Raw genomic sequence first — 72,089 nt, forward strand, 5'->3', positions numbered from 1 at the left:
ATAACAAATATTGGATTAACTGTCATAATATCTAAAATGAGAATCTAATGGGAGAACCTCATTTAGTTATTTACCTTTTTATCTTAATAAATGAACATCGTCATATTCACTTTATTTCACTAAATTAGATGAAATTCATTTAGTTTTTTTTTATTTCAACCTTATTAAATGCACTTCATCATAATAGCTATAATTGATCTAAAGGGGGAGAACTCATTTAGTTTGTTATATCTTAATCTTAGCAAATGTATTTATTCATATTAACATTATTTTAACTAAAAAGAGTGAACTCACCAAGTTAGTTATATTTTAACCCTAATGGATGATCTTCATTATGTTACTTACATTTTTAATCCTTAATGAATGAATTGCATCATAGTAGTTATATTCTAATTAAAGGGATGAACCCATTAGGCTATTTACATTTTATCCTCTATAAATGTACTCCGACTTATTAGTTAGTTATGTTTAACCCCTAATAAAAGAATCTCCTCTTATTAGTCATAATTTAAATTAATTGGATGAACTCACGTGGTTATATTACATTTTCACCTTAATGAATGAACTTCATCTCTTAGCAATATTCTAACTACAATGGATGAACTCAAATGGCTAATTTCATTTTAACCCCTATAAATGAACTTCGATATATTAGTTGCATTGTATCTAAAATGGATGACTCACCAAGTAAACCATACTTAAAACCTTAATGGGTGAATTCTTAAGTTAACTACATTTTAACTTCATTGGGTAAAATCCCTCTTGTTAGCTGCTTCTATGATCATAATAGATGAACGCTTCATAATCTCTATAATGTTAATTCACTGAACAAATCATATCCATGTTCCTAGTAATAACATGTAAATAAGTTATTCAGTTTAATTGGATCTAATGTCGTGAGTTGAGTTAGGTGTTAAGTACGTAATCACGTTGGGAAACTCCTTAGGTTCGTTTAGTCTTCCGTTGTGTTATCTAAGCGTTAGATAACTCCAATGTATCTTAATGTTGTGTCTTATTATTATATTATTATATATAAAAAAAATATTTACACTCCATTTGAGTGTTTTAGCTTGAACCCTTCGGGGTTTCCTGCTGGGGTATTACAAAATCTGAAAATGACTTTCATATTTCTAAACTTCTAAGACACTCCCCCAAAAGAATTTTGGCAAGACTCATGGGTTTGACTGCAATCAACAAGGTGAATACAAATTCTCTCAACCTTACTGAAAAATGCAATTATAAGACACTGTTAGTTCCCCAGCAGAGTCGCCATTTTTTTTATTGTCAAAAAAATGAGTGATGCAAGTTCACCCGCAATTTATCTATGAAATAGCCAATTTAAAACAATGAAGAACTTCAAGACTTGGACAACATGACAAGGATTTAAATCCTTCTACTCTTTAGGCTTAGCAAAACCTAGGTGGGTATACCTTTGATGCATAGAATCAGACCCATTACACACATATGACAACATCAAACATGTAGATAGATCTCATAAAAGTCTCAGAACAAGGAGGGTATTGTAGATGAGCTAAATCTACACATACAACTCAGCTATGTTTGAGCATGAGATAGGTGGAACATTACCACATAACAAGAAAAGAAAGATATTCTAATTCAATTTTAAAATGTTGCAAGTAACCTCTAGCTATAATGGACCAGTGCCTTAACCTGGGCAAGGAGTCAATTACATAACATTATAAGAGAACCTAGTTGCAAATATGGCTTACCAAAATATCCCTGCATTAATTCCTGACATTAATACATTCTACATTCATTCATAGAACCATACATATCCAAACAATGATTCAGTTTCACAATTTCTGCTCCAAGAATTTAAATCCTTTCTGTAAAAGATTCCTAAGAACAAGAATTTCACTTCCCCTTGGAGAGGATAAACTCAAAATCCCTTGAAAATTGAATTATATTAAAACTGGTAACAAATGCCTGAAGATAATTCTATGGCACTTTACACCTGCCTTGCACATGTATGACATGCAACTAAACCAATTAAATTCTTATGCAAAATACCCACATACATAACTAAAACTCTAAAAACATTATTGAACTGGAAATTCATTGCAAATTTGGAACCATTTGGAATTCTCCCTTGGAGCCATTTTCCAAAAATTGGAACCCCCACAAATGAGAAGAATTAAGAATTAAAAGAGGGAGAGAAAACTTCATATTTCATCTGGTAGTGACAACTATCCCACTCCTTCTACCATTTACTGCTCACATACTTGGCCTGCTGAAAATGAGCTCTTTCCAACTGAAAAATATTCTCTGCATTCATTCCCATTGAAACTGATTGCATATATGAACTCCTTGTCTCGAGAGCTTTCCAAGGATATATAACACTTGTATGTTATGATAAAAATAACTCAGTCAATGAATTAATGTTAGATGCAAATGAGTCATTTAATGTTTTTTTGCATTTTTAACATAGTTTGACTTTAGGATTTAAATCAGATTTTTATCATCTGGTGTGCATCCATCCATGCCACGTGTCAGCCTCTCTTTTGCTTGTGGGTCCACTTGGGCAGCACCTAACTTGCCAACTCACCTTAGGCCGGAACCACCATTGGACTTTGCCTGCCTTATCGCCAAGTCGTGACGGGTAACTGACGAGCAGTTTCCCATCACGGATCAGGGACCACTGTTGGATCTTCCGCAACTTGCTCGCATTTTAACTTACTTCTTTGTCGCAAAATATGGGCCCCTCAGAATGTGCGCGGCCCTAGGCCCCACTGGGTTGCAAGCTTCCTTCACCCACCAAAAGCACTTTGCTTTTGACACTAAGAAAGTGAGTAGATTTGCATTTAAATATTTAGAATAACCCTCCCATGGTCAATGTGGGATAAGTATCCTTTCCCTCTATTCACGCACTGCATGCTTGAAAATTTTGAAATGGGACTCATAAATTTTTTGGTGTTAATACTTAAGTTCTGCATTTTCTCTTCGTGAATACATTTCACTTATATGAAGCATCTTTTACAATTTTTTCACTTTGATATAAGGAATATCAAATCATTCTTGCAACATTTTTATTCTCATGACTGTGCTTCATCCTTTATAAAAATTGAAACTGCTCTCACTTTGAGTTAAAATGATTCATTACTTTGGTAAAACCTTTTCCCTTTTCCTTGTTTCTGATATGAATTCACTTTTCACTTGGTAAAATAATTGCCCTGTTGGAAATCTTTATTTTGAGTAAATACACCGGTTGTTGGATTTTTTTAATCTTGTGCAATAGTTTGTTAAAAGATCATTTTGACCTCTGAGTGAAAATGCTTTACCACACAATCCATACACTAACATTTTACTCATTATTGAAATATTTTCACTTTCAATTGTACAATCCCCTTTGATAGAAAATTTTACCCATACCGGTAAAATCATTAACCCTTCTATCTCTTCCACTTCAAAATTTATGCAGATACTTCACAAGTCTTTTATCTCTTATCCATTTTTTTTATATGTGAAAGTTTTTCTCTGCTATGGGTAAAACATCTTTACCTTGTTACTCTCATTATCATCAGGGGTAAAATTAAACTCTTCACCAATAATTTCTTATAAAACATATATCCGCTGGTGAAATAAAATTTAGAATTGAAATATTTTCATCCTTCATATGAACTATGAACAAAAAAATTATTGTTCCAAAGCACACAGTTATATTTTTTACTTTGTATATTATGGTTTGGCTTTACTTATGTTGGCCGTATTAATAAAAATACATTGGTTTCTTGCAACCATGGCGGCCGTGAGACTATGGAAATAACTACATTTTATCTTGCCAAAAAATTTAGGGCAAAGAAAATCCCCTTCATTGCAATGCCGCAATGAGTAATGTCCCTCCTTTTTCCAATCGTGCCATCACTGGATTTCAGAGATGTAAATAAAATTGCAAGCGAGATAACATTTGATTTTAATTTTTTAACTTTCTCGGGCCCACCAAATGCTATACACATTTTCATTTAACATCATTATAAAATGACTTAAATGATAGTTTGAATACCAAATAATATGTTCAATAATGCTATCTCAAAACATTATTAAATAATTTCCTGAACCATTTTTCAATTTACTCCATATGTAATTATTATTTAAATCATAATAATGATTAAAATAATAATATATTACCACTGATTTGGAACCATTGGAATGTCTATTTGGATCAATCATCTGCAAAAATTTAATCATTGAAACTTGATTTTTACTGTTTTGCAAAATGATCAAAACCACCTCTGTACCTTTGGAAACTACCTTCAAAATCCACTCAAATGGCCACTTGAGTCCATGCCATCTGAGAAGCATAGAGATTGATATATTTTTAATCACCCTGCAAAATATATTTCCTTGAAGATTACTAAGTTGCAAGATTGTAATCCCCAAAGTTCACTACTTAGCTGTTTCTGCACTGAAAACTGCCAGAAACCTCTTCAAATCTAGTTTCAAAACAATTTTGAAAACATATAAGATAAAATCACGAAGAGCTGAAAAGTGGCACACATACTCATTTCACTACAAGGAATCTCATGGACCAATTGGTTTGAGAAAATAATCATCCGAGTGAAAGATATTAATGCTCAAAGTGGCCCATTTATATTCTGTTTCTGAAACACTGAAAAAGTCCATATGGAATGAGCCTTGAAAACTGACCAAACGAAGAGATGGGGGGCTGTAAATTGGGCATATGGTAGAAAAACCTATAGATATTCATGGTGTACTACCACTTTTAATTGCAGGTCAACAGGGTGTGAGATACAAAATTCCAAAAAGGGTACTGAACTGTTGTTTTAACTACCTGATTTGTAGAAAACAACAAATTACAAATGATTTGGCTCTGGCAAACAGGTCAAATGAAATCATAGGAATCTGAAAATGAGCAGGTTAGTACATAATTTTGCAGGGAACAGAGGGGAACAAGAATTTATTCATGAAAATCGATTGGGAATTTATTACACATATGCAAAGTGGTGCTCTGACTAGCTATTAAAACTAGGACTTGTGCAAACAATACAAACTGCAAATGGTTTGGGCCTGCCAAACAGAGGAAATGGATTCATAAGGACTTGAAATTTGGTATGTGGATACACCTATATGTCTACAATTCAGGGGTACACTTTATTTAACATGATGATCAACTGGTCATGAAATGCAAGGCCTCAAAGTGAGTCATTTGATAAAAGTTCTACATGTGCATAAAACAACTTTCAGTCCACCTCTTGAAATGGGTACTTGAAAAACTGATCTAAATTGAATTCTGAAAGTTGTAACCTACTGCATAGGCTCAATGAAGGATGTAGGACACATTTCCCAAGTGTTTTCTCATGAAAACCACCTGGCTGCATTTTACATGCCTTCATAGTAGGCCTCTCAAGTTGATTCATTAGGTGGTCATTTGAAAGTGCAGATGCGAAATTTTGAAATGGGCTTCTCAAATTCCTCAAAATTTTATGAGTCCTAATAGGTATATCTCTAACTGCCTTTATTGAACTGATCTTAACAATATAATCAAAATTAACATGACACAACCTCTTATGCAATCTAGCATGTCTTATTACCAATGTTCAAGTGAAAGATATTACCTCCAGTCTAAGTACCGGTTGCAATCTCCAAACTAGTTTTGTTAATGATTTTGCATTTTCTATCTTTAAACTGAAGTTGGAATCCCTTGTCCACCAATTGGCCAACACTTAAAAGATTATGCTTTAAACCTTCTACATAATAGACATTATCAGTATTGTGCTTGACATCTAGAAAAATAATACCTTTACCTTTGATCATACATTCTTTGTCATCCCCAAATCTGACTTGACCGCCATTGTATTCTTGCAAGGACATAAATTTTCTTTTATCTCTAGTCATATGATGTGAGCATCCACTATCAATTACCCATTCATCCTTGTCTTCAACTTTTGCTGCCAGGGCCTTTTCTTCATTCTTGATAGCCAGTTTCAGTTCATCTTCCTTTAAAGCATAGAACACCCATTCCTTTCCATTGTCGGATCCACTAGTAGAGTTTGATGCCAGTTCATCCTCAAAGTCATCACTTACTCCTTCCTCATCCGCTATGTAGCATTATTTGTTTTTCTTGAATCTATATCTGTTCTGATTAGGCTTTGTGTTGACTTGAATTTCATCCTCAGAATGCTACCTACAACAAGTTAGTTTCACAAAATACAAATGGAAATGCTATAGGAAATCCAAACTCAACCAATGAAACTACATGAAATACATATGAAATAAAATACTCATATTACCTTCATGGTTTATGTCTCATTGTGTCCTAACTCCATTGTTCTTGGTTGCAGATGGTGTGCTCTCAGACAATGCACTGATAGCTTCCAAGATGGCATATGAAGAATGGACTGATAACTGATAGTTAACAAATGCTATGATATGCAATACTACATGACTATGCTAAAATGATTATGCTATATGATTATGCTACTTTGCTTCAAGATTAAAACTCACAGATGCATAAGTTTTACAAATGATTTGCTTGAAAATGCACTTGAAGTCTAACTCTCTCTCAACTGAAGCTCTTGATTTTATAGACCTTGAGAGGATGAGATGATGTGGCTTAGATCAACGGTCATGATCAGATCTACAGATTTGGATGGCTATAAGCAAAGGTGAAGGTTGAGAGAAAAGGGGAAGGAGAAGACAAGTGTCACTCATCTCACCTTGACTGGGTTGTTGACTGGGGGAATCTAGGGATGGTTGGAGAAGATTTAGGCATGAGAGGACAAGTGGACTCAAGTCCTTCCTAAGATGTAGGCGGTGTTGGAGAAAATATAGAAGGAGGTTATGAAATATGTGTCAATATTCACTGAATTTGGTGGTTGAAGATAAATGATGAATTAATATTTAAGAAATATTAATTTCCTTAGGCACATGATGGATGAGTTGGCAAAGGGAAGATGAAGTGGAGATGGAAGGTGAGTTGGAAAAGAGGGATTAAATAATTTAGGAAATCATTTAATATTTGAGACTATAGGATAGGAGAATAACCATTAAATATTAGATATTTAATTGATTGGAGGAGATAATTAAATATTAGATATTTAATTATCTTGGTTAAAAGGAATAATTAAATATTAGATATTTAATTATTTTAGAGGAATAGAATAGATGAATTAATTAATAAATTATTAATTAATAGAAAGACATGAAATGAATTAAATAAATTAATCTTTTCAAATTAATTATTTAATAGAAGAATAATTATTAAATAAATATTAAATATTTATTTAATCGCTCATAGCTAATTTTATGTGTATACATTTTGCCCCTCTTTGAAATAATGTCAAGACAACATTGTTTCAAAGATTAAATCAAGTCTCGATAGTGCGCCTGATGGAGATTAAAAATCTTGATTATGTGCCCCCTCAGGAGATTGATCATGAAATTGTTGAAAACTTTGGTTTGAACGATTGATCTCATGATAATTGATAAAAGGTTCCGTCAATTAAATTCATTTGTAAAAAAAACAAATTAAATTTCCCCATTGAATAGCATTAATTACTCTTTCAAATAGTAAATATAAAATTAACCAAGGTTAATTTTAATTTCATTGTTATCCTTGTCAGCTTGTGAAGAAAATTGTCTAGGTGAGGTGGAAAAATGGTGATTCCTATGGAGAACCATCGATTTGAGTGTGTTCGACGAAATCAGCTACCTCCTGAGTATGGGTATCTGGTATGTATCTTACCCCGAGCTTTGTTTTCAACTTGTCGTGCAACTTTTCATGTTTTTAGGCGCGTTGTTTTAAATTTTGATTTTTTTTTGCATTTTTCGGCATTTGGCTAGCACTTTTGCATTTAGATTTAGCGCATATGCAATTAGATTTAGCGCATTTTTTCATGATAGTGCTTATGCTCATTAGGATAACGCATATGTTAAGGATGTTAGCGCATATGAATCAGTTAGTGCTTATGTTTTGTTTGTTAGCGCATATGCATTGTTTGATAGCGCTTTTGCATGTGTTGTGCATTTGTGCGTAGGGTTAGTGAATTATTTGAAAAATTTAGCGCATATGCTTTTTTTAGCACTTATGTTCAATAGGATAGCGCATATGCTCAAAATGATGTGTTTTTTAGAGATGCAAAAGCTAAAATTCACTTTGATGATTAGAATTAACGTGTTTGATGCGCGTGTATGATGAATAGGGACTTGATTGATTGATTGATTGATTTTGTTGGATAGATCGATTAGATTTGTTTTGATAGATTAGCTCTAAGAAACTAATTTAGTTTTTGATGCAAGAGCTTAGCAAAGTTTTGATTGAACTTAGTGATTGATAGAAAACCATGATTGATAGGTTCTAAAATGATTTGATAGCTTAAGTTGCTTTAGTTTGGTTTAATAGATAGATAGCTTAAATTGCTTCAGTTTGATTTGATAGATAGATAGCATAAGTTGCTTCAGTTTGATTTGATAGATAGATAGCGTAAGTTGCTTCAGTTTGATTTGGTAGATAGATAGCGTAAATTGCTTTAGTTTGATTTGATAAATAGATAGCGTAAGTTGCTTCAATTTGATTTGATAGATAGATAGCGTAAATTGCTTCAGTTTGATTTGATAGATAGATAGCGTAAGTTGCTTCAATTTTATTTGATAGATAGATAGTGTAAGTTGCTTCAATTTGATTTGGTAGATAGATGAATGATGATTGATCTAATTCTCTTGGTAAAATAGGAGAAACTTGAAGTTCTCCAGTGTTGGGAGAAATTCTCGACAGTATGACATTTAGTGCCAGAGCTGACATAGGCAGAGGTGAGACATATAGATGCCTGTGGTTTATGCCATCTGTTGTATATGCCTAAGATTACGCATAATAGAGGATTGTTGATGGTGTTAGCCGAGAGATGGCACAGTGAGCATAACACTTTCCACCTATCCACAGGTGAGATTAGTGTGATGCTCGAGGATGTCTATAGGATTCTGCACATCCCAGTGACTGGCGAGTTAATGCAATATGATTTTCAGGATCCTGTTGGGACAGAGGCTTGCAAAGTCATTTTTGCAGATGAGAGCATCTCTAGAGGATAGATCCGATGGGAGGATATGGTGATGTATTATGAGACTCTCCCTGTGATTCTTGCTAGTTTGATTGGAGGATTTATTTGTCTTGATAGGCAATCACGAGGTTTTGCTGTTGGATGGGGTGAGATTCTTCAGAGTATGATGCATCATTAGACTTGATATGCTTGGGGTGTTTGTATTCTTGCACATTTATATCATTATCTTCATTAGGTGGTGTATGATGAGAGTGCTAGTTTTTCTATAGGATACACACTTTTGCAGATCTGGTGTTGGGAGCACATTGCTATTACTCAGCCTATCCATCACAAAGTTTGTAGAGAGAGGCAACCATATGTGTATCTTAATGCAGGTATCCTTACTCGGCATAAGCTAGGTAAGATGGAGTATTGGTGTTGGGTTCTTGATTCATTGGATAGTATTACTTAGAGAACATATGTTGATTGTGGGCCATGGATGGATGATGCATGGACATTACCATTTATTATGCAGAGTAGATATCTCATTGGTCAGACTCCTTACATTATTGAGCGACAGTTGATTACTCACATTCTTAGATAGTTTGGTATCATCCAGCCTATACCTATTGGTGTGATGATATATGCTCGACAGTACAGAGATAGGCGAGATAGAGGACCTTCTTTGTCATTTGAGATTTCTCATGCAGAGTTTCTTGCTACTTCAAGAGTGTCTTGTGATATGAGATTGCACATTCTTGATCCTGGGATTACTGTAGATTATGCTCAGTACATACTAGCACATCCATTTCCTTGTATTATTGATCCAACAAATCCTCCTCCCAACTCAGGAGATGAGGATGATGATTTAGATGATCTATTTTTTAGGATACAGAGATGAAGACGAGAGCTCAAAGTTGCTCAGGAGGCTAGGGGAGATGGAGATGAGGGTGGGGATAGAGGTGGGGGTGGTAGGAGACCTAGACGAAGAGGAGGTTGATTAATAGTCCATGGAGGACCGTTTGGACCAATTGGTAGGATTGGGAGACTATGTCCTATGGGTGGGAGAGCTATTGGCCAGATTGGGAGGGATACTGGCAAGGCAGGGATGAGATCACCGAGAGGGTTTCCATTGACAGGAGGAGGCAGGATGACTGGACTAGATGGGGGTTGCAGGAGAGGCATTGATTTTGGTCAGATTCAGCTAGACCCTAGGGTTATTGCAGCTCATGGTGGAGAGGATGAGGATCCAGAGGATCATGTTCCACTTATTCGACAATGGAATTTGAGAGCTACTCGGACTGAGATTCTAGCAAGTGGATATGGAGGTGGTGAGGAGGGGATTGGGGTTCATGCACCACAGTAGGATTTTCCAGAGTAGGTTGCACCAGAGCATGATATGCTAGAGTAGGAGACCATTTTTATTCTTAGAGCATAGATTGATCAGCTTCGAGCACAAGTACAAACTTTCATGGTTGAGAGGGATAGAGTTGTTAGGAGACAACAGGATACTCAAGGCCTTCTTGATCATATTCAGCAGGTTGGATCAGGTACTCTCTCAGCTGACACTATTAGAGCACTAGTTCAGGTTGGGAAGGAGACTTTCCATTGGAGACGACTATATGACGAGGTAGTCGTAGAGAGCCAGAGAGCAGGTAGTTATCATACCACTGTGTTGATGGATACTAGCAGTGGTGGAGTCATGGGACCTCCTCAGAGGAGTGGTGATCATGGGAGATAGGCATCTGGAGGATCTTCTTGCCCACAGCCACAGAGATAGACAGAGTCAGGTGGTAGTGGTAAAGGATAGCCATGATTTAATTTGGAGGCACTTGTATTATTTATCTGATATCATTGTATACTTGGAATTTTTATTGTTTTATGATGATTCTATATGCAGACATGGACTTTATATGATGATAATCTTTATTATGCATGTTACTCTATTTTATGATCTATATGCATTGATTATATGGATTCAGTGATTAGATAGATGATGATATGATGATGATTTATCTTTCCTTGCTTTGTGATAATGATCTAAATGATGCAATGATAAATGTTTTTTGATTTTTGATTTTGATTTTGATGACCTTGGATGCAAATGAAAATGATTACTAACTTAAATGATGCAATTATCTATATGGAAATGCAAATGAATGGTTATGCTAATATGCTAGTCGAATGTTTTTTATTTTTGATACAATTTTGAAAAATGATGTGAAAATGCAAATGCAATGATTGATTGATTATGAGTCTAAGTGAAAAGATGCAATTAAATGAGATGAAATGATAATGCAAATAATAATGATGATACACTTCATGATTAATGAAATGCACTTAATTAAATGCAAACTAATGCAATTGATGAAATGCAACTAAATGATTTGAAATGATTCTAAGGATGAATGCACCTACAATGATCAAATGTAAATTGTTTTTGTTTGTCCAAGTATACTCAATCATGATTTATGACCGTTGATCCATTAATGAATGATATGCTTATAATGCAACTGACAATGAATGCTTATAATGTAGATGAATAATGGGCTAATCTAAAATGATTTAACTAAAAATTATATTGCCATTCTTCATATGCTATCTTGTAACAGTGCTTGATTTCATCATTGAGCTTTAAAATATTGTAAGAAAATACAAGCAACATGACATAATGATCCAAGATGACCTGAGTATTTCTTACATGGATTTTGATATAGAAAGTTAATACAAGCAACTTGATATAATGGATCAAGTTGACCTGAGTATTGCTTGCAGAATAGACAAGGATTGTCTCCTTTCATGCATGACTTGGAACATCCTCCTTGATCTTTTTCCGATCATATCCTGAGACAAGTACATACCATATTAAGAGATAAACCATAGACAACAATCAAAGAAAAATAATCATGCCCCATCATAGCTTCTCTAGTCATGGACATCTTTGAGTCGCATAGAGTATATGATTAATAATAAAATCGAGATATAAAGACTGAATCTTATATGTCATTCATTGGTTCTTATGGTCATTAACTGATATAATCATCTTGATGAATGATCTTTGATAATCCTTTATAACTTGATGGTTGATTCTTTGGTTTCTGAGTGTCATGATTCAGTTGTTGATAAAATGCCTTAATCTTCATTGCTTTATTGCTCATTATCTGCTTCTAAACCCTAGGTGTTTTTTGGTTTTTTCTAATTTTTTTGAATGTTTTAGATTTTCAAAGATTCAAAAGATCACCTTAGCAAAAGGAATTGGGATTTTTCCCCCAGCAGAAACAAAAATTTATTATGGATGTATGAATTGATCAATATCCAAACCATGGAGGGATACAAATGCAGATTGATTGCTTCTGATAAGATTTAGGACAGTCACTGTGACAAGTATGTCAAAGAGTGATAATTGTTGGTAAGCTACATATTTCCTGCTAATGGTTTAGAGCAATGGATGCAAAAGATGGAATGGATAAGCTAGGAAGCGATAGATTGGATATGATGGAGTGGATAGGTGCGTAAAGCAATCTCATAGATGGAGGAACTTACTTTGTAGATAGCACCTATTTATCAGGTTTTCACCATCTAAATTTATTGCACTTTTCTCTCTTTTTAGGGATTTTCTATTTTTTGGATGTTTACTGATTTCTTCAGGACTTTATATGCTTTTTATTATTTTTATTATTTTTAGGACTTTATATCTCAAGCATAGAATTTCTTAAGATGGATAGAATTGATAGGTTCATCAAACCAATCACCTTCAGGGGTAGATAACTTGTATGCTCTTGAGCCATATGCTGGTACTATGACAAAAGGTCCTAGCCAATTTGGTTCAAATTTTCCCTTCTTGTCTCGGTCTTGCTAATTTCTTGGATTCTCCCTTAGAACTATATCTCCAATCTGAAAAATGTGCGGCTTGACCCTATGGTTATAACATCTTGCCATTCTTTGTTGATATACTTTCAAATGATCTGTTGCATTTTGGCGATGGTCCTGAATCAGTTCAAGTTCCTAGAGTCGAGAGACTCATTGTTCTTCTTCTGGTATTAAAACCTTTCAAGGATACTCATAGAGAAGGTATCTCTACTTCTATAGGTAATAAGACTTTTGATCCATAGACCAAACAATATGGAGTTTCCCCTGTTGGAGTGTGGATCCTAGTTTGGTATGCCCAAAGAGCATGATTTAGCTGAATGTGCCAGTCTTTTCCAGCTTCATTAACTATTTTTTTCAAGATTTTCAAGATAGTTTTATTTGATGCCTCAGCTTGACCATTTCCCCGTGGATAATATGGAGTAGAAAACCTATGTTGGATATGAAATTGTTCACATAGTTCCTTCACATCTTGGTTTTTGAATGGTCTTCCATTATCAATGATAATGGTCATAGGAACTCCATAGCGACAGATTATATAATTCAAAAGAAATGATGATATTTATTTTCCTGTCACTATTGTTAAAGGCACTGCTTCAATCCATTTAGTAAAATATTCAATAAAAATCAGAATAAACTTATGTCCATTAGAAGATGAGGGATTTATCTTTCCTACCAAATCAAGGCCCCATTGAGAAAATGGCCATGATCCTGTCATAGGATATAACTCTTGTGTCAGTGCATGAATGAGATTCCCATGGATCTGACATTGCTTGCATTTTCTAGCATATGTGAATGAATCTCTCTCCATAGTAGGCCAATAGTAACCCATACGAAGAAGTTTCTTAGCCAATGTTAAACCACATGAGTGTGTGCCACAAATACCTGCGTTAAGAACTTTCTCAGATTCTTCTTGTTCAAGACATCTCAACAAAGTACCATCTAGGCCACGCCTATATAGGATATCAACAATAATAGTATAGCGAGAGGACTGGCGGATAAAATTCCTTCTCTTATTGCAGGATAAGTCAAGAGGAAGGATATTTTCTTTTAAATACTGACAAGTTTGACCATATGAGGATTGATTGGTTCCTGATATATGCAAAATTCGATAGGTATGCTGGGATTGAATGGTAGGGGTTAAGATATCTTCCATGAGAAATTCATAATGATGTTGATTCTCCTTATTTTTCAAGAGAGATGCTATTGTAGCCATTGCATCTACTGCTTTATTCTCATTTCTTGGAATCTCGGTGAATGATATTTCTTGAAAGTGTTCTTTAAACTCCTCTACCAGTTGTTTGTATGGCATGAGCTTATCATCCTTAGTTTGATATTTATCATTTATTTGGTTGATGATAAGTTGTGAATCACCATAGACATGTATTTCTTTGACATTCCATTCAATGGCCATTTTAAGCCCAATAGCCAATGCTTCATACTCTGCAGTATTATTGGTGCATGGAAACTGCAGCCTATATGATTTCAGAATTGTGTGTCCCTAAGGTGTGATGAAAAAGATTCCTACGCCTGATCCATCTTGTGTATAAGAACCATCAAAGTACAATTCCCAAAATTTTGTACTTACTGTCAAGATATCTGCATCAAGAAATTCGATGCGCAAAGGCATGTCATTTTGTAAAGGTGCATCAGCCAATTGATCAGCGATGACTTGTCCCTTGATAGATTTTTAGTCAACATACTCTATATCAAATTCACTCAGTATCATAACCCATTTGGCTAGTCTCCCTGTCAAGGTTGACTTTCTCAACAAATATTTGAGTGGATCTATCTTTGCTATTAGTTTCACAAAATGAATCAACATATAATGTCGCAGCTTCTGAGTTGCAAATACAACTGCTAGACATGTCTTTTCTATTGAGGAATAATTTAATTCATAACCAACAAGCATTCTACTAATATAATATACTGCTCTTTCTTTTCCTTCTTCATCATGTTGAGCTAGGAGAGCTCCTAATGATACATTTGTTGCTAAGATATAGAGCAACAATGGTTTCCCTTTGGTTGGTGATACTAGTACTGGAGGACTCATAAGATATTCTTTTATTTTCAAAAATGCTTCTTCACATTTTAGATCCCATTTGAATGGAATATATTTATGTAGAAGATGGGTGAATGGAATACATTGATCTGCTAACTAAGAGACAAATCTCCTGATTGATTGAAATCTTCCTTGTAAAGATTGCAATTGACTTATGTTCCTAGGTGACTCCATCTCCATGATGGCTTTGAACTTTCCAGGATCTACTTCAATTCCATGAGCTGATATAATATACCCAAGGAGTTTTTGAGAGGTTACCCCAAACGCACATTTCTTTGGATTTAATCTCAATTGATATCTTTCCAGCCTATCAAAAATCTTTCTTAAGATGTTCAAATATTCTTGTCTTGTATGAGATTTTGCAAGTATGTCATCGACATAATCTTCCATAAATGTATGCATCATATCATGGAAAATTGTCGTCATAGCCCTTTGATAAGTTGCTCCTGCATTCTTAAGCCCAAATGGCATAACATTCTAGCAATACGTTCCCCATGCATAGGTGAAAGATGTCTTTTCTTGATCTTCAAGTGCAATTCTTATTTGATTATATCCTAAGAAGCCATCCATTAATGAAAACATCTCATGCCCTGCTGACAAGTCCACTATTATATCAATGTTTGGTAGTGGGAAATCATCTTTTAGACATGCTTTATTTAGATCTCTAAAATCTGTACAGACTCTTATGCTTTTATCTGGTTTTGACACTGGTACAATACTTGAAACCCATTCTGGATAAGCAATAGGTCTTATAAAACCCACTTCTAATAGTTTCTCCATCTCGGTTTTTACAAGAAGAGCAATGTGTGGATGCATCTTTCTTAGCTTCTTCTTAATTGGTTTTTCTTTTAAATCCACATTAAAATGATGCATGATGAGATCTGGATTAAGTCATGGCATATCTGCATAGGACCAAGAAAAAATTATTTGTCTTTGCTTAAAGAATTCAATGTATTCTTTCCTCTCTTCTTCTGATAATGAGGCAGCATAATGAAGTATTTTAGGATCCTTTGATGTACCAATGTTTACTGCTTCTATTGGTTCTATCAGGATAGCAGATCTCTCCTAAAAATATGCAGGAAGAATGTCAAACTTTACATCTTCTGGCTCCTCAAATAGGTTCTCACCATCAAATATGTCCTTTATTTTCTCTTTTGATTGATCTAGTGTTGCCATGAAATGGTTTTCAACAATAGGTCTTTTTCCTTGTTTTATTTCGCTTTTGCAACTGGAAAGTTTGGCATTCTCCTGACAATGAGAAACATTACTTGACTCTGCAATGGAAGATATCTTAGGTGTGATGGGTTCGACAATATTAAGGTACACAGCTAAGTCATGATCATTGGAAAAGACATTCAGTTCAAGGTTGTCTAAATTATCCCAATCAATTAGTTCAGGATGAAGAAGGGGTAAATCATAATCACTGTCATCATTAGGTGCTTCAATTTTCATGACATAATGATCATAATTTGGCATAGAATAGGTACTATCATAGATTAAATGTTTTTGAGAATTGTCTTTCCCAAGCATCACCCAATTGGTTCTAACAAAATCAGTATTAGTATTTTGTAGTTCACACTCAAGTGGTTCTTCAACTGACGTTTGTCCCTTAAATGAATGGATTATATCAACACACACATCTTTAATACTATAAATTCCTTCTTGATTGACCTCATTTGCATTTTGGAGTTGACATACTTGTGTACATGATAAAGAGGATTCTTTTGCTAGAGTTTCTCTCCTTTGAAACTCAACTTCTTCTGGACTAATAGTCAATCCAACTTGACTATCTCTTAATTATTCTATGGTTCTGCCACATCTAGATACATCTTGTTCCTCTTTTGATGAAAATCTTATATTTCTAGATGCTTGATCTATCCTTGTTTGTACTTCTTGCAGAATTACTTCTTTGTCTTTGTCATTCCCTTTCCTTTTTGCATACGCCTCTTTTCTCTGAATTCTGAGTTTTTCTTGCCTTCTTTCTAACTCCATCTTTTGTTTTGTAATAGACAAGTCTTCTTTCGTGATAGCTTCTTGGTCTTCATTGTGTTCCTTGATGTAGTAGATAAGACATCTGGACCCCATTCATACTCATTTGAATTTGTCTCTAAATCATGATCTAGGACTACTCCACTATACCATACAAGAATGTTGTATGGTGCAAAGAGTTCCTTGATTTTTGCCATCACTATTTTTGCTGCTTCTGGAATATCTTGTTCAGATTTTGCATTTTTTTTGTATTTCCAGAATTTGTTGACAAGATTTTTCTTTACCCTTGATGGTAATCTCCTTGTCTTGCTTTTCATGTTCTTCTTGCTCCTTTTGTTTACTGGTTACTATTTCTGCTGTTTGATGTATCTTTTCTTGCCAATTTTATTTTTTAGAGACTGATTTCTTTTTCCACTTTTGTTGTTGATGATTATGTTGCTTTTGATTGGATTTTAGATATCCAAGCCTAGATTTATCTTCTTTGGATTGTGAGTATGGGCAAATAGGTTCTGAAATACCTTGATGTCACTTACCAATCGGTCCTTTTCCTTCATATCCCATTTTTTGCATGATTTCATAACCTTTGCCATATTGTTTTATGGGAATATTGACTTCTGCTGCTATTGCTATAGTTTTATCTTCATCCTTGTACAACCAACCAAGAATGTATTTGTCTTCATTTTCTTCTTCAAGAGTTCCAACACTAACAAATGTTCCTTTAAACATATGTTTTGATGTCTTTTCTTGAATATATGTAGGCTTTCCATATGACTTAGGGGAAAGTGGAAAATTATGCAAAGAATATTTTCCCATTCCTTCATCATTTAATTTGAGCTTTTCCTCAAAATTTTCCCATAACTTTTCTTAAATTTCTTTAGTAGGATATACTGATTCTCTATTATGTGGAACTCTTGTATCTTATGTTGTCTTCAAATTATTGCAATAGTGACTAGAATCTGCAATTATAGTGATCTCTTGTCCTTCATGAGGAAATTTTACACATTGATGATATGTAGAAGGAACTGCTTGCATCTTGTGAATCCATGGTCTTCTTAGAAGAATGTTGTTAGAGAGGTTCAAATCTAAAACCTAACACAATGTATTCCTTTCCATCGGTCCTATTTTTATTGGTAGCACAACAATTCCTTTAGAAGAACATTCTGCTTCATCATAAGCCTTGATGGTTATTTTCTTTTTCAGGTCTACTGCATTTTCTGAATATCCCAAAGCTTTTATCAAACTTAATGCACAAATGTTTAAGCTGGCTCCTCCATCTATGAGTACATATTTGACATGAGTTTTAATTATGGTGAATTCAACATGTAAGGGAGCATTGTGAGGATGTTGCAAGGATGCGTCATCATTTTTAGAAAATGATAAGCAATGAGGAGTTATAAGGTGTCCTACCATGTTTTGGAACTGATCTATATCCAAATCTTTTGGAACTGTTGTTTCCACTAAAGCTTTCTCCAAAATTTCTTTATGCATATGTGAAACCTTGAGAAGTTCCAAAATTGATATTTGAGTAGGTATTCTTTGTAATTGCTCTACTAAATGTAGCAATTCTTTCATTTACTCTTTCCATAAATGTAGCAATTATTTCATTATATTCCATCTTCAAGTTCTCATATCTTACCCGGTAACCATCAAGTTTAGCAATTTTGATAGTAGGATCACCTTCATTCAGAGTTTGCAATTTATCCCACATAACCTTTGTAGATGATTTATCAGTCAATCCCAAGATTTTTTGATCAGTGAGTGCACACAAGAGGGCTTCCCTAGATCTGCAAACATTTTCAATATTGTTGTCCAAGTTTGTAGGAGCAGGATTGCCAGATGCCAGATCATAAGGTGTATTATACTTTCTTAGTGATCTCCCAGATATCCTTACCAAGACATCTAAGATGAGTTTCCATTTGGATTTTCCATATCCCATGATTTGTTCCATCAAGCTTAGGGATTTCTCTTCTGAAAATAGTTGCCAGTGGATTTGAAGTATTACTTGCCATAGTATCTACCTAAAGCGGTTAAGCTTCTGCAAAAGAGGACCAAAGCTCTGATACTAATTGTTAGGATAATCGGTGGAAAACTGAGAGGGGGGGAGTGAATCAGTTGTCAACAAATTATATTAATCAAACCACTTTATAACCTTTAACCAGAGCACATAAACATTGAATACCGGTAAGCAATAAAACTTAAGAGTGAAACAGAGAATTAACACAATCCAACCATACCACATAACACCATGATTTGTACATGGAAAACCTAGTAAAGGGAAAAACCATGGTGGGAAGCCTACCCATAGTCTGATGATACTTCTATAGAAAGTATGTGATACAATAAGGGGCCTCCAGATGAAGGAAGGCACACTACCTAGAGCATACTTCTCATTACAAAGGAGTCTCATTGACTAGAGAGAGGTTATAACCACCTCAAGATAATTGGACAACAATCCAGAAGAATGAAATGCCAGAAAGAGAATCTACCATGCCCGATTATAGTCCTAGTTAAGCTCAATACCAGAGGCCTTTGACCTCTTACTTAGACCCAATTCGATCACCTATGATCGACCATATCTCCTTTGCATATGATATTTCATTCCATGACCACGAGCATATTTCCCCATGATCTACAATGAGATCTTACATCAATTTATATAAACCATAAGGCCTAAACCAATTAGGTCGGCCACCTAAAATATATTACAATAAGATCATTACATACATCCATATTACAATGATATGCCATGTTGGTTAAGACCAAAACAACATTAACGAATCCATAAATCATCTCAGTAACATGTAGAGAACACGTTAACATGATACTGGTCCATAACCTAGATGGGTACCGGACCTAAACTGGGTCTACCACACCAAAGCGATGTCTCCAATTAGTCGAGGCATGAACAAGGATCACCTTCTGCATCCTAAATTCCATCTAGAAGCTGCACCAACACGACTTGTGCATCCTGTCAAAAATTCTCAGTAAAAGCTCTATCGGTAAAACCTTAAACCCTTACCAGTAGCACAAGATCTTCTACCGGTAACCAAAACCTATCTACCAGTAACCAACCATAATAGCTAGTGTTGACATCAATGACAAAACATGAATGCAACACATAATCAATTCCTCCATATTGCAAATAGAATGCTCCACCAGCAAGAATGTCCCCCATAATGATATTTTGTTTGTCTCCTCAAATGGAGAAAACAAGGGACAAACCTTCACAATTAGAAATGCTCCCTAGAAGAAGGTTGATCTAACCACAACTGGTGAAGACCTATAGACAAGAATGAAAATTGGTGCTGCAAGAAGGAGGAACAATATAGATCCCAAAGTAAAAGGGAAGATGGGAGAGGACAACTTCACCGGAAGCAAGAAAATGAGAAGATAGCAGAGAAGACCTCCTACCGATAGAGGACAAAGAAATGCTACCACCCATAAGTCAAGACAAGTGTGGAAGATGAAGGGACCAGATGGAGGAAGTGAAAAGAATGGAAAACCCAGGATCCATCCTCAAAGAAGGAGAAATGGAGATGCTAGACATGTAAGATCTCCCCATGCATGGCATAATAAGTTTGTAAGTTATAAACCTTCCTTCTCCGATTATTGATTTGCATGTAATGGTCATGGCCATAGGTTAGAATAATGTAGAAATATATCTAGAAGGAACAATCTAGGATCTCATAGATATCATGAATGTGAGCAAAATGTATCAAGGAGTAGATATTTGCATATCCCCAATCCTAGTTATGCAAATAATGTTTTTTATAACTGCAATGGAATTGGCCACATAAGTTATGAATGCAAGAAGAAGGATGTGTAGTCACATAGAAGCCAGTATAGTATCTATGCTAAACTTAGAAATGGATAGAGAGCATATGGAAGACAAAGACATGCATGGAGTCAAAGGAGAAATGTCCTTGCAGGATCAAGAGGTTCATCGGTTTTGGTTGGCAATCATAGCAACATGACCAGAAGAAGATGGTCAAACCGGTATGTTAAGATATTCCCCAATCATGAAGTTGGGATGGATATTGTGTGCTACTATAACACTACTTTTAGTTGTGATGCAGAGTCCAGAAATGAAAGGACTCATTAGTAGAAGAAGGTAAGACCTGCTCCCAATTCTAAAAATGGGAAGAAGAATGAGACCAAGCAGGTATGGAGGAAGAAGCAAGAGGATGCAACCATGGACCGACATTGTGCATTCAACGCATAGGTGATATCTCCTTAGGCCTAAAGGAGATGCACGACCTTAGGGGGAGTAACATATTGACTATATCATTCACCCCCTCAATGAAGAAGGGCATTTGGAAGAACAAGATGCAGTCGGTATGAAGGATAAATGAGAAGAGAAGTGTGTTAAGTGGATGCCTTGGCTACACACCTACAGATCGGAGTTGGATGACTATTGCATCTATGAATGGATGGAGATTAATAATTGAAATTAGACACATAGTGACACAAAATGTTAGGAGTCACAACAAGGTGCTCCGGTAGTGATGATGGACTAGTATAGGAAACTAGTATGTGCAGGATGTTACCGGCATGAATGATAACATGTACTTGCAAGTTATGTAAGACAATGAGGTTGGAGATCATTGCATTAGCCCTGGTAACATGGAATGGGAATTTATGTCTCAAGTGGTGTTCATGAAAACCTGAATGACATATGTTGGCCCGGTTGTTGATCATGCATGCATGCATATCTTTGGGGCTAACCGGTTTGATTCATGGCATGATGATGACATTGTATGGCATTGTGTACATCCAATATCATGTCATTTACTATGGTAGATATAATAGAGCTAATAGAGAATTAGATTGATTACATATGCATAGCTCAACTGGTATAAGGGGTACTTTGGCTCTGGTTTTGGACCTGATCGATAGTATGGACCTGAGATGTATGACTCAGGGGGAGTTGACAGCCATAACTTCTGACTTGTATCAAATTTTTTGGACACATAGGGTGTGCAAGTTTTTATGGTTGTATCGGTGTGATGGTTTTTTTGGAAGTGTTCGGGGTTGTGAGATATTTCAATGCCTATTCAATTGAATTCACAACTGGATCACTGGAAGAGTTGTCTGCAAAAAGGGAGAGTTACCTGCACATGAGAAGATACAATTGGTATCAGTGTCAGCTTCAACACTTGATATGAGCTAATTGGGTTCTGAACAACTTCTGCATATCAAAGGAGAGAAGATGCAGTCTGACCGACAAGTAAGTAGTATACACTGACACACCTTTCTGCCAAATTGAGTGCTTTAACAATCTATATCAAGCTTTGCATACTCAATTGGTATTATTTCATGGTTGAGTTCTCCATCTCAAGAGTTGTAACTTGAGAAATTGTACCAATTGCTATCAAAAGAGGAGATGCATCTGATAAAGATAAAGGGGGAGAAATATTTATGTCAGTAACCGGTAAATACAAGGAGGAATGATATCCTGATAGTGCCCCTTGCCAGTCTTGTCAAAGGGGGAGAAAGATTTTGTAGTATACCGCATACTACATGTGTGAGAATCCATGGATTATCCAAAGGGGGAGAGTTGGATCACACAAAGGGGGAGAGAGATTATGTAGTATGTTGGATAGTACATGAGTTGACATCAATTCCAAAGGGGGAGATTTTTGGCATTATGTTGTCATTGATGTCAACTGGTATGGGAGTATTGTTGACATGAAGTCATTGATAACAACTAGTGTTGCAAGTCACCAGTAAAGAAAAAGAATGTCATTCAAAGGAATGACCATTGGAGTCATAGTTGAGTCATTGGTACACAAGTTAGTGTTTGACTTGTGTGAAAGATATGGAAAGGAGACCGATATGATATAAAAATTGGTAAATGATGATATCTATGAGTGGGAAAGATGTTGAGTTGTTGTTTGTGATGAAGAGGTAGAATACAACTTAAATCACATCAACACAGGAGGCGAAGAATGTATAGGTCACTGGTATGTCGTGTGGATGCAGGACTCCCACCAAATGAAGATGTAGTCACTATATGAAGAGATGACTGACAATGAATATGCCCACATTGAATCACATGTGCCTATTTGAAGATATGAATTACAGGATGCAAATGAGAAGGACTCACTCCCATTGGTAAGTGGAGCTTATCTCCTTTTATGCAAAGTATGCATCTTAGTTATGTGAGATAAGACAAAAGTAAAGGCAGGTGTTTAAAGGATCACACTAAATCTATCGATAAATCAAAGGGATGCCTCAAGTGCATGAAATCGAGGATATGCACTAGACCGACATAGAAGGCATGTTATGCCACTGAGACAAAAAAGGAAAAGTATAAAATTGATGGGTTTGTCACCTTCACAAACTGGATGAGATAATATATGGTCTGATGATGAAGAAGGCAAAGTAGAGCAGCTGCAAATAGAGAATGCAACCAGTATGCAGATGCCTTAGATGGAATCAGTTGAAGGTTGATGACATGGTGTCATCAGGATGGCTACCGGTGAGTATGAGAACCGGCGAGAGAGAAAGGAGGCTAAGTGATGTGCTCCTACCTGATGTAAATGATTATGCTATGGATAGACATGTCTAGCGACCGATTAAGGTGTTCTACCGGTAGATCAACAAAGTGTAGACATGAAGGGTAAGTGGTAAAGTGTGAGATAGTAGTAGAGTTAGTAAATCGGCATAAAAGAGGGACCAGTTGAGTGTTGGGTCAGTGATCCTATCTGAGTTGATACAAAGATCTTTGCTGAGGTGGGTACCGACAAAGGATGCCACATGGAGTTGAAGTGGTAAGCTTGCAGAGGTCAATGAAGTGTCATGTCGATGAGGTAGTTGACAGTTGGTCGACATTAAATGGACTGTGAGGCTCGAGGAAGAAAAGCAGAGGATTGCAACTTGAGATCAAGAAAATAGTAGAAATCCAGAAAGGACTGATCTTGCAGATCGAAGCAAATTGAAGGAGCAGTTTGGTGAGTGGATCAAGGAAGGATGATCTGATCTTTGTGCTCGCTTTTCAAAGGAAATAACTGAGATATTTATGGATTTTGATAGATGCAGGTCAACATACAGGGTCATGTTTTCTAAGTTTAGCAAATGTGTATTGAAAGGTGCGTTAATGGTGGTTGTAATACCCTAAAATTGGTCATCTAAACCATGGGCCCCTAATCTTGACAATATCACCAAGGTCCTAACCAAAGGCAATTAAATCAATTTTGAGCACATTATTAATTCTTTGATCATCAAATGTCACATGGCAAGTGAATTATTCTATATTAATTAAATATTTATTTAATTAATTGAATCATTCCAAAAAAATCATTTTGATCAATTATCCTATTTAATTTATTAAATATCCTAGCATATTTAATTAATTAATAAATTTGCCATTTAATCATGCAAAAAATGAATTAATTTATCACAAAAGAGGAATTAATTACAAAGCAAGAGTTAAATTGAAAATAAAATAAAAGAATTGAATTGAAAGAGAAATCAAACTTGAGATATTATTTCTTTCTTCTAAATTGAGAACTTGAAATCAAAAAAACAATTAATTGAATTATTAATTGCTTTCTCTAAAATTAGAACTCAAAGCTTTTAAGAAAAAGAAGTTCAGTTGCATTAAAAGACTCTTTTCTTGAATAAATCAAAGAATTATCTACTTTTATCATAGATGCATGGAATTAATTAATTCTTATTTCTAATGCAACTTAAACTTCTTATCTAAATTCATTTCAATTAAAGTACAATTGGAATCTATCTCAAAGTTAACTGAACCTGATTTCTCAATTATTTCAATTAATTCTAAATTGTGCTTTTTGATCTCTCTTATGAATTTGTATAAATGCAGCCTTCAGCTCTCATTCAAATTACCCTAGAGATATTTGAGAAACACCTTGAAGATTATTATTATGTTGATTTTTCTCTGGGGTCCCTAGAAGGAATTGTTTCAATAGAGGAAGCTATCATAGAGAAGGCTATCATGGAGAAAGCTATCGAGAAGCTCTCCCATTCGCATTCCTACTTACTTCTGGTTCGATCGAACGGGGGGTAATATATGTATGCAAGGAGGCTGCCTATAGAAACTATGGGGTGATGGTAGGGTTGGTTCAGAAGGAAGAAATTCTTTGGTTTTAGTCATAGGGGAACCATAAGGGGAGTAAGAGCTAGTGAAGATATTGTGCTTGCTTTTTGAGATTATTTGCATCTTAGTTTAGCTTTTTCCATATTTAGTTTATTCCATTATTTCTTGAATCTTTCATCCATCTTGCATCCATATAGTTTAATATCATGTTCATATAGAATAAATCCTTCATCCTGGTGTAGTCTAGTCATTGGTATAGCTTATAAAAATCTGAGAGCAATCTTATACTCGCATCTTTTAGAAGGCAATTAGTCACTTTGTTATGGTTTATTATTTATTGATTATTGATTTACTAACCATATGTAATGACTTAATTGAAGTGTTGTGGCCGCAGCTATCAGACCCTTTTCACTTTTTCACACACACATTTTTGGCACCCACCGTGGGGTAGAAGACTACATTTTTTGGCCTCTAAGGTTGACTGCTTATTTTTATTTTTTTCGGATTTTTTGACTTTTTGGATTTTCATCCATACAGGTTCTGTGATTTGTCATATGACATTTCCCATACGCCCAACGACAAACTATATGTTTCATATGATCTGGTACGATTTATTGTACGGACTGGTAAAAATTGTCATACGATTCTGTATTTTCTTGGTTAAAAAGCAAATTTCATTCTTCAATTTTCTCATTCAATTTTGATTATACTGACAATTGACCCTGGCTATTTATCTATCTATTTGAGAATTTTTCATAGCCTTATCAGTTTTTGTGGAACGCTTGTCGAAGAATATGCTTATTGCACAAAGAAAATATGACTACTAATTCGTTGTCTTTGCAGGTTGCCTGAGGAGATTCGAGCAAACATCATGTATTCTTTAAATTTTTTTTTAGGCACCTAACTTGCTATCTGGTTAAAGAAAAAATTTGTATTTCATGCTTTAAGTAAATTCTGAGAGGTAGGAGAGTATGCTCTTGTCTGCATAGACAATCAGAAATCTAGACCCTTGAGGTATTTTCTTTAAGTTTGAGATTTGTACATCTTTAGCAGGCTTGCCCTCCCAAGGAGCTAATAACTCTTAAAGTTGTTATGATCGGTGTGAGGGGAATGACCAAAGTGGGAATGGCTAAATGCCAAGTACTCCAACCCACTATAAAATAAACGTGATTTGATGAAAATCAAGTCAATGGCAGTGCTCGGGAATAGCTCTCCTTTGTACCCTTGGGTATATTAAACCTTGGTTTTCAAGGCTGGGAGACCTCTTAATTGAGTTTATACCTCGACGCGCTGAATGGACCCCTTACTAGTTCCAATTCAAATTAGAAGCTACCCGGTTCACCTCTGAAAGGGGGGATAGTCTTTGTGCAAGAGAGATAGTAACTCTCCCAAGATACTTGTCATTTTGTGCCCCCATTAGCATTTGGAGTTTGCTAATATGGTGTTGAGAATGCATTGTGTGAGACTCAGTGGCCGTATTTTGATTAGCTATTAGGTGTGTACCTGAGTCTACAAGCAAAGGTTTTCTTCTCTCACCAAATTCCGTAGGGTTTGCATGCTGTGATTGGAGTTATTATTTATACTACGTGTTTTTTTTATTTTCATCCCTGAAACTAAAACTGAAATACCAAAACTGGAGAAAAAAAGAAACAACTCAGTGATCAAAAAATTTGTCCAAAACTAGTCTATCCTAAGTCAAAACTCTGTCCAAAACTAGTCTACCCCAGTCGAAAATCTATCCAAAACTAGTCTATCTTAGTCAAAACTTTGTCCGTGTCACAAAATAGTATACCTTAGCAATCAAAAACTCAGTCCACCTCTAAACTGCTCATTTTTAGTCAATGATAAAAAACTCAGTCCATCTCAAATCTGGTCATACTCGGTCATTAAAAAATCAGAATTTTGCTCCTGTCCAACAAACAGTCATACAAGTCTTCTGATTTATCATCTTGTTTCATATTCTGTGTCATACGAAATTCCATTAGTCCTAACAGTCTGTTGTTTTAGCCTACATCCTGTGTCATATGAATCCTGATTGTCTATCATCTGGTTATGAGAATTGTCATTCCATCTTGCATCCTATGTCATATGATAAACCTTTGCATTGATCAGTCTATCATTCTAGACATACCCATCTGTCGTACAGTACTAGGCAGCAACTCGTACAAAACAATGTTGTTGCCATCCTAAAACTATTGAATTGTCATCTGGTCCTGAGAAACCTATCGTACAAATCTCTGATTTTGTCAGTCCAGAATAGTCAAACTTTCCTAAAATAGTCTACAGCGAGCATAAAATTGGTTATCATCATCCTGAGCATAAACAGATCAAAACAATGTACCTCTGCCATTTGTGTTGCATGATCTATTGATCATCTTTCAGCTAGTTCAATCAACTACATATCAAACCTAAGTCACTTAGATAAACGTCTTATATAGGATAGATCTTTCCTGAAACTAGACTGAGTCTTAGTCACTTCTCTCAGATCAACTTAGATAAACGTCTTATATAGGATAGATCGTTCTTGAAACCAGACTAAATCTTAGTTGCTTCTCTCAAACAATATGTTAACTGAACAACTAGCCCTGAATTTGATCTTGACTTCTGCATCACAAACAACTTTAGGTCACCCCAATCAATAAAAATGCCTATTCAAACTAGGAGCTCTCATAAGAAAGATGTCAAAGGCAAAGGGCAACCCTTTTCATATAAATATAATCCATTTTACGAAGAGGATCCCCTGACTGATAAACCTTCATCATCAGAGATACCAGTTTATGATCAACCTTTATCTCCCACTATACCTAGAACAGAACAAAATGACGAAGACAACCTCAGTATTCATGAAACTGATAATGATTCCTCATCAAGTGAAGCTAAAGATTCTGAACCTCCAGAAAAAGATATTCATAAATGTCAAAAGGATAAATATTTCCAAAAAATGATGAAGGCTATCATGGCTAGAGAAAAAGAAGACTATTTTCTAGAACTAGCAAAAGAAGGCGCCAAACTTCCTACTAGATATGACATTCAAACTCTCATCACTAAAAAGGAAGAATCACCTATAATAATGGCCCTCAGACAATTACTAGCTTTACAAACTAAGATTACAGAATTAAAAAACAAGGATAAGTCCCCAAACCAATATTCTCTAGAGACAATATGCCCTTTTCCATTTCACAAAAACCTATACATTCCTCCATTCCCTTCAAGAGTTGAGATCCCAAAATTTGACAAATATGATGGTACTTCAGATCCTCAAGATCATGTCAGATAATTTTGTGCTACCTGCATGGAGTTCATGCACGATCAAATGTATCTCATGCTCCTTTTTCCAAGGATTTTGGGAGGACAAGCTATGGAATGGTTCTCAAGTCTACCTAAAGGGATAAAAACTTTTGAAGAACTAATCCAATTGTTTTTACAACAATACTCCTACAAAATTCGACATCCTATTACTATGATCAAACTTTGCAATACCAAACAAAAAATAGGGGAGCCTTTTCTCACTTTCCTCCAATGTTGGAGAAAGATGTTCTCTAGGTATTCATGACCTATCCGAGATGCTGAGAAAATGGATATATTCATCAACAATTTGATCCCTGAATTGAAATATAGTATACAAATGCAAGTACACCCATCATTTAACAAAATGGTAGATAATGCTATCTGAATGGAAGATGTTCTTATAAAGAAAGGAGATATCACGCCTTGTAAAGAAACACAATCAGGATCTAGCTCTAAAGAGAAGAACAAGTATTGGAAGTATGGCAAAGACAACAATAAGAATGTTGTTAATAATAGAGTAGTGAACAATGTTAAAATCAACTCAAATCCCACGATATTCAACTTGGCTAGTGGCACACAAGCACTCAAAGTAGTTGAAACCGCAGCAGAAAATCCTCTAAAGAAAGAAAAAGAGTGGTTCAAAGAGAAACCTTGGCTTTCAAAACCTAGACACGAATTCACTCCTCTTGAAGAATCATACAAATCCACTTTCAAAACTCTATTTGAAAACAACATGATAACATTACCAGATAATTCTAGGCCATATGATCTGGAAGTCAAACCAAAATGGTGGAGAGAAAATGAATACTGCAACTACCATAGGAATAAAGGTCATAACACAAACAAATGCATGAAGCTCAAGCATGAGATCCAAGATCTCATAGGCACTGGTAAAATTGTTGTTGGGAATCACCCAACAAATGCAGATCATAAAGCTTTTAAGGACCCCTTATCTGTTTATGAACAAGGTGATTCCTCAAAGACCAAAGGAGGTGCCAAAGTAAATTATACTTATACCAACAATGACAACATTATCAACATGATTGAGCCTTCCCAATCTGAATATTACAATGTGATCATAATCCAAGATAAACAAAATGAATCAAGATATGCAAAGGCTATGACTTCAACTTCTACTCCAACAACGTCAAACCTACCAGCCTCATCAAATAAACAAAAAGAATCAACATTTGATAAATTTAAAAGGCTAACTTGTTCATCATCCTCTCGTTATAGCATTGTTGAACAGTTGAAAAAGACAAAAGCTCAAATTTCCATCTTTGAATTACTAAAAATCTCTTCTACTCACAAAGAAATCTTGGACAACGCCTTTCTCACCACTAATGCTCCAAAAGATTTAGACATTGATCGGTTTCAATCTATGGTGGGTCATCTGACTTCACCTCACTATTTGACCTTCTCTGAAGAAGATGACAACTCGCTAAATCATCCACATAACCAGCCATTGCATATTGAAGCCATGATCCATAAACACAAAGGCAAATGTGTTTTGATAGATGGAGGCACGGGGTTGAATATCTGTACTTATAGTTTGCTTACACAACTAGGATTTTCTGAAAATGTCATTGATCTGGGCAAGAAAATAACAATTAAAGCCTATGATGAAGAGGAAAGGACCTCTAAAGGTTTGGTATCATTACCAATCAAGGTAGCACCTGTAGAAATAGATGTCATTTTCCAGGTGCTTGATCTTCCTCTGTCATAAAATATCTTACTGGGTAGGCCATGGATTCATGAAATGAAGGCAGTTCCATATACATACTGTTAGGTCTTAGAGACAACTGAGAGGTGGGGGTGAGTCATTTGTCAAATAAATTCAAACCAAAACAACTTAACCAACTTATTGCTTAATACCGATAAACCGGTCTTTTATATCGGTGGATAGTTTTAACAGATAATTGCAATACCGGTAAAGATTAATGCATGAAACAAAAAGACAAAGTCATCTACAACATTTAACACCACTATTTGTACGTGGAAACCCTATAAGGGGAAAAACCATGGTGGGAAACCTTACCCACAATCAGATGATACTACTGTTGATAGTAAGTGTATACAAATGAGGTCTACACATGCAAAAAGGCCAAGCGCCAAGAGCTCATTGCTCAAACACAAAATAGGAGTCACACTAACTACAATTGGATGGTTAAATCCAATAAGAATGTAGTGCTCAAAATATCATCTTCATATGTTGGATTCAGTACCGGTGTAGTTCTGATATGCTTTCACAAAAACCTTTCTTCACCTTCAAATGATGTCTACGTGTATAGCTTTGCTTATTCTCGCATATACCTTCTCACAATTCTTCTTCGCATTCCACCTTCGATCTTACAAATAAGATCTTACATTTATACCATAACCTAGGACCAATTTTAGTAGGTTAGCTCTAAAGGATATTAAAATAAAATCAATTTACAAATAAATTAATACCCTATGCAATGACCGATTCAACATGTCGGCTTAATGCATTTACAACAATAATAAATCATCTCCATAGCATGCCATGCTGATCTGGAAAAGATAAACTTGTCGGTGTATAACTTGGACCTATTTGCCAGTAACAACAAATATGCAAATACAAATATACCAATAATCAAATGTCCAAGACAAAGTGTTCAAACGATGTCTTTGACATAACCAAGTGTTTTCCATGCCATTCCAAGTGCCGGTGATCATTATACCCTGTCAGTGTACCAGATACCGGTGAATGTTGCTGATTCTCCAAAGTGCCAGAGTTGATAAGTGTTAGTAGGTGTTGACATCAATGACAAAACTATACCAAAATACCAAAAATCTCCCCCTTTGGCATTGATGGCAACACAAGATAGAAAAACCATCAAAGTGCCAAAAGAGAAATGTCAAATACCAAAATATAAGTAGTTTCTCCCAAAGTAACAATCTCTCCCCCTAAGAGTGATATGTGTTTCCTTGTGTTTTTCCATACCAATCTCTCCCCTTTGACATAAAATGCCAAAGTTACTATAAAACCAAGTTCATATACAAAATACCAACCAATTTAGTATACCAACTACTCCCCTTGAGAAGTAGCTTCCTCATCAAAGCCGGAGTAAAAGAATTCTCTATTAATTCTGTCGGTTGATGACAAACATCAACTCTCTAAGTATCTACTGGTGGGGTTATGACCCCTAGCTGATCTCTAAGATATTCAAAAGTCTCCTTAGGCAAAGGTTTAGTGAAAATATCTGCAATCTGCTCTTTGGTATTTACATAAACCAGTTTTATTTCTTTTGCTTCAACATTTTCCCTTACAAAATTCAGTTTGATAGAAACATGTTTAGTTTTAGAATGTAGTATCGGATTCTTAGATATATCAATTGCTGCAGTGTTATCACAATAGATAGTTATAGGCTCCTTGCATTTTACCTTTATGTCTTTCAACATTTGCTTAAGCCATAGTACTTGTGTACAGTTAGTTGCTACTGCAACATATTCTGATTCTGCTATTGATAACGATGTACAACTTTGTTTCTTACTCAACCAAGAAACTAGTCTGTTTCCAAGAAAAAATGCTCCGCCAGTGGTGCTTTTTCTATCATCCACATCTCCTACCCAATTTGCATCTGTGTATGCACATAATTCAAAGTTTTCATCTCTAGGATACCATAATCCAAGATTTGTAGTGCCTTGTAAGTATCGAAAAATCCTTTTTATTGTTGATTCATGATTTTCTCTAGGATTACTCTGAAATATTGAAACAATACACATTGCATTCATGATATCAGGTTTGGTTTGTGTCAAATACAGTAAACCTTCTATCATAGATTTGTACCTAGTTGGATTAACAGGTGTAGATTCATCCCTTAGTGATAGTTTGTCACTTGTAGTCATAGGTGTGCTTACCAATTTAGAGTTCTCCATCCCAAATTTCTTTAGTAACTCCTTTAAGTACTTGGATTGACTCAAGAATATACCTTTGTTAGTCTATAAAATCTGCAATCTTAAAAAGAATTTTATTTCTCCAATCATAGACATTTCAAATTCTTGCTGCATTTCAATAGAATTTTTTTTACATAATCCATCTTCTCCTCCAAAGATTATATCATCAACAAAAGCTTCTATAACCAAGATGTCATCATTAGTCACTTTATAATATAATTTGTTGTCAGCATTACCTTTAGAAAAACCAATCTTCAAAAGATACTTATCCAATCTTGCATACCAAGCTCTTGGAGCTTGCTTAAATCCATACAAAGCTTTCCTTAACCTGCAAACCATATCTTTGTTATCTGTCAAAGAAAATCCATCAGGTTGTTCAATGTAAACTTCTTCTTCAAGATCTCCATTCAGAAATGCACATTTAATATCCATTTGATATACTTTGTAGTTCTTATGTGCTGCAAAAGCCAAAAATAATCTGACTGCCTCAATTCTAGCTACCGGTGCAAAGGTCTCATTATAATCAATTCCTTCTTTCTGATAATATCCCTTACACACTAGTCTTGCTTTATTTTTGATGACCTTACCATCTTCATTAAGTTTGTTTCTGAATACCCATTTGGTTCCAATTACATTTTTATCTTTAGGTCAGGGAACTAATGTCCAAGTGTTATTCTTCTCAATTTGTTCTAATTCTTCTTCCATAGCTTTAGTCCAATGTTTATCTTCACATGCCTCATTAATTGATGATGGTTCAATTTGAGAAATAAGAGATACCTCTTCATTTTCCAATCTTCCTCTTGTCATAACTCCTTTATACTTATTTCCAATTATCTGATCTTCAGAATGATTCAGTCTTACATACCGGGGTGTCTTTGTTTGCTATTGTTCCTCAATTACTATGGAATTTTCAGATGATACCGGTGTAAATGGATCTTCATTCTGTACCGGTGGATTCAATGTAGGTTCATTTGTTAGAATTTTCCTGCCGATTCAGAGTCTATATACCTTGAAGTTCCTCTGAATTGTTCATCAATCTTCACATTTGTACTCTCAACAATTTTCTGCAATCTTTTGTTAAAACATCTATATGCTTTACTCTTAGATGAATAACCAAGAAATATTCCTTCATCACTTCTAGGATCAAAATTCCCAATATACTCATCTCTTTTAATATAGCATTTACTTCCAAATATTCTGAAATATTTAAGAGTAGGAGTAATACCAAACCATAGTTCATGAGGAGTCTTACCAGTTTCACCTTTGATGTGAACTTTGTTGAATGTATAGACCGTTGTACTTACTACCTCTCTCCAATATACATGTGGTAGGTTTTTTTCTAATAACATACTTCTAGTTGCATCCAAGACAGTTCTATTTTTTCTTTCAACAACTCCGTTTTGCTGTGGTGTCTGAGGTGCTGATAGCTATCTTTTGATTCTATTCACTTCACAGAATACATTAAATTCCTTAGATGTAAATTCTCCTCCTTGATCTGATCTTAGATATTTGATTTTCTTACCGGTTTCATTTTCTACCAGTTCTTTGAACATTTTGAACTTCCCAAGTGCTTCTGATTTTTCCCTGAGAAAAGTAACCCAACACATTCTAGAATAGTCATCAATAATTAGCATGAAATATCTATCACCTTGTAAACTTTTAGTTCTAGCTGGACCACATAAATTAGTGTGAATTAAGTCAAGAGAATTATTGAATTTTTCTAGAATACTTTTGAAGGTGGCTCTAACTTGTTTTCCAAATTGACATTCCTTACATACTGTATTGTGAGGCTTGACAATTTTAGGTAAATCTCTATCTGCCTTAGTAGTACTAATTTTTACCATGTAATCAAAGTTTACATGACAGAGTCTCTTATGCCATAGCCAACTTTCATCAATATGTGTAATCAAGCATGTCTTTTCACTGTTATTCAAATGAAAGATATTACCTCTAGTTTGATTACTGGTTGCAATTTCTAAACTAGTTCTACTCATGATTTTGCATTTTCCATTTTTGAATTGTAACTGAAATCCTTTCTCAACTAATTGACCAATACTCAAAAGATTATGCTTTAAACCTTCAATATAGTAAACATAGTAAACATAGTAAACATTGTCAGTATTATGATTTCCATCAAGAGATATTGTACCTTTACCTTTGATCAGACAAGCTTTATCATCTCCAAATCTCACTAGACCTCCATTATATTCTTAAAAGTCAATAATTTACTTTTATCTCTTGTCATATGATGTGAGCATCCCCAATCAATGATCCATTCATCCTTTACTTCAACTTTAGCTGTCAAAGCCTGCTCTACCGGTTGAATGGTAGGTGCCAGTTGGTCTTCTGTTATAGCAACAAAAACCCATCCATTGTCTGCCGGATCCTCAGCAGAATCATCAGTCACTCCTTCATCAACAAGATAAGAAGATTTGTCTTTATTCTTCTTAAATCTACATCTCTGATATTTAGGGTTAGGCTTGTATGTTCTTCTAGCTTCTTCTCTTAATCTAGCATGTCTATCAGGGCATCTTAAAGCCATGTGACCAATCTTATTATAGTTAAAACATTTAAAGGGTGCTTTACCTTCATACTTACTTCCAACTGGACCTTTAGGCATTTTCCTTGCAAATAGTGCTTCAAGTTCTTCAAGTTCTCTTGCATAAAAGGCTCTCCAATCAGATTTGTCAAATGATGATGCAGATGATGTTGATGCTTTAAAGGCTAAATCTATCTTTATAGTAGCAATAGGACCAAATTTCTCAATTTCAAAGGCTGAAAGTTTTCCAATCAATGTATCTCTAGTTATTGATGTATTAGGCATTGTTCTTAACTCATTTATAGCAGTGACTTTGATTTTATATTCTGGTGGCAATCCTCTTAAAACTTTTGAAACAACTTCATCTTCACTTAAGGTTCCTCCACAACAATTTAAAACCCAAAACAATTTCATTAACTCTTTCCATAAAAGCAGAAATCCTTTCATCTTCTTCCATTTTCAGATTTTCATACCTGACCTAGAAGCTTTCAAGCTTTGCAATTTTGACTATGGAATCTCCTTCATTTAGTGTTTCTAGATGATCCCAAATATCTTTAGTAGTGGACCTATCTGATAATCCCATAATTTGTTGATCTGTTAATGCGCTCAAAAGTGCTTCTCTTGCTTTGCAATCATTTTCTTCATCTTTTCCCAAGGTAGGTGGATTAGGCTGATTGGGAGTAGGAGCAGTATAGCCATTCTTTGTAACTTCCCAGATGTCCTTTCCAATGCAATTTAAATGTGTCTCCATTCTAATATTCCATATGCCATAGTTGGTTCCATCAAGTTTAGGACTACCCTTCCTAAAATAGTTAGTAGACATTGGATCTCCTCAAGCTGTCAAACTTTTGCAAAAGAGGACTAAGCTCTGATACCAATTGTTAGGTCCCAAAGACAACTGAGAGGGGGGGGTGAATTATTTGTCAAATAAATTCAAACCAAAACAACTTAACCAACTTATTGCTTAATACCAATAAACTAGTCTTTTATACCGGTGGACAGTTTTAATAGGTAATTGCAATACGGGTAAAGATTAATGCATGAAACAAAAAGACAAAGTCATCCACAACACTTAATACCAATATTTGTATGTGGAAACCCTGTAAGGGGAAAAACCATGATGGGAAACCTTACCCACAATCAGATGATACTACTGCAGATAGTAAGTGTATACAAATGGGGTCTACACATGTAGAAAGGCCAAGCGCCTAGAGCTCATTGCTCAAACACAAAATAGGAGTCACACTGACTACAATTGGATGGTTAAATCCAATAAGAATGTACTGCTCAAAATAACATCTTCATATGCTGGATTCAGTACCGGTGTAGTTCTGATATGCTTTCAAAAAAACCTTGCTTCACCTTCAAATGATGTCTGTGTGTATAGCTCTGCTTATTCTGGCATATACCTTCTAACAGTTCTTCTTCGCATTCCACCTTTGATCTTACAAATAAGATCTTACATTTATACCATAACCTAGGACCAATTTTAGTAGGTCGACTCTAAAGGATATTACAATAAAATAAATTTACAAATAAATTAATGCCTGATGCAATGACCGATTCAACATGTCAGCTTAATGCATTTACAACAATAATAAATCATCTCCATAGTGTGCCATGCTTAGCTCGAAAAGATAAACCTACCAGTGTATAACCTGGACCTATTTGCCGGTAATAGAAAATATGCAAATACAAATATACCAATTATCAAATCTCCAAGACAAAGTGTCCAAACGATGTCTTTGACATAACCAAGTGTTTTCCATGCCATTCCAAGTGTCGGTGATCATTATATCTTGTCGGTGTACTAGATACCCGTGACTGTGCATGAGTCATTTGCTTGCCGGTGAATGTTGTTGATTCTCCAAAGTGCCAGAGTTGATAAGTGTTAGTAGGTGTTGACATCAATGACAAAACCATACCAAAATACCAACACATACCATCAATGCTTAAAATTTCCTTATAGCAAAGTTGAGATCAGTATTCCTGCTGATACAAATGTCTCCTGTAATGCATTGATAAAAGGTGCTGATACCTTTGTGCCTCATAATAGAGCATCCTCTACAAATCAAAGTTCAGAAGCCCTGATGAAAGACTTGGAAAAGAAATTGAAAATTACCAATACTAGCATGGATGGATACAAGATATAACCAGTACTTTCTTTAGTCTCTCTTCCTCCATCGCTGAAATAGTTGGGAAAACCATTAGAGGCTATGAAAACACATACTTCAACTCCGAATATCATATATGATGGTTTTTTTGTACAATCTTCTACTTCCCTGATAGATGAAATAGAAGAGGATGTTATTCTAAAATGGCTTTTCAAGGAAGATAGTGAAAACAAAGAAGTACGATAGTGTGAGATTTCCTCAACACAATATGGTCTAGGCTACAAAATGATTCAACGAATGGGATATTCAGGTACTGGTCCCCTGGGCAAACATCAAGAGGGTATTATTGAACCAATTCAACTGCAACAAAAAATAACAAATGATAAGGTTGGACTGGGGTAGAATCCAGAAAAGACATCAGACCAAAAGCATGCTTCTAAGTCTAAGTGGCAGAAAAGGATATCATCTTCAACATTATAGGAAACAAACACTCAACAAACTCAAGCAGAGTGTGTAAAAGAAAAAGAGGAACCAACAATCAAGAAAGAAGAAATAGTGAGCACTCAAGCTCTGATGGTGTTAGCTACAACAATACAAGGAGTTGAAGTCCCAAAGGATATAAGAGACGAAGTAGAAAGAATCAGAGAATTGTTTGCACCACTAAAAGTTCCAGCCACATACATTGGTAGGCAATAAGTAGACGATTCAGAGACTGACTCAAATGAGTATGAATGGGGTCCAGACTATCTCTTAGATACATCTAGTACATAAACTCTAGAAGAGTATAGCTATATCATAGATGATACTCAAGAGCTGGTGCACTTAAAGGTAGAAAAGGAGATACAGGAAATTAGACTAAAAAGACAAGCAGACTATGAACAAGGGTTGAAGGAAGGAAGAATACCAAAAAAAATTTCATCTATTATATACCCCTCTAAAAAGATAGAACAAATTAGGTATGGGATTAGACAAGAATAATTGGAAGCTACAGAAGAAGAACCATTCATCAGTCCAAAGGAAGATGAATGGAGTAGATGACAGTGGGTCACATAACCATCAAGATCATGTCAACAGGTGTGTCAAATACAAATGCTAAATGAGCCAAATCTTGAAGGAACTTGCAACATTAAAGATGTTGGTGTTGATACCATACATACATTCACTCAACCACTTGAAGAAGACTTGGAAAATTCATCCAATGACTCTGAGGACTTTGACAATAGTCATGTTTATGACAATATCTACTCAGCATCAAACTCTGAATCCTCTTATATAAATGGCAAGAATTTGTCTACTGATCTTGTTACTGTTGAACCTCGATATGAAGTTCAGCCTGGCGTAGAGAACGATGCTACAAGTAGGTCTATTGGATTAGGTTGACTAAATATTAACATGCACTTTAATAATCATGTTCTGACTTTTCCTAGTCTCGAGACATTTACCCAAGGTATCCTTCTAGAACTTGACTTTTCGATCCACAGTTGTGATGACAATACTGTGAACTCCCTCGAATCTATCCACACTCTCTCCTTGGTACATCCTGAATTAATTGACTATAGTCTATAAGACCAACCCATGAATGTACCTACTTTTGCCAATGACTACAATAACCTATTACCTAAATGCATTTGAACCCATGTACTCTTCTACTAGCGAACAGAGTGAAAACATGACTAAAATAGATATCAAGTATCTTAGTCGCAAAAATCAAAAAAATCAAAAATAAAAGATCTGATGGCAAAAACCACATTGTGGCGATATCAGAATCTAAAAATGAGAAAATAAAGGACGTACCTAAAGTTGAAAACCTCTCCAAGTTGCCTAAAGGTGAGATACTTGATATACTGCCAAGTCACTTCCAAGAGAGGTCTTGTATATTGATCGAGCCAACTCAGCCAGTGAACATTGCAAGTCAAGAAACACCACACATCATTCATGTAGCTCATTAACTATCAATAGAAGAATTGAAAGATTTCACTCATCTCTTTTCAAAAAAGAAGATCAATTTTGCATGGACATACTCTGATATGCTAGGCTTGGATTCTGATCTTATCATGCATCAACTTTCTATCACACCAAAGTTAAACTAGTCAAGCAAAAACTTCGTAAGATACACCCTCATGTGGCACTAATAGTCAAAGTTGAGTTAGAAAAACTTCTAAAAGCTAGATTTATTAGAGATATAGACTATGCAGAATGGATTTCAAACATAGTACCTATGTCAAAGGCAGAGAAATCTATTAGGGTTTGCATAGACTTCAGAGATCTCAACAATGCTTGTCTAAAGGATGAATTTCCATTGCCAAATATTGATATGATAGTCGATATGACTACTGGATATGAGATGTACTCACTAATGGATGGATTCTCTGGTTATAATTAGATCAAAATAGCTCCTGGAGATCAAGAAAAGATAGCTTTCACCTGTGCATGGGGAACCTTTTGCTGGAATGTCATGCCATTTGGGCTAAAGAACGCAGGAGAAACATACCAAAGAGTGGTAATTACTATCTTTCATGACATTATGCATAAGAATATGGAAGATTATGTTGATGATACTTTAGTAAAGACTATGAAGAGATCCACGCATATTCAAGAGCTAGGCCCTATAATAGATAGAATGAAAAAATTCAAACTCTGGCTAAATCCAAAAAAGTGTGCATTCAGAGTGACATCTAGTAAACTACTTGGCTACATCATTTCAAAGAAGGGAATCAAGGTTGATCCTAAGAATGTCCAAGCTATAATGGAAATGCCGCCTCCAAAGAACATCATTCAAATGAGAAGTTTACAGGGACGTCTCTAATCAATCGGACGCTTTATTTCTCAGCTGGCAGACAAAGCTCAACCTTTCACAAAAGTATTGAGGAAAGGAGTAATATACAACTAGGATCAAGAATGCGAACAACACCTTCAGTAGATCAAATAGTACCTTTCCAATCCACCAATACTAATACCACCAATTCAAGGAAAACCATTGATCTTATACATATCAGCTATTGATTCATCATTGGGGGCACTTCTGGCACAACATGATGAAAATAAAAAAGAGAGAGCTATATATTACATCAGCAGAACATTGGTGTCTTATGAAATGAACTACACTATAATAGAAAAAGCATGCTTGGCATTAGTCTTTGCATCACAAAAATTGAGACATTATATGTTGGCACATTCCATCAAGCTAGTAGCTAAGATTGATCCGCTGAAGAATCTTCTCAACAAAGCAACACTCACCGGAAGATTGGCAAAATGGGTCATGGTTCTTATAGAGTTTGATATTGAATATGTGGAATGCAAAGCCATCAAAGGATAGGTAATTGCAGATCAACTCGCTGAAGCTCCACCTGAAGACCCTCAACCATTGCATATAGAGTTCCCAGATGAATCAATAATGCACCTTACTCAACAATCCTGGAAGATGTTCTTTGATGGATCTTTCACCCAAAATGGTTCCGGTGCTGGAATACTATTTATTACTCCTCAGAAATACTCAATCCCGGAAGCTTACAAGATTCTATTCCCTTGCACAAACAATATTGCAGAGTATGAAGCTTTGGTAAAGGGGATCAAGCTAGCTATTGAATGGAAGGTTCTAGAGCTACATATCTATGGAGATTCTCAACTAATTATCAATCAAATCAATGATACATATCAGACTCAAGATGAGAGAATGATGCCTTATAAGAGAATGGTTGATGATCTCAAGAAGTATTTTACTTTTGTATCATTCCAGTAGATTCCCAGATCAACAAATAGAGTAGCAGATGATATGGCTACCTTGGCATCTATACCTGAGTTATAGGAATCTAATTTTCACTTTGAATTCCTGGTGGAAGAGTTACATTACCTTGCCTATGATTGTCTTGATTCCTAGATAGTCTATTCTATTATTGGACATGACTCATCTCGATATAACCACATTTATGCTTATCTACATGACCAAATTATTCCAAACAATCTTACCCGTAATGAGAAAAGGAACTTAACTTGAAATGCTTCACGGTATGTCATCATTGCTAACGATTTGTTTAGGTGAAGTTTAGATGGTACATTGCTTGGGTGTCTAGAAATTGAAGAGTCTAAATGTGCATTATCAAAAGTCCATGAAGGTATTTGTGGATCTCATTTGAATGGTCTTACTTTAGCTCAGAAACTACTAAGGGCTGGCTACTACTGGCCAGACATGGAGAAGGATGCTATAAAGTTTTCTAAAACTTGTGAAAAATGATAGCTACATGGAAATCTCATACATGCTCCAGCAAGGGATCTCATACCTTTCATCACACATTGGCCTTTTTAGCAATGGGCCTTTGATCTCACTGGTCAGATCTATCCTGCATCATCCAACAAACACAAGTTTATCATAACTGCCACTGAGTACTTCACTAAGTGGGTAGAAATGATTTCACTCATCAAAGCAATTGGTAAACAAGTAGCTTTGTTTATTCAAAATCATATCATTTGCAGGTATGGGATACCTTTGTCCATTGTGACTGACAATGGAGGACAATTCAAGAATAAAGATCTGGATGAGCTCTCTGAGAAATTCAAAATTAAACAACAATGGTCATCTGTATATTACCCTCAAGGTAATGGACAAGCTGAGGCATCTAACAAAAACCTGTTGACTATCTTACACAAAACAGTAAACAAATCTGGGAAGGATTGGTATCTGCAGCTCAATCCTGCATTATGGGCTTACAGAATAAGTATCAGAACACCTACTGGGGTTACACATTTTTCTTTGGTGTATGGGTCCAAAGCAATATTACCTATTCAAGTAGAAATACCATCTCTAAGAGTTTATTTGCAAGGTATTCTTACTGATAAAGATTGTAGAATATCTAGATTGCAAGATCTCAAATTGCTGGATGAACATCGGCAAGTGGCATTTGATCATCTTAGAGTGTATCAAAAGAGAATATCCAAAGGATATAACAAGAAGGTTCGTGTAATGCCCCACCAGAAACCCTAAAGGAAAACAATACAATCTATGCAACTAAGGGTGAAATATTTTTTTTTTAAAGTACAAGTGCATTAATTAAAACCATTGCACGAATAATAACACATCGAAAGTCTAACACCTGATTCCCTAAGGGTTACCAACGAAGATTACTTTGCAGATTATATTAGCACCATGGAAAATCCTATTGTTCAACTATTTTAGGAAAATTAAATGTTTAAGATGAAATCAACACATAAATCTAATTTCCATAATGAAAGAATCATAGTACTCCAATGCATTTATTTCTCATAGATCACATATAAAAATGATTAAAGCAACTGAATTAACAAACATTACAATGATTCCCTTTTTCAATATCTATAAATACATGGTTACCACAAATACCACAGATTACAAAGTTACAATATCAAGGTTACACAAAAGTTTGATACAATGATCACAATGTCTCAGCTGAACAATGATCATGAACATAAGCTGGTACATGAACCACGAACCAAGAATACACCAACGAAGCCCTTCCTCGCCCAAAGATACATTCCAGAACATCCGATGGGAAGTGGCACTACCACCCGACCATGTGATCCCAAAATGGAACCACCCCACCGTGCTAGGAGATAGTAGAAAACCCTCAAGCAAGAAAAGTAAAACAAGTAGGAAAGAACTGCAAGACTCCGCAAACATCCATGTGACTCAACTCACAAACACTAGTGACTCTAAGGAGAGAGTGTCATCGCATAGCTTACAATGGATACCATGGTACAACCTCCTAGGTACCGGTTCTCTATCGTGGTAACCTCTCCCAACAGCCGTCTCCAACTAAGTCTCATGCGGACCCTACCAATCCTTTCATGAAGACAAGGTGGTAAGTTTTCCATTCCAGGCCTTCTCGTAACATTATGAGCCCTATACAAGCACTACACCTATACACGAGGCACATTGTCTTAATTAATATTTATTCTAACCACCCCCTAATCAATTATTAGGTTATCACTTTTTATCTACCTTCCGACGAGTTATCCTGTCATCCACTTCGGGCATGGCCCCCACTCGAAAGCCACTCTCTCTCATAGGACACTATAGGAAAAGTCTCTCTATGAGAACTCTATGGTGAAATAGACAACCATACCTAATCCTGACAAACCACAGGTGAAGGATACACAATTTACTAACCAAAGGTTGACCATTTGGACAAAACACACAATGGCTCACATCCATAAAGTTATACATCGACACCTAACCAAGGAAACATAATAACATAGGACACAACAATAATGCAACAAGAATTGGAATTTAAACTTGATAGAAAAAACCATTTACACATGATCCTAACACAACCAATCTTTCCTTAAAATAGTCAAATGCATAAACAACTTGCAAATAAAGACTTCCAAAAAATAAGAATTACAACTATATTAATACACTATTTAATAAGTCATAAACCTAATGTTTCAACAGTAAGCCATTACTTCCCAAACTCTCCTAGAGGAACGTCTAATAAATCTTAATAAATAGGTTTTGAACGCAGGCATAAATTTCTTTTATATAATAACAAGTGTGCACTATGTTCTTAAACAAAATTCCACTACTATAGCTATAATGTAATTACACTTAATATTCTATGATTTTTCATTAACTAACCCAAACAATAAATGATACTTCACCATAACTATAACATAAGCAAGATCATAATCATTACTTATAACAAAGACTTTGTAAATAATGATCCAAAACTAAAAAAATTCCTGACCTTTTGCAAAGTTGACCCGTATGCAAAACCTTAAGGCCCTTTTGCCGAATGATAACGCGCCTTGCTTACGAACCTTATCTCCAATATTCTCCCAGCTCTATCTCAAATACCAACTCTCTTTGATACTTCCAAAAGTATCCTCTCTATCTCTCTATTCTACTCTATTTTTCTCTTCTATTCTATTCTTCCCTCTATTCTAATTCTTTCATCTTGAGTCCATCATCCTTCCTTCGATGCAAAAATAAATCGTGTCCTTCCTCCTACCTCTATTTATACTAAAATTCCCTATGACTTCTCCCCACTCATAGGCTCGATAATAGAGATTGATGAGGAGTCTTTAATGGAATACGTTGAGTTTCATCTTGACTTAATCTCAACTCTTTGATTATTCTAACTGTTTATCCATCCTTTACCCTACATGTCTAACATGTTACTGCACTTCGTAGAGAATGGGTCGACTATGCAATTCTCCCTATCGATGGCTTTCCTATTTTCATGGCACACGTGCCTTCTAACTCATCTCCCTCTGTAGTTATAAGCCAAAGATCATGGTAGATTGTTTATCTATGGCTTTTACTCTCCTTGATCATGATTATAGCAATTTATTGGTTGAATGGGGAGGTCAGTAAAGTGTATCAAACACTTATGTGTTTGTATTCAGTGATTTTCCTGTTACATCTGCCAGGTCTTTGCATTAACTAGGTTATATTTTTTATTTAAGCCTTGCATGCCACCATATTCACAAAGGGAGGAGGGTCGATGTTGGTTTAATCATCGTGGCTATTGCAGTCTGCCTCCATGGTTAATGGAGAAATCTACAACTTCATAATGACATGGCACTACGTGCCAATCTACTCCCCTCAACTCATGGTCTCCCATGAGTCTTCATTAATACCGTATCCTTATAGATAAGTTTTCTGATACATAGTGGCAATTTGAAAGCCAAATATCATGGCCATGTTGCAGTTGACGTCTGGTTAACAACGAGTGAGAAGGATGTCATTGTTCACTGCATGTGGAGAAGTTTTATTAAAATAGGAGGTAACGAGCATAATATAAGGGAGGAGGGTGTGTATAATAAATGGGAGGAGGGTGGTTGGTGGTAATACCAACCCCTCCCTTTATTAAGGGGGGGTGGTCAATATTACTATCGGCCACCCTAGTTATTAGTTTTTTTTAAAATAAACTTACTAACCCCTCACCTTCCAATTTTTAGTTTTTAATTTATTTTAATTTCCTTTTTTTTTATTATATTTTTAATATTTAATTAATGACTTTCATTAATATATATATTTAAACATTAATCCTTATTTAGCAAATCATTTTTGTATATATATATTTTGGTTTCCAATATTTATAATTTATGACTTCATATATATATTCAAACAATGGAATTATATATATTACACGTTCGATTTATTAAATCTAATGTAAAAAGTAAGTCGAATATGATATATATAATTCTAATTTATATACATGCATATTCAAAAACATAATAGTTCAAATTGACGATATTATCTAATGATAATTCAATCACTTAAGCATTATTTAAAATAACTACACATAATTGACAGTTGCCCTCATGTATATATATATATATATATATATATATATATATATATATATATATATATATATATATATATATTCAAATGATCAAGTCGCAACTATCGAACTAACATGCATATGAAATTCATATATTTGTAAACACAACAATCATTAATGAAATCACATCTACTTATACTAAGATATTAACTCATCCTTTGTAAACAACGTTAAGTCGTTAGACCACTTAAATCTTTTTCTTCCAACTATCAAACTACTTATCACTCATATGGATGAAATAAAAGTAACAATTATCAATAACAAGAAATAATTAAAATCACTTAAACACACAAACTGAGAAAACATCAAGCAATTACGCATAAACCATCAAACAACAAAATACGAAGGTCAACGACTGACAGGATGACTAATTGACGACACTCACCCGAGTGTAACTGAACAAATAGGGTCAACTACTATCTCCTCCACTTCCATCGGAAAATATAAGGCATGCTCAGACCTGTGAAGCTAGGTGGAGATGATACCCCGCACCTACCTGGTACTTGTACCTGCAATATCCTGCATCACCAAACCACACATGCATACATACAATATAGAAAACACAACAAACACACTCATGAAGGAGAATCATGACGTTCCTTGTCTCACCGAAGTGAGTGAAGGAAAATCATCTCCTTGCATCCAATACACTCATAGACACACAACATACATTGCATAGATAAGGTAAAGTGTTAGTACATAGCAATAGTCCATATACAAATGTCATAAATCACAAGTACTAAAATATTGTAGATAAGTTAAACATCTCCTATCCAGATGAAGCATGAAATAATGTCATATAAGCCTGAATAACAAATCATGGTAATGTATCCACTGAAAATAATCAATAATAAAATATGAGTCTAATGAGTTCAAATGAGTAGGGGTACTACGTTCTCCCCCCCAAAACTAGGCTTACTCCTGGAAGCCTAAAACAAATAAGAATACAACTCTTGAAATAGGTTCTGCACTAGGAACCAAGTCTAGGTGAAATTCTATATCTCACTTTGGAGGCATACCAGGAATATCCAACAGAAATACATTAGCATAATCTTGAGGAATAGGGTGACTATCAAGAATGATTTCTCGACTCTTTGACTCGTCCACGTCCTCAAGAGTAATTTCAAAAAGCTGACACCCTCTACGCATGTACCCCTTAAGTTGTATTGCGGAGATCATACGTAAGGATATTGGTCTCTGAACTCCAACAATTTTCACTTCCTTACCAAGGTCATCTAAACACTCCACTGTTTCTTGCGACAGTCTACTATGAGAAGATAACCAATCCATCCCCAACACAATTCCATAAGTACCCAAAGGAATGACTCGAAGGTCAACTGAAATAACTATGGTTCCTAGGTCCAACTCACAACTGGAAACAAAGGCATCTATGGAAACACAGACACATGTATCCAACTCTACTAGCCACCTCCCCTAGTTTTCATAGCCATGACCTAGCACTGTATAGAGAAAACGGTTCAGACCTATGGCAAGGATAAAACAAGGGAAACACAAACATTAAGACCTAAGCAAAAAGGTCAAGTTGAATAGGCTCACTACAAACCCATAGTACCCAGTGTTGAAACTTAAGCTCTGATACCAAATGTAATGCCTCACCAGAAACCCTAAAGGAAAACAATACAATCTATGCAACTAAGGGTGAAATAATTTTTTTTTTAAAAGTACAAGTGCATTAACTAAAACCATTGCACGAATAATAACACAGCGAAAGTCTAACAACTGATTCCCTAAGGGTTACCAACAAAGATTACTTCGCAGTTTATATTAGCACCACAGAAAATCCTATTGTTCAGCTATTTTAGGAAAATTAAATGTTTAAGATGAAATCAACACATAAATCTAATTTCCATAATGAAAGAATCATAGTACTCCAATGCATTTATTTCTCATAGATCACATATACAAATGATTAAAGCAACTGAATTAACAAACATTACAATGATTCCCTTTTTCAATATCTATAAATACATGGTTACCACAAATACCACAGATTACAAAGTTACAATATCAAGGTTACACAAAAGTTTGATACAATGATCACAATGTCTCAGCTAAACAATGATCATGAACATAAGCTGGTACATGAACCACGAACCAAGAATACACCAACGAAGCCCTTCCTCACCCAAAGATACATTCCAGAACATCTGATGGGAAGTGGCACTACCACCCGACCATGTGATCCCGAAATGGAACCACCCCACCGTGCTAGGAGATAGTAGAAAACCCTCAAGCAAGAAAAGTAAAACAAGTATGAAAGAACTGCAAGACTCCGCAAACATCCATGTGACTCAACTCATAAACACTAGTGACTCTAAGGAGAGAGTGTCATCGCATAGCTTACAATGGATACCATGGTACAACCTCCTAGGTACCGGTTCTCTATCCTGGTAACCTCTCCCAACATCCGTCTCCAACTAAGTCTCATGTGGACCCTACCAATCCTTTCATGAAGACAAGGTGGTAAGTTTTCCATTCCAAGCCTTCTTGTAACATTATGAGCCCTGTACAAGCACTACACCTATGCACGAGGCACATTATCTTAATTAATATTTATTCTAACCACCCCCTAATCAATTATTAGGTTATCACTTTTTATCTGACTTCCGACGAGTTATCCTGTCATCCACTTCGGGCATGGCCCCCGCTTGAAAGCCACTCTCTCTCATAGGACACTATAGGAAAAGTCTCTCTATGAGAACTCTATGGTGAAATAGACAACCATACCTAATCCTGACAAACCACAGGTGAAGGATACATGATTTACAAACGAAAGGTTGACCATTTGGACAAAACACACAATGGCTCACATCCATAAAGTTATACATCGACACCTGACCAAGGAAACATAATAGCATAGGACACAATGATAATGCAACAAGAATTAGAATTTAAACTTGATAGAAAACACCATTTACACATGATCCTAACACAGGCAATCTATCCTTAAAATAGTCAAATGCATAAACAACTTGCAAATAAAGACTTCCAAAAAATAAGAATTACAACTATATTAATACACTATTTAATGAGTCATAAACCTAATGTTTCAACAGTAAGCCATTACTTCCCAGACTCTCCTAGAGCAACGTCTAATAAATCTTAATAACTAGGTTTTGAATGCAGGCATAAATTTCTTTTATATAATAACAAGTGTGCAATATGTTCTTAAACAAAATTCCACTACTATAGCTATAATGTAATTACACTTAATATTCTATGATTTTTCATTAACTAAGCCAAACAATAAATGATACTTCACCATAACTATAACATAAGCAAGATCATAATCATTACTTATAACAAAGACTTTGTAAATAATAATGATCCAAAACTAAAAAAATTCCTGACCTTTTACAAAGTTGACCCATATGCAAAACTTCAATGCCCTTCTGCCGAATGATAACGTGCCTTTCTTACGAACCTTATCTCCAATATACTCCCAACTCTATCTCAAAAACCAACTCTCTTTGATACTTCCAAAAGTATCCTCTCTATCTCTCTATTCTACTCTATTTTTCTCCTCTATTCTATTCTTCCATCTATTCTAATTCTTTCCTCTTGAGTCCTTCGATGCAAAATAAATTGTGTCCTTCCTCCTACCTCTATTTATACTAAAATTCCCTATGACTTCTCCCCACTCATAGGCTTGATAATGGAGATTGATGAGGAGTCTTTAATGGAATACGTTGAGTTTCATCTTGACTTAATCTCAACTCTTTGATTATTCTAACTGTTTATCCATCCTTTACCCTACACCTCTAACATGTTACTGCACTTCGTAGAGCATGGGTCAACTATGCAATTCTCCCTATTGATGGCTTTCCTATTTGCATGGCACACGTGCCTTCTAACTCATCTCCCTTTGTAGTTATAAGCCAAAGATCATGGTAGATTATTTATCTATGGCTTTTACTCTCCTTGATCATGATTATAGCAGCTTATCGGTTAAATGGGGAGGTCGGTAAAGTGTATCAAACACCTATGTGTTTGTATTCAATGATTTTCCTAATATATCTGCAAGGTCTTTACGTTAACTAAGGTATATGTTTTATTTAACCCTTGTGTGCCACCGTATTCACAAAGGGATGAGGGTCGACATTGGTTTAATCATCGTGGAGATTGTCGTCTACCTCCATGGTTAATGGAGAAATTTGCAACTTCATAACGACATGGCACTACATGCCAATCTACTCCCCTCAACTCATGGTCTCCCATGAGTCTTCATTAATACCATATCCTTAACGATAAGTTTTCTGATACATAGTGGCATTTTGAAAGCCAAATATCATGGCCATGTTGCAGTCGACGTCCGGTTAACAGCGAGCGAGAAGAGTGTTGTTGTTCGCTGCACGTGGAGAAGTTTTATTAAAATAGGAGGTAATGCGTATAATATAAGGGAGGAGGGTGTGTATAATAAAAGGGAGGAGGGTGGTCCTTGGTAATACCGACCCCTCCCTTTATTAAGGGGGGGTGGTCGATATTACTATCGGCCACCCTAGTTATTAGTTTTTTTTAAAATAAACTTACTAACCTGCCACCTTCTAATTTTTAGTTTTTAATTTATTTTAATTTCCTTTTTTTTTAATTATATTTTTAATATTTAATTAATGACTTTCATTAATATAAATATTTAAACCTTAATCCTTATTTAGCAAATCATTTTTGTATATATATATTTTGGTTTCCAATATTTATAATATATGAATTTTCATATATATATTCAAACAATTGAATTATATATATTACACGTTCGATTTATTAAATCTAATGTAAAAAGTATATCGAATATGATATATAATTCTAATTTATATACATGCATATTAAAAAATATAATAGTTCAAATTGACGATATTATCTAATGATAATTCAATCACTTAAGCATAATTTAAAATAACTACACATAATTGACAGTCGCCCTCATGTATATAATATACATATTCAAAGGATCAAGTCACAACTATCGAACTAACATGCATATGAAATTCATATATTTGTAAAAACAACAATCATTAATGAAATCACATCTACTTATACTAAGATATTAACTCATCCTTTGTAAACAACGTTACGTCTCTAGATCACTTAACTCTTTTTCTTCCAACTATCAAACTACTTATCACTCATATGGATGAAATAAACGTAACAATTATCAATAACATGCAATAATTAAAATCACTTAAACATGCAAACTGAGAAAACATCAAGCAATTATGCATAAAAGATCAAACAACAAAATATGAAGGTCAACGACTGACAGGATGACTAATTGACGAAACTCACCCGAGTGTAACTGAACAAAATAGGGTCAACTACTATCTCCTCCACTTCCATCAGAAAATATAAGGCACGCTCAGACCTGTGAAGCCAGGTGGAGATGATACCCCGTACCTACCCGGTACTTGTACCTACAATATCCTGCATCACCGAACCACACATGCATACATACAATATAGAAAACACAACAAACACACTGATGAAGGAGAATCGCGGCGTTCCCTATCTCACCGGAGTGAGTGAAGAAAAATCGTCTCCTTGCATCCAATACACTCGTAGACACAAAACATACATTGCATAGATAAGGTAAAGTGTTAGTACATAGCAATAGTCCATATACAAATGCCATAAATCACAAGTACTGAAATATTGTAAATAAGTTAAACATCTCCTATCCAGATGAAGCATGAAATAATGTCATATAAGCCTGAATAACAAATCATGGTAATGTATCCACTGAAAATAATCAATAATAAAATATGAGTCTAATGAGTTCAAACGAGTAGGGGTACTACAGTTCGACAAAGAGAATTTCAAGTTGGTGACCTAGTTCTGATAGAAAATCCTAAAAATTAACAGTTTCGAGACAACAAAGGGAAGTTTGAACCCAACTGGCTGGGTCCCTACATCGTTACTGCAGTATTTGGCTCTGGTGCCTATCAGCTCTCAACATCAGAAGGAGAATAACTCTATGTACCAATTAACACCATCCATTTGAATAAATTCTTCACTTAGCATTCTCTACTACAGCAATCTATACAACTGAAAAATACCAAAAAAAATCATAAAATGTCCTGAAAAAAGAAAAAAAAAGAAAAAAAATGCCCTAGTGAAAACATGCTAAATAGGCACCTTGGTAGAAAATAAAATGAATCTATGCCAAGTAGGTGAAAACCTGGTAAAAAGGTGCCTCTTGTACTCAACGCTCCATCTATCAACACAACATTGGCATTTCCCACTTTCATGTATCTTTATTATTGCTTGTACATATTTCATTCACATTTGTGACATCCTGGTTCATTGGAACCCTCATGGATTGAAACTAATCAATGTCCTAGTCTTAGGTTAATTGATAGAGCACATTATATGTCCTAAGCAGTATCAACCAAGTCATCTTTCCATCAGTGAAACCTGGTCATCCTCTCTGAGTCAGTCACCTGTCTCCTAACTACTGAAGAGTTTTATCATTGGGTACACAAGGACAACAACATTACTGAAAACAATCACTAAACAGTTTGAGCTATGAATGAAAATTTTATTTTTATGTTGTCTTTTATATTGATTTTCGATTATTATCCCTCTGAGTAACTCAAGGAAGTCTATCTTGACTAAGAGAAGCAAGGATTGGGGGCATAATATATTATTTATTTTCTACTTGTAGGAATGTTTCTGATGATCTAGAAACATCTAATAAGATGGGTGTCTATGATAAGAGCCTTGACATCAAGGTGAAATTTCCACACATACCTCGACTCTGCTTATTTGTATGTTACAGGGAGGTTCCCATCATTTCTTTGTCTGTTTTGAGCGAATTTATTTATCATGCAATCCGGATCCCTACAAAATCTATCCAAGGATATGAACGAAAAAAAAAGGGTCATCGTGGACAAGATAATTAATATTGCACATGAAAAGAAAGGAACTCTAATCTACCTATTATGTATGTTATGCTCAGTGATGAAACTTAAGCATTTTAAATCCAATGACTAGGTTTAGGTTGCATTTCATTTTCCATCTCATTTTGCATTTCATTCTGTGATTTCGGTATGGTAATAATCTCTTTATATTCTGAATGAGAGTTGGATTCATCATCATTTCTTAGCTAGGTGGTCTCTTTTTCATCATTCCTCTGATCAAGTACTTGTGTATTGAGATATTAGCTGCATACATAACCATCTTATATAGATTCATACATTTCATTATCACTCATTCACATTCATCTTATTGCATAGAAAAAAGACAATAATATTTTTTTTTGCATTACTCATTACTCATTTTCATTACTTATTTGCATATGAAAAGAAACAAAAAAAAACATTCATATTCATTTGCATTTACATACATCCATACTGAAAAAAACAAAATATACATGCATATAGAATAAAGCATATAGAAGACATCTCATAACCGATCAACACAAGTACTATGAAGTCCAATCGGATCTCATGTATATATAATCATCAATGTCTCAGGGTTCAAATAATGTCAACTGACATGTACAAAACTCCCATTGGAGAAAGAATCCAAAAAATGGGTGTGTCTACAAAATATCTCAGAGCTACAAAAAGAATATCTAGCTCTCGACCTCTCCCTTAGCGCCTAGTGGAGGAGGTGGAGCCTGCTGACCCAGATCCCGACGAGGTGCCCGAGCTCCCTCTGATTGAGCCATATACTATGAATATAGTACAATGTGCTATGCTACTGGAACTGCTATGCTATAAGCCACAACATAATAGGCTGCCCAACTCATCTGATGGAGAACCTCCTGCTGAAGAGTGTCTCGCTCTACCCTCATCACTGCAACCTGACAATCGCGCTCTACTCTAAGATCCACTAACTAACAATCTCACTCCACCAGATGAATTTTTTCCACTGTCAGTTGCAACTGTAACCTCACTAGGTGTGCTCTCATCGATCATGCTGTGTCAACCCCCTCATCCCTCGCAGGCTCTCCACCTCTATCTCCTCCTCCATCTTTCCCTCTAGCTCCCCCCTTATCCTCTCTCCTCTGCCTGACCTATCTCAACACTACTCTCTCCTCCTCTCCTCCACCCTCCAACACTCTCACTCTACTAAGTCTCACTCCAACTATACCTAGAGATCCGCCCTCTCCTCTCTGCTGCCTACCACCAGCTAGTACCCTACTGATCCTAGCACCAGGATCATAACCTGCCCACCTTGGAGACTCAGCTCTTTGTCCCTGCCTTTTCCCATGTCCTTGTCCCTGCACGGGGGCATCATCCTCTATGCGAGGTGTCTACTCAGCTGGATCCATAAATCTCAAGAATGGATGCTACTGGAACCAATCCCTATATTGGGGCAAGACCCATGCATCTGCAATATCATCCATATAGTCCCATCTGAGATGTTGTAACCCAGTCAGCTCCTACATGCTCAAGGCATAAGATAATCTCAGTGCCCATCCCTACCTCTCCTCATTTGCATAACATGCATATGCAGTGAACCCCTATGAGATCTCCTAAGGTCTACCATACTGCCTCATCACTCGGGAAACAATGAATCGTTCAACTATAGTCTGTGATCTACTGATGAGTGGTCGAGTCATGAACAAGTCCCTACAAACAACCCTCCAATCATCCCATGGCTCTAGACCCCTATATAGTCTCCATGTCATGACTATCAAATCATCTAGTTGTCATCTCAAAAAATCTATCTTGCCCAGATGGGGCTGAGTAACATATCCTAAATATCTATATACAATGAGCTGACCAGGATCTTTGCCGTAATTTACAATCAGCCTGCAAACTAGGAGGTGCTCCCAAGCCATTACCTGTAAAATAAAAACTCCTGCAACCATACTCTTCCCCTCCCTAAATACAATCTCATGCATCTCATGATACATGTGTGCTAATATACAAAAGCCCCAACCTAATCTCTGAGGGGTCTCAGTAAGCCTCTCTAACATCCTGCCCCATCCACACAAAAATCCTTGATGTTCCCTATCCGGCATCAGAAAACAACCGATAAAACCTGCCAAGATGAAAGCAAGTGGGAAGTACTTGCTATACCTTCCCATCATCACATCCCAACTGATAGAATGTGTCAGAATATCTGGATCCTTGAAAACATGTCTAACAGCTAGTACCCCAGGAAGCTGTGTTGCATCATAATCCACCTTATCCCCAGTAAAAGGGATATGGAGAATCCTATATACATCATTAGGAGTGATGGTCATCTCGCCAACGGGAAAGTGAAATGTGTTATGCTTAGAATGGAATCTCTCTAAAAGCGGAGTCAGCATTCCATGATTCACACAGATATCAAGTAAATCGAGAAGGTGGGTCAATCCGCACAAATCAATATGAGCCCAGTCAATATCTGACAACTTACACACTAATGTCATCATCGATGGTTAGACACATCTGAAAATAATGTGAGGCAATCAAACCTGCAAAAATCAAACAATGGAGCATCAAGAAACATTTCAAATTAGCCTATAAGAGAAGCAAAACATCACGCAAATCCAACTACATCAACTGCAAAATAAAAATTTCAAGTTTGCACCTTTAAAAATGCTCACTATTTTTCAAACAACAAAACACAGTAGAGGCAGCAACTCATACAAGTCAAAAATAGGTCTAGTATGGCAAAAGACTCCCATATGACACAAGACTAGCCCTAGGATGACAAAAGGGGCTCTTTTGAATGTTCTCATACGATATAAGGGTAGGCCTAGAATGACAAAACTGATGGACTAAAATGAAAAAAGAGACTTAATCAGTTTGTCATATGAGATAGGATCCTGTCTCGCATGACAAAATGAGAAAGCCTAACTTTAACGTGCCAAAAATTGAAAAATTCAACAAAAAAAATCAAAATTGAAATGATTAATAGGCTTAAGATCGATCACTTATCGTTGGCTCATAGTCCCCAGGTTGATTATGTCATCTCTGGCACTTGAATAGATGCATATGAGTGGGAACCACCATTTTTATTCATAGAAGGCTTTTCGAATTTTCAAACTTGGAGGGTTAAAATCATTTGAAAATGACACTTTTATCCCATATATAGCCAAAACCCTAATTTTTCAACTTGCTCTGATGGACATGAAAATTGTACCCTTAGCTAATTTGCCCATTTTGATTCCATTTTTGGGATCAAAATCAAAATATGAGATTATTTTCCTAGTCAATTTCACAATTTGGACCACTTAGCGCTTTTTCATTAGATGCTCATTCTCATTTCAATTTGCGCTCAATTTCTCAATAAATCAACATTGAATCTCAATTCAATTCTACATAAAATTTGTGCTCAATTTCTCATCAATCAATGCCGAATTTTCAAAAATTCCTCTCAATCAATTTGTGCTCAAATAGTTATCATCAATTATCGTGTACCCTCGCTATCTTTTGATTTCATTCTCGAGGGGGCATACTCATGACCTCATGACTTCACATCTTCAAAGTCAAGAAAATTTTCAAATCTTCATCAAAGTCAAGCAAAAAAAAAAATCTTTTACAACTAAATAAAATCAAATTCTTATTGCTAAGGGGCATCTCAGCTTCATCACTTCACATCAAGTTGAGATCTCTCAATCATCTGAATCGAATCAATCACTAGGGGCATATCAGTTTCATCACTTCAAATCAAGCTGATATTTGTCTTCATCTGAATTTGTCTCTTAACGTTAATCAGTTTCATCATTTTTCATCAAGTTGATTATTCATTTAAACTCAATTAAGGGTTTAAAGAGTATCTTTGATCACATGCTCAATCTAAGCAGGTGTTTAGTTTCATCGCATCAAATCAAGCTGGACAGTTTATCTTCACTCATCATATCTTGATCCATCAAGTTCAAGATCGATTTTATCTTTGCTCGCTGTGTCTAGTTCAATCAAGTTCAAGTTCGGTATGTTTTCTCTCTATCGTTCCTAGTTCAATCAAGTTCGGGATCGGTTTTCGCTTTAATTAATTATGTTCAGCTTCATTGCTTCAAATCAAGATAAACACCTTTCTTTTCATCTAGTTTGTGATCAATCAAGTTCAGAATTGGCATCTCCTGGACATCAACTATTCTTTGAACCAACACGCTGCTCGAACATTAATTCAAAGAGGGGAAAATGTAATACCCTAAAATTGGTCATCTAAACCATGGGCCCCTAATCTTGACAATATCACCAAGGTCCTTACCAAAGGCAATTAAATCAATTTTGAGCACATTATTAATTCTTTAATCATCAAATGTCACATGGCAAGTGAATTATTCTATATTAATTAAATATTTATTTAATTAATTAAATCATTCCAAGAAAATCATTTTGATTGATTATCCTATTTAATTTATTAAATATCTTAGTATATTTAATTAATAAATAAATTTGCCATTTAATCATGCAAAAAATGAATTAATTTATCACAAAAGAGGAATTAATTACAAAGCAAGAGTTAAATTGAAAATAAAATAAAAGAATTGAATTGAAAGAGAAATCAAACTTGAGATATTATTTCTTTCTTCTAAATTGAGAACTTGAAATCAAAAAAACAATTAATTGAATTATTAATTGCTTTCTCTAAAATTAGAACTAAAAGCTTTTGAGAAAAACAAGTTCAGTTGCAGGACTCTTTTCTTGAATAAATCAAAGAATTATCTATTTTTATCATAAATTCATGGAATTAATTAATTCTTATTTATAATGCAACTTGAACTTCTTATCTGAATGCATTTCAATTAAACTATAATTGGAATCTATCTCAAAGTTAAATGAACCCGATTTCTCAATTATTTCAATTAATTCTAAATTTTGCATTTTTTATCTCTCTTATGAATTTCTATAAATTTAGCCTTCAGCTCTCATTCAAATCACCCCAGAGATATTTGAGAAACACCTTGGAGATTATTATTATGCTGATTTTGCTCTGGAGTCATTGAAGATATTGTGCTTGCTTTTTGAGATTATTTGCATCTTAGTTTAGCTTTTTCCAAATTTAGTTTATTCCATTATTGCTTGAATCCATATTGCTTGAATCACTATTGCTTGAATCTTTCATCCATATTGCATCCATATAGTTTAATATCATGCTCATATAGATTAAATCTTTCATCTTGGTGTAGTCTAGTCACTGGTATTGCTTATAAAAATCGGAGAGCAATCTTATACTCACATCTTTTAGAATGCAATTAGTCACTTTGTTATGGTTTATTATTTATTGATTATTTATTTACTGACCATACATGTAATGACTTAATTGAAGTGTTGTGCCTGCAGCTATCAGACCCTTTTCACTTTTTCACACACACAACGGTGATGTACAGATAGTTGTATTGGAGCTCAAATAAAATGAGATCTGATTGGATTTTATGTGCCTCGTGATCAGTGGAAGAAACTCTAACCGCCTAAATTTTGAATTGGCTTTTAGCGGGAAAACAAGTTGATAAATAGGAAAACCAAAATCGATGGATGGTGTTGTTGAAAGAGAGAGTGCTGTTGCTGTAAAAGAGATAAAATCAGTCAAGTTCTCATTGAGAGTTAGGGGAGAGACTAAATGTGGGAGAGAATTAGGTTGAAGAGTTCAACCGGTAAGAGTGAGGCAATTTGTAGTCGGCCATTGCATCTAATAGAGGAGGAAACTAGCGGTGACCAAATTGGCAGATAAGAGCTATAGAAGATTGCAGAGAAGGGATGTTGAAGACCAGGAGGAATCATATGGTAGATATGTAACTGAGTTAACAAGACCGGTGGTGGAGAGAAGAAAACAAGTTGAGAGAAGAGTCAACCAACAAAGAGAACCAATAGAGGGAGAGAATCGGTAGAGAAGGAGAAAAGGATGAACTGATAAGGTTGCAATAGGAGATAAGGTTGTAGCTTTGAGAGGGCGAGAGAGAGAGAGAGAGAGAGAGAGAGAGCCAACAGTGAACTAGACAAAAGATCCTGTAGAGAGTCTTGAAGAAGAGTTACAAAATCCCTTTGTAACAATGATATTAACTTGTAAATGATTATGTTTTGTATTCACGGAGTTGGAGCTCAGTGTAGGGGTTGTAGCTCCTTGGGTTGGTGCCCTAAATCAGGGGTTGGTAGTCCTTGGGTTGGTGTCGTAAATCGGGGATTGGTGTACTAAATCAAGAGTTGGTACCCTAAATATTGTAATTAGAGATTCATTGTGAGGTTGGATTGGAGCAATAGACTCCAACAACATTTCTCATCGAGGTTTTTCCAATCTTGGGTTTTCCTCATATATGTTGGTGTTATGTGATGTCCCGTTATGTGTGAATACATTTATGATTAGTCTCACTACTAACCGGTAAGTTTGTATTGAGTTAGATCTACTTACTGACATACACACATAGGATAGTTAAAGGGAAAAGATTAAAAACCATTGATTCACCCCCCTCTTAGTGGTACATTGTGTCTAACAATCTGTCTAAACACATAATGTGAAGTCATCATTCATAGGATACCATAACCCAAAGTCTTTTGTACCTTCCAAATATCTGAATATCCTCTTGACATCAATATCATGAGTTTCTCTAGGATCTACCTAAAATCTAGAAGCAATACAAACAACATTCATTATATCAGGTCTTGTTTGAGTTAGGTACAACAAACCACCAATCATTGATTTGTATATGCTCGGATTCACTTTAGGTGATTCATCATCCTTTGACAATTTGCAACCAGTTATCATAGGAGTATCGAGAGGTTTAGAATTCTCAAGTCCAAATTTCTTTACTAACTCCTTCACATACTTAGTTTGACAAATGAAAATACCTTTATCAGTTTGAGTAATCTACAAACCTAAGAAAAATTTCATCTCACCAATCTTAGACATTTTAAATTCTTTTTTCATATCATTAGCAAATTTCATGCATAAACCTTCTTCTCCACCAAAAATGATATCATCCACAAAGACTTCAATGATCAATATGTCATCATGCTCAATTTTATAATATAAGTTACTATCAACATTACCTTTACTGAAAACAAGCTTTGAAAGATACTTATCCAATCTAGCATACCATTCTCTAGGGGCCTGTTTTAGTCCATATAAAGCTTTCTTCAATATACAAACCATGTCCTTGTCTTTTGATAAATAAAATCCATCAGGTTGTTCAATGTAAACTTCCTCTTCAAGATCTCCATTTAGAAATGCACATTTAAGATCCATTTGATATACTTTTTAGTTCTTGTGTGTAGCATAAGAAAGAAAAATTCTAACCACTTCAATTCTAGCAAATGGGGCATAAGTTTCCCCATAATCAATTCCTTCTTCTTGTGAATAACCTTTGCAAACCAATATAGCCTTGTTCCTTACAACTTGACCTTCCTCATTCAATTTATTCTTGAAAACCCATTTAATTCCAATAATGTTCTTGTCGTTAGGTCTATGTACTAGTTCCCATGTCTTATTCTTTTCAATCTGATCGTATTCCTCTTCCATTGCTTTTATCCAATTTTCATCCTTACTTTCTTCAATAAATGATTCTGGTTCAATTTGAGAAATTAAACATTTCTCTTTAACAACTAACCTTCTCCTAGTCATCACACCTTTCCTTTTATCTCCAATAATTTGATCTTCAGAATGATTTAGTTTTACATACCTAGGTGTCTTTGAGTTTTCTTGATTTTCTGACTCATTTTGTTGTTCCTTTGTCACTGTTGAATTATTTGATTCTATCGGTGTCACTGGTTCACTGTTGTGAATTGATTCTTGCATTATCAGTTCAGGTCTGATAAATTCATCTTTCGGTCCATAATCATATGATCTGATCTAATTACTGCCATGCTCATCTACCTTGAAATTTATGCTGTCCATTATCATATTCAATCTTTTGTTATAACATCTGTATGCTTTTCTCTTAGTAGATTATCCCAAAAATATTCCTTCATCACTTCTAGGATCAAACTTTCCTAATGCATCATCTTTTCTAATGTAACATTTGCTTCCAAAAATTCTGAAATATCTGACAGTAGGAGTATGACCAAGCCATAATTTATAAGGAGTCTTACCGGTATCACCTTTAATGTGTACTCTGTTGAAAGTGTATACAACGGAATTGATATCTCATTTCCAATAGATATCAAGTAATTTAGCTTCAGTTATCATAGTCCTTGTTGTATCCAAAATTGTTTGGTTCTTTCTTTCCCCTAATCTATTCTATTGTGGAGTTATAGGTGCAGAAAATTGTCTCCTAATACCATTCCTTTCACAAAAGTTGTTGAATTCACCAGATGTAAACTCACCGCTATGATCTGATCTTAAGCACTTTATCTTCAGTTTTGTCTCAGTCTCAACCATAGCCTTAAAGATTTTGAGTTTCTCAAAAGCTTCAGATTTCTCTTTCAAAAATGCCACCCACATCATTCTAGAATAGTCATCAATAAGAAACATAAAATATGTATCACCTAGAAAACTTTTAGTCCTTGTCGGTCCACACAAATCAGTATGAATGAGATCAAGAATTTAATTAGATTTATCATGTACAATTCTGAAAGAAGTTCCAACTTGCTTACCCATTTCACATTTTCTATATACCGGATTATGAGGTTTAACAATTTTAGGCAAATATTTGACAACCGGTATTGAATTGATCTTTACTATGCAATCAAAATTTACATGACACATCCTCTTATTCCCTAACAAATTTTTATCAATCTAAGAAATCTGGCAAGCCTTCTCACTAGAGTTCAAATGAAATATATTACCATTGGTCTAAGTTCTGGAAGCAATATCCAATCCAGATTTATTAATGATCTTGCATTTTCTATTTTTTGAATTGCAAATGAAATCCTCTATCCACCATCTGAACTATACTTAAGAGATTATTCTTTAATCCTTTAACATAATAAACATTATCAGTATTAGTCTTACCATCCAATGATATTGTTCATTTGCCTTTGATCCTACATGCCTTGTTTTCTCCAAATCTAACCAATCCACCATCAAATTCTTGCAATGATAAGAACTTTCTTCTGTCACCAGTCATGTGATGTGAGCAACCACTATCTATAACTCATTCATCTTTTTCTTCAATTTTAGCAGCTAAGGCCTTTTCCTCAGTATGTGTTGCTTCAATGATAGATTCCGAAGAATCATCTTGATACCAATAAAGACCCAATCTTTGCTAGATGAGGCACCATTACCAGATCCACTCATAGGTTCATCATCATCAGCATCAAAAATACCATTATCATCACTAGCGTAATAACATGATTTATCCTTATTTCTTCTAAATCTTGGTTTCTCTAATATTCAGGATTAGGCTTATAATTCCTCACAAATCTTTCATGATTCCTAGAAACTCTTTCAGGACATCTAGATGTAAAATGACCAATCTTATTGCATGAAAAACATTTAAAAGGGACTTTTCCTTCATACTTACTTCCAGTTGGTCCTTTAGGAATTCTTCTAGCAATCAAGGCTTCCAACTCTTCAAGATCTCTTTCTTGTTTCTAAATTTCCTCCATATCCTTAGCATACATCTCTTTCCATTCTATCTTCTGATTACTGGAGGTAGATGCTTTAAATGCAGTCTCAATTTTAGTAGCAATCTAATCTCCAAGTTCTTCAAGTTCAAAAGAAGTCAATTTCCCAAGTAATGTATCTTTGGTCATAGGGGTACTTGACATTGTCTGGATTTCATTGATAGTAGTATTCTTCATATTGTAAGATAGAGGTAGAACTCTTAGAACTTTTGACACCATCTCATCCTCACTAATAGATCTGCCACAACATTTGATACCCATGACAAACTCATTAACTCTATCCATGAAAGAACTTATCTTCTCATCTTCTTCCATCTTCAAATTTTCATATCTTACTCGGAAACCTTCACGTTTTGCATTTTTCATAGCCTGGTCACCTTCATAAGGAGTTTCAAGCTTTGTCCAAATCAACTTAGCATTCTCCAACTAAGACATTGAATGGATTTTCATCAGATAGGGTGCTTAACAATGCTTCTTTTTCTCTCACATTATTTTCATCTCTCTTCTGCTCATTAGTAGGTGCCAATGTTCTACAATTAGGATCATGAGTTATATACCCTTTCTCCACTATCTCCCAAACTTTAGATCCAAGAGATTTGAGATGAATCTTCATTCACTACTTCCATATTTTATAATTTGTACCATCAAATCTAGGGCTCTGCTTCCGGTAAGGATTGAATGTAGAACTTGATGCAGTTGTCATCAGATCTCCTCAAGCGGTTAAGCTTCTACAAAGAGGACCTTTCTCTGATACCACTTTTTGGAATGCACTGATACCAGCGATAAACAAAGAGTGGGGGGTGAATAAGTTTACTAACAATAACAACAATCAATTCAATTATAAACCTTATATCGGAGCACAACTCAATGAAGAATATAACATGAAAGCACAACACACATAACATGAATATTTTGACATGGAAAACCCAAAAATGGAAAAACCATAGTGGGAAACCCTACCTAAAATCAGATGAATACTTTGTAGTAGTATTATGAATAATTAAAATGGGATCTTCATTTGCAAAAAGGCCAACAACTTAGAGCACACTGTACATCACAAAGGGAAGTCTCACTAACTTACATAAACATCAAACTATAATCCGAAAAGGAATGAACCATGAAAGTAGAATCTACTAATGCTTGATATAGTTCCAAATAAGCATTGATGTCTCCTCTGCAATACAAAACCTTTCCAACCTTCTTCTGAATGATATGAATTTATTCGCACATAATCCTTTCTCTGATAATGGAGACTTAACCAACCATAACCATTGAACTATAGATATGCAAATTCCATGAATAAGTCACCTATAAATATAAATCATCAATCTTATTGACAAGTTCAGCTAGACCCTAAACCTATAAACCCATAATTATAAAAGTTACATCAGACGATACCACCAAACCAATATTATGATTTACATTACATAGTATGGACCTAAATCAAGTAACTAAACAATTATATCCATCAAGAATTCTGCTAAGACCAAAAACCAACACGCTTTACTTTCCGGTAGAAACCCATGGTGAAAGTTTAACCAGATCCAAATAGGACCATCATAATAGCATGTCATCCAATGCAAAGGCACCAAACACTCAGGATATGATCAAGAAGCACCAATAGCATTAGAGAAACTGATCCCATAAGACAGACCCAAAATCCACTGACCAATTCACCAAAACAACATACCGGTAAAGCTAACCAGGAATACTAAAAGTTGGTAAAGCTAAAAGCTATCCAAGATAGCCAAGAACAAGTCGGTAAAGGAAAATACCAAAAGCGATAACTAAATAATGAAACCACCAAAATATAGCAAGCATATATCCATCAAAATAAGCATCCAAAACCAATTCCAGAGATCTGATCATACCAAATCAGAATCACAGTCAAAAATAAGATGATCACCAAGATTAATTGGGATAGATCCAACTAGGATAGTCTCCAACCAGGATACAATGTTGACATCAATGACAACACTTAACCAAATCCAGCATATTGTCAACAATGGATAACACGAAGAACACCACCAAATCAAGAAAATAATCAATAACATGCACAATGATCAATGTGGACCATCACCACATATAGGACCCAATCTAGAAACATCCACAAGCAACGTAAATCACCATAGAAACAAATATAACATCACCAGTTACTAGAATCTCCATCATCAATACACCAAACTTCAAGAACACATGTTGAACTGACTGTCAAACTGAAAGATTCACTTGTGAACTTTCAAATCACTAACCATCTAATTCAGGACACATATGAACATCCCAAACACTCTACCAAATCCACAAACAAAGAATATAATTATGGAGCAATGTAGAGCAGAAACTAGAATATAGAATAACATGAACAACTAAACAAACAACCGCAATACCGGACCTCACAATAGCATCAAATCATCATGTGGACCATTGAAACTTTGGTTGAATCAACTATAGATAATTATCTCTAAACCCATTAAACTACAACAATTCAACTACAATACACTAGCCAAACAACCTCATTTAATCTAACTGCAACACTGGAATACACAAAAGAATATGTTTTGATTAAGTAAAAGCAGGTTTTTGAAAGGAACCCAAACCTTTTACAAAGAAGGAGATATCATAAGAACTAGAAAGATCTGTGCCTGATCATGTCAGAAACTAAAACAGATCCCTACTAAACAAAATGGGATCCCAACACACATTACATAACATTACATAAAAAACCAGAAAAAGACAGCTATTGGAAAGCAAAACGATAGCAAAAAGACCACTGCCAAGACAGAGATAGAGACAGCTAGATACTTTTCATGATATCCTCAGCATGGACAACTGTCTACTTCATGTTGTCCATCGATGTCTTTAAATCCTCCAACTCACGACCTTTGATGTCGCCCTTGATCATAGTATTGGCTCTGGTCCTCTTCTCATGACCCTTTTTGCCCAGATGTTCCTTGTCACCATCCTTCTCTGTGTTTCTCTCAAATATATTGATCAAGATGTTATGTTATCCACCAATGCTTTGAGGATCTGGAAGTTTTGTTCTGCAATTTTCTTAATAGTGAGTTCCACCTTATCAATTTTGCTACCCTGATTGTTCATAGCACTTTCCATCCTTTTCACCTCCTTATTTTCTTCCATCTCTTTAACTTTTTTTTCAATGGCAATAATTTTACCCACCATACTTTCAATGGCTTCCACATTATTAATTGAAACTGCCAATTCTTTAACATTTTCCGTCAGGGGTTTCTCGCCCATCGTTTCTCTTTTGATAGCCATCATATGTTTCTTCAAGCTATCTATATCCTTCACCATTGTACTGATGGTCTCACAAAAACCCTTTATAGTCACATTTTCACCAACACAGTCACTAAGATTACCACTTTTGTCCTCTTGATCCTCTTTCTGCATACCTTGGGTGTTCAAACCCTCAATGTTGCCCATAACTAGATTCTCCTCCCCCTCCTTATCATGTCCCTCATCCTTTTTATTATCCTTTGCATCCTCATCAGAGTCAATTAGAATTTGGCTAATATGTTGACATCAATGACAACACATTATTCCAGCAAATTTCTCAATAATATCCAATATTTTTCATATCTTGGAATCTCACAATTTGGTCGAAATGGTATCATGTTTAGATTCTGTTCAAATGGATAGGGGAAAATTTCTTCCAAGGTATATCTCCTTATTGTTCCCCTTTGCATGTCTTGCATTTTTTGTTGAAGGGTCTGAATTTTTTGTGTTAATGAACTCAAAGGACTATCATCATTATTTCTTGCCTCATCTTCTAGTTTCCTTGGATTTTCTTTTAGTTTTCTTATATCAAAATCAACAAGTGGTTTGGCCCCTCGACTTGCCAACATAAAAAAGTATTTTTTTTCGGGTCAGTTTCTAGAAGCTTTTCCATAAATTTTTGGAACTTGGGATCTTGTTGAGCCTCTTGAATTAGTTCATCATTTATGTCCTCTATTTCAAGAATTTGATACCTGTAAAAGGTATTATCCTCTCTTCTTGCCATGATTCTAATGTTATGATGAAAGAATAAGTATCCGGTCAACTACTGAGAGGGGGGTGGGGTGAATCAATAGATAGAAAAATTGATACAAACTTCACCAATCAATCTCTCAAAGTAAACTTAGAACTAACAATTTAATAATCTTTGTCAAGATAAAAACTCATAAGATAAATCGGTTGTTTGTTACAAAAAATTAACAATAAAAAAATTCTTCATTTCTCAATGCTTCCGGTTATCATAACTTATCAAAATAGTTAAGTAGTTAAGTAAATCAACCATGAAAACATAACCACAAATACATTCACCACTTGAAATAAATATTTTTTACGTAGAAACCAAAATATGTAAAAACCACGGTGAGATGAGACTCACAAGATAATATCTAAACTCTTTTGAAATTCGCCCTGTTAGGAGCCTAGCCTGTTAAAGCTTTACAAAAAGTCCTATTAAGAACTGATCCTATTAGGAATCACCCGATTAAGGGATTGACTACAAATGCCTTGTTAGAAGCAATACCCTATAAGGAGTAACCTCGGTAGAGGATTTGAAAATCCAATCTAATGGACCACCTTGTTAGAGGGTTTGAATAACACCAAGCTTGTTAGAGCTTACTTGGTTAGGGGATTTCAATTTTGCTGTAATTGTTAGAAACAATAGGAGTTTGCTGATCTATTTGAATAGCACTACACTTGCCTGATCAGATCCATTTCATGCTCCTATCCACCTTTACTCAAACCATAGATACATCATATGGTTAGGCAACCACACACTCAACTAAACTATGTCTATCACTTTGCCAACTCTATCAACTAAACAACTTCATCGACCTTATACAAATCAATTAGGTCAGTAACACAACAAAAACCTAATTCTCATCGAGATTACAAACAAATTTGGTTCAATTATGACCATTGGATTACATAGAAATTTTTGCACATCAATCAAGAAAACCTTGATTGCTCCTTGATCACTGCTTCATCGAACTTGGTAACTCATCACATGCTTTGCATTAGATGCAATACATTTTCTCATCCCATATACAAAAACTGTTACAACAACTTGCCAAAATCTCTTGGAATTGTCTTCATACAATAATCATGCATCTCATCATCATTACCGCTCATCATTAGATCATAAACCAATATAACCAATAAACTTGATCAGTTAGGGTTTATCAAAAACAACAGGTAGGTTTTACCGGTTACATCAATAGATAAGGTTTACACCATTACACCGGTTACCGGTTCTCCTCACAAATTCTTCCTATCGATTACAGTAACAATATTACGACAATATCATTACCGGTTTAATTGACATCAATGACAACATAACATATCATTCATTCCATCTTCATGCAAATGCCAACAATCTCCCCCTTTGTCATTGATGGTAATACAAATATCAATACCATTAATTGTTTCATGATTGTGAATAGGAATCCTAGTGTACATTACCAAGTATTCACCATGCTCTCTCAGTCTTCAGCCTATTGGTGGTTCTCCTTCATAATCACATAACTCTTCTCCCCCTTTGACATAAATGTGAAATTGAAAGTAAAACATGTAATGTCAAATTTTCACTGTGCATAAACAATCTGCAACTTGATGCTCCCCCTATGGAATACATCCACTTCTACACCAATCCTCCTCTAAAATTTTACAAGTAGCTCTAGGACTGATGTAATCTACATCATACTTAATCGACTTCATGAAGAGGGGCAACCCCTAAATGAATTCTAAGATACTCAAAAGTAGTCTTAGGCAGAGGTTTAGTAAATGTTGTCACTGAGGATTGCACCCGTGATGCTAAGTTTGAAAACAAGCAATCCTGTGAAACATGGAAACACCTTCAAGCCTGTGGGTTGCTCAAAGTGAAGGTGAATCTCTAGAGATCAGGTCAGCTTCCTGTTTGGAGAATCTCTTGTAAATACTATTGATAAGAAAAGGGATAGAAAGGGATAGAAAGCTTGTATGTAATAAAAATCTATTCTAATGAAGGTGATGCACCAAATATCTTATCTGAGATCTGCAACCTGCCTAACTCACAAAAACCTTCAACAAATAACCTTGATTGCTTCACAACTCAACTGAACATGTAGGTGCATAAACATTTCCTAGAAAGGGATGAATTTAATGCATGCATGAAGGAAAACATCAATTTTTCACATCTTCAAGCAATTAAAATCAATTAACACAAACTAGAACCTGCAACTAACATGTATCTCCTTGCACCACAAATTGACTGAATGAGACAAATTATAGGATAAAAATCACAAGAAAATATCAAATCATTCATTCACTAGATAATATAAGAATTGCCAAGAAGGAAATCTGCTGCTATATTATTGAAAAATAAAGAAGTGTTGTTGTTACAAAACTCAAATACTGCTAAGCTACAATGCTTTTTTGTAAAAATGTGTATGCAAAAAAAAAAAAACCAGAGGGAAAAAAGAAGGAGAGAAGGAATATATAGAAATCATGATGAATCCCCTTCAAAAACCCTAAAAAGACTCCATGAGAAAAGCCTTGGGCAAATATTTCCCAAAAATGGCATAAAAACTCATGTACAATACTGTAAAATAATAATCTTTACCGCTCAAAAGGACTACCACTGATCCTCCTGTTTAAAAATCTGAATATCTAAATGCGAAAAAATAGCTATCCCCATGTGAAAGTTGCATGATGAACTGAACTATGACTATATTAAAAAGAAATACCACTGAGAAAATCTTATGCATTCTCTTGGCAACTGCTCTTCGTTTTGGAACTTCTGTTAAAAATGATTGTGGAAATGATCTTCCTATTCGGTGAGCTTTCCAACGGTATGTAACACTTGCATATTTAGATAATGAATTGCATTAATATTTCATGTAAAAATCATCCCCTTGCTTGGTGGGCTTTTCACTGTTTGAACAACCAATTCTGAGTCCACCATGCAATTTTTTTTTATTGCCAGCCACTGGATCGCCTGCATGAACCATGGCCACTTGCATTAACTTTTCGTTTACTTTCTAGCGTGCCCCACTGTTTGTTTTTATATTTTCTTGTTTGCTTTCTTCATCCTAGGCCCACAAGAATGAGTGATGATAATGAACTTTGAACCATTGAACCACTTTGAAGTGTTGAACCAATGAAATTTTAACCATTTTGAACCATTGAACCATTTTAAAGTTCAAGTTCAAGGTTGACTTAGACATCCACTCATCTGTATACTTTTGCCACGTGTCAACCTTTGATTTTCTCAGGGGTCCACTTTGTCTTCCATCTGGACCGCCATCTAGACTGGACCCACCTTGTCGCCAAGTCGCATTGATAACTAGGCAAGCAACTTTTCCTTGCGGCTTAGTAGCCACCGTCGGATCTGTGTGATCACCGTTGGATGTGATCAATTTGTTCATTCTTTACTCTTGGCCTATCTTGGTTCTTCATCTTCTCTCTACCATGTGGTGCATTCTCATTTTCTCTAAGCCCACCTGGATGGCCACATCACCAGTCACCAAGTCACATGAGATAACTAGTGAGCATTTTTATCCTGCGGTATAGTGATGACCATTGATCTATCCTCAAACTTCTAAATCTTTAACCTCTTAGCCACTCACCTCCCCTTTGCCTTTTTCTGCATGTGCTTTGTCTCCAAGTCGCTATGATAACTGGCGAGCTTCTTTTTATAGTGGTATAGAGATAGCCCTTAGATCCTTTGGATTATCGTTGATCTTTCTTGAACTTGCTTGATCTTTAGCACTGGTTGATCTTCTCTCTTGTGCTGCATGTACACCTGTGTCACTGCTTGATTGGCTCATGAGATCCGCCGGGGAACCACCTATCTGCTAGGCCGCCATGCATCCTACTCTGTTGGATCTCATTCTTTTGGCCAAAGTATTCCTTTGGTGAGTTGCTTACCAATTTCATCGAACCTATAGTTTCATCAATATTATTATGTCGATGAAACTGAGTCTTTGGTGAAACTTTTTCGGGACTCATCGTAGCCAAGATCTGCTCCATGTCGATGGAACTAAGCCTTCGATGAAACCTTTTCAGGACTCATCACGACCAAGATCTTCTTGATGTTGCCCATCTGTGCCATGTCACCAACCATTGGACTGCCACCTGTATACCACCTATCTTTGGTCTTAAACTCTCTGCCCTGCTACGTCATTAGTCACCAAGTCACGACGATAACCTGGTGTGCATCTTTTTATTGTGACATAGTGACCGCCGTTAGATCTCTGTGATAACCGTTGATCTCTCTTTGACTTCTTCACTCTTTAGTCTCTTCCCACCAACCGATCACAAAATTAGGACACCTTGAGATGCGTATGCACAAGGTCCACCAGGCCACAAGCTTCTTCTTGCCAAAAGCTTTCAAGCTTTTGATGCTTGGTATGTGTGTGGCTTTACATTTAAATGCTAAAGAATTCCTTCCCACTACCAATGTGGGATAAGTGCTTTTCACGACCCCTGTTGTTATATGTGACCTACACGTGAGTGTTTGTCATGAAAATCTCTGAGCTTGATGCTTGAAAACCTTTGAGTCCTTCTTTGTCACTACTTGATCAGGCAGCAGGGAGATTTCGGCATTCTTAAATCAGCATGTTGAGCTCAATCTCTTTGGGAGCCCATTTTAACCCACATGAAGCAAACAAGTTAGAAAAAATAGTGTATTTATTCCTGGTTCATGATTTGACCTTCTGAAAATGAATGCAAAGCTTCATTAGGGAACCAAATTTAGCATGTGCAAAATTTTGGTAACATTTTTGGTGACCTCTTAGGGGTGTTTTCCTGCTAAATAGTAGAATCCAGTAGCCTAACATATCCATTACGCATTGAGTCAAATTTTCCCTCTACAAAATTTAGAACTACAACTTAGCACTCTAAAAAATGAAACTACAAAGGATCTGCATACAGCTGAGCATGCACACTATGCAATCTGCACTTCTTGAAAAACCAAAACTAAAAACTGAACTCAAACTAAAAAAATTACTCTATCCTACCCTAACCAAGTGTGAAACCTGGTTATACAAAACTATTCACTGGTTTTGAGAAATAACATCCTTTTCTTCCCAGCTTAGGATGCTTCAAACCCTTATGAACAACTGACAAGAAATGATGAATGAAGAGGTTCCTCACATAATGTTGTAACTCTATTATAAGTATGAAAATAAGGTGGCCTACCTCTTTTGTTTGCTCATATATAATACTATCTATGAGGTTATAGGTAAGATGATAACCTTTTATTGAAGCTTCATTTTTAGGCATAAGCTCATCTTGTATTGTCTTTTTGGCCTCCAATTTGGAAATATATCTTATAGGATAGCCCCTTGTATGAACAAAGCTTGGGCTCCCCTTGTTGGTTTCTTCTTGGTTAACTATGTCTTGAACCATAACTATTTCCTCCACCTGAGTATGCTGATCAAAAAATTTTCTTTCCAAAGGTATCAAGTTATTAGCAAGATTAGAACAAAAATATTCAATGATGTTTGAGAAAATACTCACTTCTTGGTCAATTTCGCTATGCTGAGTATTGTTTGTTGTAATTTGTTGATTGTTTTCAGCACTCATATTTTGGAAATCTGTGTCTTGCTGATTTTCTTGCTCTACGTGAACCAAATTTGCATCCAGATCAACGTCCTCAACTTGCTCAACAACGCTGCTTTTTGTTTCCTCTAAATCATCCCAAAAAGAGTCCACTTCATTATTGTTTTCAATTTGTTGAGGAAGAGGATTGTCTACTACCTTGTTGTAGCTCTCTTGTGTGATCAAAACAACAATATTTTGAACCTCTTCCAGTTGTGGTGAAGTTGGTATGGCTGCAATCTGAAGTTCATTTTCCTCATCTTCCACAAAAAGTTACAGCTAATCAAACAAATTAGTTAGAACTTGACAATTATCAACATTTTCTGGATTTTGAACCTACAATTCTTCATTTATAACCTCTTCTTTTTGTTGTAATAGATCTAACCTATCATCTTGAATATCATAAGCATGCATCTTAATAGGTGAGAGATCTGATTTATTTTCACTAAGTACCTCTTTTTCATGATCTTTAACTTGAATATCTTGAGGAACCAAGATATCAATGGGTTCTTCAGGAATGAACTGTTGAGTCTATTGAACTAAAAGAGGTTGTCTAGAATTTGGGAACACAAATCTACAAGGATCTTCTTTAATAGGTTGATTCATGATGGGATCTTCTTGAATGATCTTTTTATAGGGATGCGCTTGTTCAATAATAGGTTCTTGAAATGATTAAGGACTCCTAAAACTAGGAATTTGAAAATTAGGAGATTTAGAAGACTCACTATGTTTGAAACTTGGTATTTTGATCTTGGAAGTCTCTTGATTGGTAGATAATAACCTCATCTGCATCTCCTTTGTAGCGATTTGTTGTTGAAGATCTTCTTCAAACTGTCTTTTTTGCATTTCATATTGAACATTATCTGC

The sequence above is a fragment of the Cryptomeria japonica genome, chromosome 2 (assembly GCF_030272615.1).
Source record: "Cryptomeria japonica chromosome 2, Sugi_1.0, whole genome shotgun sequence".
Lineage (NCBI taxonomy): Eukaryota > Viridiplantae > Streptophyta > Pinopsida > Cupressales > Cupressaceae > Cryptomeria > Cryptomeria japonica.